The sequence below is a fragment of the Erigeron canadensis genome, chromosome 2 (assembly GCF_010389155.1).
Source record: "Erigeron canadensis isolate Cc75 chromosome 2, C_canadensis_v1, whole genome shotgun sequence".
NCBI lineage: Eukaryota > Viridiplantae > Streptophyta > Magnoliopsida > Asterales > Asteraceae > Erigeron > Erigeron canadensis.
The window spans coordinates 6,776,064-6,848,152 of NC_057762.1; the positions used below are offsets into that span (position 1 = coordinate 6,776,064).

Below are 72,089 nucleotides of genomic sequence, written 5' to 3' on the forward strand. Positions count from 1 at the left end.
TAGCAATGTACGTTCTGTTGTATAGTTTCGTTTTTCACTTACTGACAAAGCTGGTTTGCAAATTCTTCTGTTAGTAGAGTTTTACTTGTAATTATCTTTTTTTAGTTAAGACATATTTCTGCCTTCAAAAAGTTAAACAAGAAAGCAATATTATTGTCTGGTTATTAAAAAATTGATTAGGCAAAGTATCTCAATCAAACTATATGTCAAGATTAGACGTTAAGTTGTAATGTTTTGACTTTCCAAAGAAAGGAAAGAAAGCATATCTATTCTAATCAAGAGCCAAGTAAACTAAACACATCAAGTATGAGAAATAATCAACCAAAATGGACATATTTGACCATGTATTCATTTTCTTTTTCTATGCATGGACCATTTCCTACATTTTAGAAGACAACACAAGACAAATTTGCATATATATATCTAGTAGTATTAGTCTTGAATGAGAACATATCAAACTTAATTTTTTTCCTTAGATGGCAAACCAAGTCTCCCTCATTTCAACTGTATGCTGTCTTGTGCTGCTAATTCTGTTCAAATCGGTACAGGCCTATCCTGATGACAATAGAAAGGTTCGATACCACATTTATTCTTTTGTACTGTCTTCCTGACCAGCGCTAGCTAAATTTATTCCTAGCCCGTACAGTTTCATGTATTCATGCTTTTAGCTTTACTGATCTAAGACGGAAATCAATTTATGCAGGTTTATGTTGTGTATATGGGACATAACACTCTAGATGACACGGCTGCATACAATCTTCATATGGGCATGCTACAAGAAGTCGTTGGCAGGTCGCCTACCTCACATTTAAATATAATGTTAATATAAAGCTAACAGTGATCACTTTACAAGTTTAAAATGTTATGAGACAATAATGTCTTGATTTATGATATTTTTGTAAACACCAAGGGTACTTATAGTATAGATATTACTTGATAATAGACAAAATCAACTAGTTCATCCGGTTTACAAAAGTTAATTTATCAATGCAGGGATGCAGAGAACCATTTGCTTCAAAGATACACTAAAAGCTTCCATGGATTTTCGGCAAGACTTACAAAAGTGGAGGCACAAAAACTTTCGGGTATAATAAATGTTAACATATACAAGTGTATGTGTGTCTAGAGTCAAATATCATGACCCTATTCTAATTTTTGATATTTCATATGTAGAAATGGAAGGGGTTGTTTCAGTGTTTCCAAGTAGCCATAGCAAAGTGGCAACGACCACTTCATGGGACTTTTTAGGGTTCCCACTTGTAGTCAATAGATCAACAACCGAAAGTGACATCATCATTGGAGTGTTTGACACCGGAATCTGGCCCGAGTCACCCAGTTTTTCTGACCTTGGATACGGTCCTCCGCCTGCAAAATGGAAAGGCATTTGCCAAGGAAATTTCACTTGCAACAAGTAAACATTTATTTTATTGGCTGACATATATTATACATGTTATAAATCACAACATGTTTTTTATATAGTTTAGGATTAATACTATTTTCTTTAAAAAAATGTTTTATTCTATGTTTTTATCTTGAGCACTGGCTCTTGTGATTATACATGTTTTTTATATAGTTTAGGATTAACATTTAAGTTGTGGGTTTAATTCCCATGGTGCACGAACAGAGTTATTGTTTTCAAACTATTGATATGGCCATTCTGAATACAGCAAAATAATAGGGGCAAGATACTTCAAAGCAAGTGGAAGATATGATCCTAAAGATATCCCGTCGCCAAGAGACTCTGATGGTCATGGAACCCACACTGCATCCATCGCAGCCGGAAACATAGTGAGGAATGCAAACCTACTAGGTCTCCGTGCAGGAACAGCCCGGGGGGCTGTGCCCAGGGCTAGGATTGCAGTCTATAAAGTGTGTTGGACAAGTGGGTGTTCAGATGTCGATATACTTTCTGCTTTTGAAGCTGCAGTTGCTGATGGTGTTGATATTATCACTATATCAGTGAACCACAATTATGCTTCATGGTTTTTGAGAGATGCTATAGCTATAGGGTCTTTTCATGCCATGAAGACTGGGATACTGACTGTACAATCTGCTGGGAACGATGGACCGAGACCACAAACAACCAGCAGTGTTGCTCCATGGATTCTTTCAGTGGCTGCTAGCAGTAAAGACCCGGATTTAGTTACTCCAGTAAGACTTGGCAACGGTGTGGTTGTTAATGTGAGTACTATATATATTATAACTCTTTTTTTTTATGCAGAACTCACACGCCCTAACTTGTACACATGTTGTTGAGCCCAAATTTTCTAGTTAAAAAAAAGAGATACACACATTGATAGGGATAAACTTTAAAATTATTATTGGTTTACATATATTATTTAACTATTCCGTAATTTTTATATCAGGGAGTTTCAGTAAACACATTTAAACTTGACGGGATGTATCCTTTAGTTTATGCTGGAGATGTCCCAAATACAAAAGCAGGTTTCAATAGCTCGATATCAAGGTAAACAATGATTTTCTTCTTCATTTATATATATTTTTTTGAATAGCGATTTAGAATTATTATTAGAAGTCCTCTAGCTTCCATTCATTTGTCAATTTATCATAGTTCTTATGGGTGTATCACGGAACATATATCAGGCTTTGCATCAAAAATTCATTGGACAAGAATCTAGTGAAAGGTAAAATAATATTATGTGATGCTATATCTACCGGAGAAGCTGAGATATTGGCTGGTGCTGTTGGGTCTGTAACAAGATACCCGGAACCATTTTTTGAATCAGTTTGTGCATATCCTCTGCCTGTTAGTGTCGTGAACATCGATCAAGCAACTTCTATTCTTCAATACATACGATCAACAAGGTAAATAAACATGAGCTCTCAATGAAATTAATTGATAAAAAGTTATTTACCACTACTAATCTAATTAACATAAAACTTTTTTTTAGAAATGCAACTGCAGTTATAATGAAAAGTGAAGATGTCAATAATTCGTCTTCCCCATATGTTGCTTCCTTCTCATCAAGAGGTCCAAATCCGATACATCAAAGCATCCTTAAGGTGATTCACTTAGAATTTGGATTACTTATACATGACTGACAAACCTGTCTTGGAGAGCAACACTTATAACAATTTTTTAATGCAGCCGGACATAACTGCTCCTGGGGTAAGAATTCTTGCAGCTTGGTCACCTGTGTCTCCGATTAGCCAGCTGGAAACAGACCGCAGAGAGCTGCCTTTCAATATGATATCAGGGACCTCAATGTCTTGCCCACACGTTAGTGGGATAGCTGCATATATAAAAACCATGAACCCAACATGGTCTCCTGCAGCCATTAAGTCCGCTCTTATGACAACAGGTATGTTAATGCAACGATTATACATTTCTAAAACATTGTACACTTAATCATATATTTCAGAGACGTTCATAAAACATAACATATGCATACAGAATGTTGATCATAAGTGATTTCTTGTTATTGCAGCGTCCCCTGTAAATGCCCAGATCAATACAGACGAGGTATTTGCATATGGATCTGGCCAGCTTAATCCAACGAAATCAATGAAACCTGGTCTGGTGTACGATTCTGGTGAGGTCGACTATGTTAACTTTTTATGCCAAGAAAGGTATACCACCCAAGAAGTAAGAATTATTACCGGGGATAACAGTAGTAGTTGCTCCCAGCTGACAGAGCAAACCATGGATCTAAACTACCCTACCTTTGTAATCCCTGCATTGCGTAGGGAACCCGTTGATGTGATTTTAAACAGGACTGTCACAAATGTTGGTTCTGCAGCATCTACATATCGAGCTTTGATAACCCAACTACGTGGTAGGAATTCACGGATAGTTGTTGAACCAAATGTGCTTCGGTTTAAAGAAGTTGGGCAGAAATTGTCGTATACATTGTCTGTGCAAGCAACCATAGGGCCGCTAGACAATCCAATTGTTTCTGGGGCTTTGACATGGGATGATGGAGTGCATCAAGTGAGGAGTCCCGTCATTGTGCATGTTCCATGATACCTGTCAATCAGACGTTTGATTTAGTAAATGATATCTTCCCACATTAATCTTAATCTTGTCTTATATCGTGTTGGATATGCTATTTTGTTCAATTTGTCAGATAATCGATGAAATGTAATGAAACAAATTAAACTATAAATTTATTTCTATTGAATCAAATCAGTGTATACTTTAGTTGTTCAAAACAAATATAAGTTAGATTATCTTGATATATTTACCTAAATATTATATATTCTATACTTTTAAAGCATAAACCTTTAGTTTATTTATAAATCTTTACCCCTTTATAAAGCAAAAGGCCTTTTTTATTTTTAGTAATTTCTGTCTTTAAATTACCAGAATTGTCCTTGACATCTATTTTAGTAAGTAACACTTTAAGCTCTTATCTTTTCTCTACTCCTTTATAAAGCAAAAGACCCTTTTTATTTTTAGTAATTTCTGTCTTTGAATTACTGATGTGTAATTTCGAGTCTTAAAATTTATAAACACGAATCACCTAGCGACCGACTACTACACACTTGCGGGCAGTGGACCCGTTTGTATGCAGTATAGTTAACTTGGTAAATCCGAGGTCGAACACAAGGACTTTGTAAAGCAATTGTTAAAAATAAAGTGATTCAAAAAATGGGGGTTTTTATGGCCAAGTTGCCACGTTGAAAAAGTTAGTAGAAAAGTCAGTAATCCTTCAAGATTAATCGAAAAGAGAATTTGGGTTGTAATTTATGACTCAAGAGATTTAAAAGTCATCCGTCTTGACCTCGCTCAACAACATGTTTGGATTGCACATTAATGAAGTTCAAATTCAAATTAAGTTGATGAAGATAATCGTGACAAAACAAAGACACAAACTGGTACCACCAATGTTTTTAAAATCATTTAAATCACCTAATTAATCGGTTCCTTAGTAAAAGCTGGTACCACCAACGCTTAAAACAATTTCTGACGCAGACGGAAATTTAAGATAACTAATTGATTCCGTTGATTCAAAGAATACCCGGAAAACAATTCTTCAAATTATCGTTGATTCAGATTGAATACCGATAATCTGGATTCTCACACTAAACACACATTGTGAATAGGGAAAAAATGAATTTTTGATTTATCATCAACTGATCATTTCCCCATGCCCAGATACATATAAATAAAGCTGCAAAATTCGAATGGGCCCTAAAATACAAGTGGTCCGAAAGTTATAACCAAAAGAAAGTCTAAAAAAACCGAAAAAAATACAAAATGGTCCAAAACTCATAGAAAAAGGTCGTTTCGGGGCTCGAAGGTCGACCAAACCACCTTTGGTTGTTTGCAACTTTATGCGTCTCGTTTCTGCGGTCGTTTTGACTGGTCACAAGCCCAAAACGGAGCCTTCTAGCAAAAGTTATGCCCATTTTTGTAGTGGCCTCTTTTTGTCTTGATTTTCTAAAAATAAAAGGGTCTGGTCTTCAATGGTTGGGCTTGGGCCTGCATCAATTTTCCTAACCAACTAGTTTGTTTGACTATCGAATTAACAATTGTACCTATGTGAAGATAACGTGGTACCACCAACCGTTACACAACACGTTGACAAAATAACTCCTTTTATTAAATGACATTCACTATCATACCATGAACTAGTGATAACTATTTATAGACAAACAATTAATAGAAAATCACATATATATTCAACTAGTACCACTAACGAAGAACACATATGCCACCAACATCAAATAATAATTAATAAGGAATTAAATCATCAAGATCTCGACACAACGATAATTAAAATCAACTTTGAATTATAAAATTGTGCAATCCTACATATTGAATCACAACATTAAGACGGATGATAGAGAATTTAGCTACTCATATTGAAATAAATAAAACAAACAAGAATGGAAGAAATCATATTATATCAAACGATTGTAGAATATCCAGTATCAATGATGATTACAATCCAAAGCTGAAAAGATGTAAAACCCTAACAACTTGTTTGCTCCAAAGTGCTAAAAGCTATGAGAAGACTAAGAAAAATTATGCAAGAATTCGTCCTTGAATGCAAAACCCTAATCATCTATATATACAAAAAAACGCGTGTAACGGCCATTAGTTGGCTAACTCCCGTTACGTTTGTACTATGCGTGTAACCCCCGTTTCTCAAGTAACGGTCGTTACTCTCCTTTGAAATTCTAACTGCCGTTATGTCAGTAACTGCAAGTTACAGGTGAAATCCAAAATCCACTATATAACGGTCGTTACCTTCTAGAATTCGTTTTCTTCGTCTTTCACTTGATTTCGACCGAATCCTTTTCCCGTTTCTTCCATATGTCATCAAAGTCAACCAATTCATTCGTTTAATCAATTTTCAACCTGAAAACACTTAACACAACCTCAAAGCATCGAAAGTTTGATATAAAATTATAGAAACAACGAATAATTGGTCCTAAAATCACGTGGGAAATGGTATAAAATATGACACATCAATTACCATAATTGCTCTTGACATTTATTTTAATTTAACACTTTAAACCCTTATCTTTCTAAATATTTCACATCACCTTTACATCAACCTACACCATTTGAGACTTGACACCGCCACTACCAGAACTAATACCGTCACCGACAATATTAAACCGTCGTGCCCACTACCGCCGCCGCATTGCGCGGTTACCATGCTCGTTCATACTAAAAAGGATCAGAAAAACACATATAATATACAAAATAGTGTAACCATAAATATAATATGTAATATATAACCATTGTATCAAATTACAACAATCATAAGTTTGTGACTCTCAATGACTCGGTCCAAGTTCACACAACGACTCGTAAGAGTTAGAAGAAAAACGAGTTATCTACGAGTCGACTCGTTTTGGGTGTAAATCGACTCGACTCGTAACTTGTAAGAGTTTAAAAACATGATGGTTATATATTATATTTATTGCTACATTATTTTGTACGTTATCTATGTAATTTTGATCCTTTTATTGTATATATTTGGAGATAAATTGCAAGTTTATGACTTAAACTTATTGAATATGTAATATTTTGATAAATTTATTAAGATAATGAACTTATATTTTGTTTATAAAAACGCCATAGATATATATCATAATATGTAATATTTAAAAATGTTTTCATTCTTACAAGTCGAGTCATGTTTCAAATAATGGGTCAAAAAATTATATTTTTAAATCGAATCAAAAGTTACGAAAGGAAAATTATGCAACTAGGCACCACATGGACGTGGACCTCATGATGTCTTGCAAATGTACTATTGTACTATAAAATTAACTCAATTATTAAAATTCATTCTTCATGCTAAAATATGGATGTTGACCATTTGAACAAAGTCTCGTTAAAACCAATCAAAATTTACATTCAGCGAACATCTATATCTATACTACTATATAAAACAAATTTCCTTTCCCTTTTAAGTAATTAAGAACCTGAAATGACCATATTACCCTTCTTATTTATTCACTAATTTAAACATCTTTACATATATACCTATAATACCCTTAAAAAAATAAACTACAACATAGATTCTCCAATCCTTAAATAACCATATTAACCCTTACCGCCGCACATCATCGCCACAATTGCCGCAGCCACACCTTTGTCGTTACCACCATCACTGCTGCATCGCGCGGACACCCCGTCTCGTATCATTTTATACATTCTTACTTTTTCAGTTATATTAACTTAAATTATATATAAAATAAAGTAAAATATTCATTTGAAAACTAAATTTTTTTTGAAAACAAAAAACCTGGTCAAAACACACTATGATCTGAATTTCATACAATGTGTTTTAATTGTGTTTTATAAAAAGTTAAAAACACAATGTGTATTTATTGTGTAATCTAAAAGCACATTGTGTTAAGTTTTAAATGACAGTGTGTTTTTGATAGCGCGTGAAAATTTGAAAACTGTTCTAACACACTATGATATGAACTTAACGCAATCTGTTTTCTAGAACCACATTAAAAACACATTTTGTTAAATTTATATCACAGTGTGTTTTGGCCAGTTTTTTAGCTTTAACGAAAATTTTAGTTTTCAAATGATCACAATCCCATAAGATAAAATGACATTTTGGTTTAGATTTTTTCAAATCTCTAAGTTGGAAACTTGTTCTTTCATATGATGATAAATAATATTGAATTTCATTTTTATTTTTATATATGATGATAAATAAAAGTATTTTAATGTTTTTAATTAGTTTTGAACAAAGGAATGGTAATGATAAAAAAATATTTTTTACTATAATAAAAAATTGTTTAATTGATATTAATGAAAGTGTAAAAGTTAACTTTAATTAGATAGAATAAATATAAAAGTGATAATTTAACTTTTAATAAATAATATTGATGGTTTAAGTTGTGAATGAAGTGACCGGAAGTCCTTATAAAAGCAGTATCTTTACTTTTGGGTAAAGATAATACTGTTTACGTTTTATCTCTTCATACTCCTGTATGTAAAGATTGGGCCTTTTTGTTGTTGTTGTTGAATGGAGATGCGTTTACCAGCCATGATCCTCCATTTAAGATAGTTAATCGAACATAAAAATAAGGAAGGTGATATTCATAGTACAAATTTTGATTTATTCATCATACTATACAATTTTTATAATAATATTGTACAAATCAATATAACACATTTAGACTATCAGGAGTAGTGAAAGGGGAGAACGTCCCTCATCCAACAAATAAATGTCATGTGACCTGCAAATATAGTAAAAGGGGCAAGTCTTTTAAAAACAAACGGGTAAGGGGCAAAATTACATTTGGAACGCCCTCAAAAACTGATGAGGGGCGTTCCCAATCATTTTTTAACAAGAGAATGACCTTTAATGGGTTACTCCTCACAGTTTTATAGTAAATATATATAAGGTCCAAACCCCCCTCAAAATAATGGATCACACGAAACACGTGCAATGTGTATGTGTGGATATATGGCCAAAAATAATTTCAATGATAGCTTACTTCATCACATTTCTTTTGTGTTTATACATACATATATTTTTATATTTTATTTTAATTTAATTAAAGTAAATATCAAATCCAATGAATTGCGTCCACGAGTACAAGTCCACTCAATAGACTGTAGAGAATCCACGCAAATCATATTAAAATAAGAAGCCATCAAGAAAGACAGATTCTTTATTAAGACAACTGTCTCTTTAAATCCATTCATTTCATTTCATTCACATTTTCGGATCTTCTCTGCTCTTTAAAATTCAAACAAGGTACTCTTTACTTTTTTCTTTTGTGTTTCACATTTTCCACACTTACTTAAGCTCACAAATCATTTCGATTGAATTTATATATATATATATGTTTGATTTCAATTTGATGTTAATGTACTGTATGATTAAGGCTCGACTATATTATGTATATGTATACATATGTATGTGTATATATTAATTGTGATTAAGTGTGAACATAAAATTAACAATTTCTTGGGCCTCTCTACACCGTCGTGGTAGGGGTAAGTACACCGTCGTGGCAGGGGTAAGGCGGTCTACATCTTAACCTTCTCCATGCACCGTCGAGGTATTGGGACCCAAAACCCGTGGAAGACGACATTGGGCATTACTTAGTTACTTTCTATAAAATTAACAATTTCTTATGGATTATGCTTGATTAAATAAGTAAAGTATCAAGTATGTAGTTTACTAACCTTTGTATCAATTTACCAGATGAGCCGGTTGGTCTTAGATCAACCGGCATTGATTCCCCCCTTCACGGATGCTTTGTGGGACTCCTATGTAGGACTTTTGTTGAAATAGGTCAGGGTTTCGAATCCGAGCTCACACCATAGGTTGGTACTCATAGAGAACAACACAGGTTGAACGATGCTTCGGCTGGTTCGTTAGGGAAGGGTCAGTTGGTGCCAAAAGGACACACGGGGTTTAGGGTTTTATTTGACGTTCCAAACCCCTTTGTTGGCTTTACAAAATGAAGTTCTTAGTATGGTTAAAGGGAAATGGGGTCAGGATTTGGACCTCTTTGGCTCTTTGGTTTTATGCTGCATCCCACGCCACTAGGCTACCATTGCCAAATAATCATTTGAATTCATGTTATCACAAGAACCTGACCGTATATGTGTGTGTGAGTGTTTGTGTGTGTGGGAAGGAGGAAACACCATACGTTAAGGCCTTAACCCGTGCTAAGCCACTTAAAAGAGGCTTTTTGCTGCACTTAAGGTGCATCAAAGAGTACAATATGATTTTTACTGTTTGATACTCCTACGGTTTACACTCACCTAACTAAAGAGTAAGTTAGGTACATCAAAGAGTAAAACTATGATTTTTACTATTTGAAACATCTATGGATACACTTTGATGTACCTGATTGCATATTTTTTTTGGGGTAAAAGGTTTTCACCCTAGCAAACATTTATAAACATAACACAATATTTACACGAGGTTTATGGCAGATATACCAAAACATTTAAGCTGATGAGACTTATAGGGGTATGACATGTCATACTCAATACATGAAAATTTTCATATGGTTTTTTTATTGTTAGGCTTGGATGTATTGAGTAGGCATGTCATACCCCTATAGTCTCATTGTGATGCACCTGAACTGAACTGAGTGATGCATCAAAGAGTTGCACATAAAGTCAGGTGCATCATAGTGTAACAAACATATAGGTGCATCAAGGTTCCAGGTCTATCAACGTTAAATATCTTTCTCGAGTGAGGGCCGATGGGTCCAGGCAGGGAACACATAGAAGCACTAGGGCCCTTCCTACATTCCATAGAATGAGGCCTATTTGCACATGGCTTGATGTTAGGAGGTCTGCGTGTGTTTACTTGTCACTTTGTCAGTCTTCTAATTGAATGCTTAGTAGTATGATGTTTTTTTGCAATTTGGTTAATTTAGGAATCAATGGTTGCCTTATTCTAAAGGTGGTGTTTTCTATAGGCCAAAATATTAGATGACGAATCTCATAAACAGTTTTTACAGGATGGTGTTTCCTTTGCATAGTGATGATACTACTAGCCTGGATTATTGGATGAACTGGAAATTCGTACTATGTATAATATGGGTTTTTAGTCCCGTAGTTATAGCAATAATTTTGATTTGGAGATATGAAGTTACACATGATTTAAAAACGTACAAAGAGGAAACATGGTTAGAAAGGGATTGGTCGTTGTATGATCGTGAAGCATGGATGCCATGTGTCAAGGAGATTCACCCTGCTTGGTTACTGGTTTTCCGGATCGTTGCATTTTGTGTACTTTTTACTGCTTGTACCGCAGATGTAGCTCAACAGGGGACTGATTTATTTTACTACTATACTCAGTAAGTCATTATGCTTTTTGTTTTAACAAGTGTATAAGCACATTAGAGTTGGCACTTTACAGTGCATGTACCTATTGATGGGCTAATTTGGGTTATGGTTTATCTCTAACTATACAAGTGTGTGAAGTCAAAAACTTAGCCAAGAAAAAGTGGTCGAAAGAGTTGTAAGTTGTCCGAAGTGTAATCATAATGCTTATGGCCTCTTAAGTAGTTTCATGTTGACAATTTGGATTATTATCATAATATCTTAGCTTTAGTAATATTATTCTTAGGCATAACAACTTATAAGGAATGGAAGAAATAATAAAGCTTGTGGGTTAACCTAAACCCGTTATGACATGTAATCCAACCAGCATAACTGGTCCATTTGCAAAGTATAATTATGGATGGGTGGTTGATAATATGCATGTTCATACTGCAAGTTAGTAATTTTGCTCCTATTTTTGTTTTATAGGTGGACGTTCACATTGGTTATAATCTATTTTGCGGTATGTCTTTTTTTTCCTTCAAGTTTTTGTGTCAGTCAAAAATGCTGTACTTCTGTAGTTATATCATATGAGATGATTTGCATTTTGTCAAGCTCATAAGCCTTGCCATGAATTTTAACTTATTTGTTCTTACAAATGTTTTCAAGTTCTTTTGCAGTTTGGATCGTTGCTCTCAGCCTATGGATTGTTTCGGCAGCACAAGAAAGTTACTGTCAGTAGGTTAGATATAGATTCACAACAAGCAATTTATGCGCCACTCAACCATGAAGATTTGGAGAATGCATCAAGTCAACATGGACAAAATTGTTTTTTGCAAAGTGCTGCTTCTTGGGGATATGTATTTCAAATACTTTTTCAGGTATATCAAACATATGGAAGTTTGATAATCTTTAAACAGAACAAAATGCATCTCCATTTGTTTCTGTTTGTTTTAATGGTTTTTCTGAGGGTTCATAACTAAGTAGTCAAGGACATAAATTTCGGTGTTTCGGTCACGGACTGGTATACGAAATATCGTTTTTTTCGGTGATATTTCGGTGGTATTTCGGGAATTCTAATATTATATATATATATATTTATATATATACATAAATAAGAGTAAAAGAAAAAACCTGGAAGTGCTGAAACAGAATTCACTGAAATTTCGGAAATTTCGGTGGTATTTCGTCAAATTTCGGTCAAAACCACCGAAAATTTCGGAAACGATATCTAAACCGAAATTCAATACCGAAATTATGTCCCACCACCGAAAACCAAAATTTCACCGAAATTGATAACATAGGTTCATAAATAAGTCCTGCCTTGTTTTGTTATTTTTGTTAACGAGAAATTTACAAATATAACATGTTTAATGTGTAATCTACATACCGTGATAATGTTGTTTCTGAAAATTTAATTGCTTGTTGTATGCAGATGGTTGCTGGGGCATCAATGCTAACAGATTCTGTTTATTGGCTTGTGATGGTCCCATTTCTTACCATCAATGAATATCCAATGAGTTTTGTGAGCACTTGCATTCTCTGATCATTAACTGTTTACGTTCTCAGTTCATTTCGTAACTCATTTTTTATTTCTAGTATGGTTTTTAAAAGATGTATATACTGGATTTTATAATAGTGTTTTGCAACTATTTTTTTAGAAATGAAACACGGTTCTATCCTTTTAAATTTTCTTATATATGTTTTTCTGTTTTTCATTCTTATGCCAGCTGACAGTTCTTGCACATACGCTTAATCTTGTTTTTCTTCTTGGTGAAACAGCCTTGAATAGCTTGGTAATTTTCCCAACCATTTATATGTTTTCTTTCTTTCTTCTTTAGTTTGTTCTAGATTGTAATATTTCATCTTTTGAAACCTTGTTTCAGCGATTCCCATGGTTCAGAATTTCATACTTCATCTTTCTTACGGCCTTATATGTGATCTTTAACTGGGCCGTACATGCCACTGTCGAAACTTGGTATATTTTCTCTTTCATCTAGTGCCAGTGTCCACACAATTTTGTCTTATGAGTTATGATCGTCTTATATCATACTTCTCTTTTCCAGGTGGCCGTACCCCTTTCTTGACTTATCCATGAAATTGTCTCCATTATGGTGAGTACTCTCAAACATACAAATAATAGCAGGGTGATTAAAATAATGCCATTATGTTATGCAGATGATTTTTTAAAATGCCTAGAGGTGAATCATTTATACAATCTCCTCATGATCCAATGCCGTTCTCTGTTTCAAACCTTTTGTATGTCTCATTTTATAGTTTGAAATGTTATCTGGTCTAAAAGATCAGGACTTACTTTTTTGATCAGGGCTAATGAAATCTACAACATTTTCGTTTTTGGGAAAGTTTTCATATTAATAGCACAGTTTGCCTGTTATAATCATTACAAGTAGAACATAAGTACCGTTTGGTCAATAAGATAACCCTACTTTGTGATTAGTCAACTAACTTTCTTAAAGATGTCTCGAGTCAAATATTACCTTGATTGTGCCCTCTCCAAAGGCGTAAAAATGTTCTTTTGGGTTGAGTATTCCATGAGAACACAACATTCCCTCCAGGTAACGGTAAATCTATATCTACTTTTTTGCCGTAGTAGTCTAAAAGGATGAACAATGCTGATATCGTTTGTTTTGATAAATTCCTTTCCAGCTTTGTCATTTTAGGGTATCTATTAAAACTCAACGACATATAATTTCATGAACTGACAGAGTATATTCTTATCTTTATGTTAAGATATTTCTACTCATCGTTTCTTTCATTTGCAGGTTGTTAAGATATTTCTACTCATCGTTTCTTTCATTTGCAGGTACCTAATTGTTGCATTATTGCATCTCCCATGCTATTATATCTATGCACTCATTGTGGAAATGAAGTATCGCATATTGGCTAAATGGTTTCCTGAGTCATATCAATGTCTCAGATAATATATTTCCGACAAGATTTCACTTGTTCAGCTGTAGCACCCGAACCAGAATGGTTGTTGATGTTGGTACAATATGCTTAGACGCAAGAGAATACATAGCAAAAAAGTGTTCATACGTGCTGCACATCCTTTTGAAGTGCGGGTTCCTTCCTCATTAATACATTCATTCTTGCTCGGATCAAAATGTGATAGAGCATATATTGTGACATTGATTGAATGATATCAAAGTTGGGGATTCTTTACAATTTTTATTGTAATTTATTGAAAATAAATGACAATGCACATTATTATACAAATATTTGGTTCGATTTTTTCAATCAAATGAAACCGTTTGCATAGGAACCGACCTCGTTGAGCTCCATTTAACAATTTTAAGATAAGCTTCGACTTGATTTGGCCGTATCTCGACAAGTCCTCTTGATGTACTCTAAGCTCACACTTGTTATTGGGTAGAAGATGAGGAGGGATAGAAAAAGGGGAAGGAGTCACGAAGCAATACACCGTCCCTAAAGAAAATAAGAATAATACTCGTAACAAACTAACAAAGTACAAATAAATAAAAACAAAAAAATCATAGAAAAAAAATTCAGGCAGTGTCATAGTTGTTCAGTTAGTAACCTAGCAGATATGGTCGTGATTCATCTCATATTTGATAACATTTGTAAATTATCTAATAACATTTGATGAGTAATGGTTGGCAGTTGAAATAGCATTAATGCTCAAAAGACTAACAATATAGTGCAAAAGACTTAAATTTTGTTGGTACATAATAATTCAGTTTCATAAAACACTTGCAGTAATGGCATTTCTGTTTCCTTGCACTTCAATTTTTCACCACCCTAATACCATTTGCAAATTACTGCCTCGGATCCAAAGCGCATCATCTCGTCCATGGAAGAATTTGAACGTTTTAGCTACCAACCCTCGGTTATATTGCTCACAGTCAGATTTGTCTGTATCTTTTCCAAAGGAGGTTGGTACTCCTTTGAATGTAATAGCTTTATATGTGTTGTATTTGTACGAATCCAAGTGATGCAGCGTTAAATCTAAGAGAATAGTGACAAAAGGGTACTCTTTCAACTTACAATACCATGTCGCGTATTTTGTTATTTTTGTCGTTGCAGTTGATGGAGAAGTTGTTGGATTGTGAGGATTTAAGTGAAAAGGAGGCTGAAACATCCTTAGAGTTGTTACTGGAAGATGGTAGTCAAGCTATGATCAGTGCTTTCCTTGTACTGCTTAGAGCCAAAGGAGAAACTTTTGAAGAGGTAATCTCAAGCTGGTTTCTGATATGACTTATAGTAATCATGTATCTAAAATTCTATATAGCAAAAAGCCAAAAACTTAGAGGAAAAAAAAAATCGATAAAAAAGTCTAACGTTCAGTGTTATCTTCACTAATCACTATTTTGGAGTTAATTATCTTATTTTGTTAACAGCAAGTCATACTTGTTGGGTTATATAACAATTTATCAAATCAAATCACAAAGTACGCGGCGGAAGATAGATCTATGTAGTTAATTGGTTAACCAAGAAAGAAAGCATGTACCTTTAATTGGAGATGAAAAGTAAGAAACTTTATGAGGATTTGAAGTAAATCCCTCTACGTTTGCACACACGACACAAGGATGTATGTATGCTAGTACTTGATCACGAACCGACAACGATTGACTTCTCCTTTTACTTGCTTTGATCGAATCACCAAGAACCCTAAAAGAGGGTTGAGAATTTTTGGCCACTAGGACCGAAAAAGAGAGAGAGGGAGAGAGATTTAGGGTTTTGAGAAACCTTTAGAATTGTGTGTTAAAAAACAATTAGGTTAAACCTCTATTTATAGGATTAGGTAACTTGTTTACAAAGTTTAGAGTTTTCAAAACCCTTCCTTCTCCTTTCTTGTGGCCGTCCCCCCTTAGAACATTCTAGATGGCTTCCTAATTGTTCTCTTAATTACAATTATCTCCTCCGATAAGTCCGTCAGTTAAGTACCGTTAACTATTAACATTTTAACGGACGACCGTTAGTTTTTCGTGATCTAACTAATTAATAAATTACATTAATATATTAATTAATTACAGTTACATTCGTGTCGAGACGTATAACCCCGTAGGCTTAAATCATTTCTGGACATACGTTCATTTTACGTGATCTACACTAACAGCTCCCACTTGAGCTCGTAATAAATGAAAGTAATAACATTGGTTAGCGTCTAGCAACACGCCAATGCTCCCAGAAATATTTAAGTATAGTTTCTTAAAGTATATTTAAATGGTTAAGGCATTTATTTATCCCTTTGTTCAGATACCTTGTTAAATATCAATATGGATCAAGGTCATTTCCTTATTTAACGATTCTGTTTCTCATTCTATAACTAATTAATGATTACCAAATATAATCGAGAACAATCTGGATTTATTTGGGCACGGACATGCAAACATCTTAATTAGTCTAATGAGGGCGCCAAATGGTATCATACTTCAACTTTCAAGTTGAAGGAACAAATCCTATATTGACTACACGTGTCAGTCATCATATTTCACCACACTTACTGAAAATAGCCCTTTATGTACTCCCTTATTCAGGAGAGTTAGAACTATATCAAGTAAGTGCAATTCATACATGATGACCTGCTTGTATCTCAAGTCTAAGGGTAGATAAAGTAACCATTTACGAATTTCACTTAATGACGTCGATCCATAAAGTGATAATTCGTTAGTGGGGTAGTCCGATATGCATCAACTATGGATATCATGTGAGTTTGGTGGGACCATCTATTATATATTCCAAAAATATAACCAATCACTCAGATTTGTCTTAGTTTAATTATATTCCCATATAATTAATCGACAATTGACAATTTAGAATATTTAATAGAATATTCAAGGATTAAACATGCAAATATAGGACACAATTTAATATTAAATGAAATCAAACATATCAAGTACTTTATTTCATTATGGAAAATATAAATTGTTTAACATCCCTTATCCAAATACTGAAACAACAGATTTACATGAGATAACTAGCTAACTTAAGTCCTATGCCCTCGGCATGCCTTTCAAGCTTGGGCCTTGACAAAACTTTTGTGAAAGGATCAGCTAAGTTAAAATCTGTGTGAACTTTGAGTAATTTGATCTCCCCTAGTTCGATCTGCTTACGAACATAGTGATATTGTCTAGTATAATGTCTGGCACCTTTCTGAACTCCGGGTTCGTTGGCAATGATTAATGCACCAGTATTATCACAGTACATATCAGTGGGTAAGTCATTTGAGGGGATCACGTAAAGCCCGCTAATGAACTTCCTTATCCAGACTGCTTCCATTGCGGCTTCTGAGGCGACAATGTACTCAGACTCTGTTGCAGACATAGCAACTGTGGTTTTCTTCTTGCTTTTCTAGTCCAAAGCACCTCCGTTAAGAATGAAGACGAATCCTGATTGAGACTTTGTATCATCTTTATCAGTTTAAAATCCAGCATCACAGTATCCGGTCACTTTGAGCTCTAAGTCTGGATTTCCTCCATACACCAAAAACATATCTTTAGTAGCTCGTAGGTACTCAGAATGTTTTTAACAGCAGTCTAGTGACTTTCACCGGGATTTCGTTGATATCGGCTAACAATGTTTTGCGCGAACGCCACATCGGGTCTAGTGCATCTAACCGCATACATAATAGATCCCACAGCCGAAGCATAAGGGACTCTACGCATACGCTCCACCTTATTAGGTGTAGTAGCACCCTGTTTGACAGATAAACTAAGTCCTTCTTGCATAGGTATAAACCCATGCTTAGAATTCTCCATCTTGAATCGCTTCAAGACCTTATCAATATAAGCACTTTGACTTAGTCCAACTAATCGCTTTGATCTATCTCGGTAGATCTTGATTCCAAGAATCAATGCTGCTTTTCCTAAATCTTTCATGGCAAAACACTTTCCATGATGGGATTTAACATCTTGCAACATTGGAATGTGTTTTCCTATGATCAATATGTCATCAACATACAAGACAAGGAAAGTAACATTACTCCCACTAGCTTTGCGATATACACATGGCTCATCGGGATTTTGAACGAAACCAAACTTTTTCATTTCTTCATCAAACCGCTTATTCCAACTTCTTGATGCTTGCTTTAGTCCATAAATGGACCTTTGAAGTTTGCATACTTTGTTGGGATGTTTTGGATCAATAAAACCTTCAGGTTGATCCATATAGACTTCTTCATCCAAGTAACCGTTTAAGAAGGCAGTCTTAACATCTGTTTGTCATATCTCAAAGTCATAGTACGCAACTATGGCTAAGAGAATCCTAATAGCTCTAATGTCCGCAACTAGAGAAAAGGTGTCATCATAGTCAACACCGAAATGTTGAGTATAACCTTTCGCCACGAGACGAGCTTTATAGGTGTTTATATTTCCATCCATGTCCGTCTTCTTCTTGAAGATCCACTTACACCCAACAGTTTGAGCATTTTGTGGAAGATTAACCAAGCTCCAGACTTAATTGTCTTTCATGGATTTCATTTCCACCTTCGTAGCTTCAAGCCATTTGTCAGATTCCGGATCTGATAATGCAGCTTTGAAATTCGGAGGCTCATCGAGATCTCCTAAAACGTCTTCTTCTACCATCTGACATAATCTGTCAGTAGGACGTCTTGTCCTTTCGGACCTATGAAGTGGAATCGCTTCATTATCATCAACCTGAGGTTCATCACTTGAACATTCCCCCCCCCCCCCCCACACCCCAAGTTGGTGATTGCTAGGAGTTTCAGTAGGTGACACATCTTCCTCTTGAGTCTCATCAAGTTCTACAACCCTCCCACTGTTCTCTTGAGCTAATTTCTTTTCAAAGAATTCAGCATATCGAGCAACGCGAACAGTGTTTTTGACGGGATCATAGAAGTCGTAACCCATCGTTTCCTTAGGGTATCCGACAAAGATGCACTTAGTAGTTCTAGGTTCAAGTTTGTCAGGCGTATCGCGTTTCACAAGTGCCTCACATCCCCAGACTCTTAAGTAAGACAAATTGGGGACATCTCCATGCCATAATTCATATGGCGTCTTGTCAACCTTCTTGGTTAGAACCATATTGAGAATGCGTACAGCAGTCTCTAGAGCATAATCCCAAAATGAAAATGGGAGAGTCTTAAGGGTCATCATTGATCTCACCATGTCTAGCAAGGTTCAATTTCTCCTTTCAGACACTCCATTATGCTGAGGAGTGTATGGAGGAGTAAGTTGTTGGACAATTCCACACGCTTTCAGATAATCCTTAAACTCTTGGCTTAAGTATGCAACACCTCGATCCGAACGAAGAATCTTGATGGTTTTACCGAGTTGATTTTCTATTTCATTTTTGAACTCTTTGAATGTTTCAAACACTTCATGTTTATGTTTAAGCAAGTAAACATAACCATAACGACTGAAATCATCCGTAAAAGTTATGAAGTAGCTAGCTCCTTTCCTTAACACATGTCTAAATGGGCCGCAAACATCAGTATGAATGAGTCCAAGAAGATCTTTAGCCCTTTCTGGCGTATGCTTAAAAATTTTTCTTGTCATCTTGCCGGAAACACATGACTCGCATTTATCAAATGATTCATCATTTAATTTTAAGATCCCTTCACGTTGAAGTCTTTCAATGCGATTTTTGCCATTGTGTGCAAGACGATAGTGCCAAAGATAAGTAGAGTCCAAGTCAGTCTTGGCTCTTTTGCTAACATTATACATTGAATTATTTGAATCACAACCACGCATATCAATTTTATAAATGCCATCATAAGCAATAGCATCAAAATAATGAACATTATTTTTAGACACTGAAATACCAATATCATTAAAAACATTAATGAATCCGTTGTCTTTCAACAAAGAAACTGAAACGACACCTCTAGTAATAGATGGTGCATAATGACAATTGTCTAGAACAATAATTAAACCGGAAGAAAGAACTAAATGATATTCTCCAATAGCTTCAACAGGTGCTGGTAGACCATTGCCTACGACCAACTGCAAAGCTCCGGGCTTCAGCTTCCTCCTTTTCCTAAGTGCCTGTAATTCATTACAAATATGAGTTCCACAGCCAGTGTCATAAACCCATTGCAACCTAGAGGGAGGGTGAATAGGTTGTACCCGATTTTTAATTTGGTTAACAAAACTTTTTGATTAATAATCAATCTTGACTTACTAGTTACAAAACTTGCATGATTTGAACAACAAAGAAGTTAACACTTGTAGCAATAATAACCAATTGAATCCTTGAGAAGCAAATATGATAACAAGATAATGAACAATAATAAGAAGATAAGGGTAAGAAAGTATATCACCACATGAACACCACGATATATAGTGGTTGGGGTCGGATGTTAACTAATCCGCCTTAATCCACTCCTCGATTCACAATCGAGATTTTGTAGCACTATCTTTCTCCAAAACCGGTGGAGAGTCCGCAATACAATCTTGACACTTCAATACGAACCAACAACTCCTAATCTCTAGGAATACCAAGTCTTGACACTTCAAGACACACCAATGATTCCTAACCACTAGGAGATCTTCAATTCTTGACACTTCAAGAATTTTCCCAACTCTAACCACTAGAGTTTAATTTACACCCAAATGATCTTGACACTTCAAGATACAAAGTTGCCTAACCACTAGGAAAACACAAGCTATTGACACTTCAAGAGAATACACAACAATCACACTCACTAGTGTAATTGAATACCCAATTTGTAGGCTCTCAATATTACACAAATATTATCATCACTACAAATTTGACACTCTTGCTAATAATCAATGATATGAGATTGGAAATGTATGTATGAGTTTTTCCAGGAGTTGTAGATGCAAGAGGTGAGGTGCAAATAAGCCCAAGTCTTCATTTTATAGTCAAAGAATGCTTTATGACCGTTTGACCCGGACGACTCTTAACTGAGGTCGTCCTCCATGGCACAAGAGTCGTGCTTCAAACAAGAGTCGTGCTATACCTAGAGATCTACAAAAAGCCTTGATTTCCTCCCATGCACTCTCCACTACAACAATAACTTATCTAAACCAATATTACCTTCTAAATACAAAGAGAGAAAGAGTGGAAGATGCTTACCAATTGAGGATGGATGGGGATTGAGAAAATCACAAGATGTGTTATGGAAATGAAACAAAATCCCACTAACTTCAAATACAAATCAGATATATATAAGTTCTTGACCAATTTTGACCATTCCAACAATCTTGACTTTTATTGACCTTCAACACTTAGAAAAAATTTGGCCTCCAAATTTTGGTGAAAAATCAAAGTGTTTAGATTTGTAATTTGACACTTGCAAACACCTTAGGATGATAAAATGAGACTTAGTATCAAGTATCAAGTCATGAACATAAGTAACGAACGCTCGGTAAATGTCTTCGATTTGGACAGTGAGAGGACGGCCTCTGATCCTGCAAGAGCCGTCCTCTGGAGCCGTGCTCTGAACAAGAGCCGTGCTCCATGATGCTTAGAAAATATTTCGACCTCAAATTTGATGAAAAACGAAAGTTGTTATTTTTGAGATTTGTCAAATCCAAACATCTTAGAACATCAATATATGGTTATAGAACAAGTTTGGAGCCACGGAAGTATGCAACGAAGGCTCGGTGAAAAACTAACATTAGGACAGAAGGAGCACGGCTCTTACAGGACATGAGGTCGTCCTCTGGAGCCGTGCTCTGAAGTGAGGCCGTGCCAGGGTTTTTCGATGAAGTACTACACAAAACTCAAACTTGACGTTTTCAACGTTTTAGGTTCCTAATTAACGTATGTATGCCCAAATCATTATTAATACCATTTTACACATTCCATATAATATTATGGCACGCCACACAATGATCGACGCTATAGATAGTGCTACATTGTGTCTTTATTAATCGTTATTTAGAAGGATGTTGAAGCATGTAAGAATATACGTATGATCAATTATATATAACACTTACTTTCATGTGGCATGTTCTCAATCATCATCAAAACTAAGGTGTGCATTATAAAAGTATTAAACCATGTAAGCACCAACACCCATGATTTGCGCTTAGTTAAGGAAAATAATTCAATAGTGAAGATACCTGAAGTACTAGCACTGCTAGCTTGCTTCTTCTTCACATTCAACTCGGCAAGACACTTAGGACAGTTCCTCTTCCAGTGCCCGACTTCATTACAATGATGACAGGACTGGTCTTTAGCCGGTGTACCCATTTTCGTTAGAGGCATTGCATTGCCCTTAGCGATTGGTTGTTTTCTTTTCTGGACTCTTCCCCCTTGGTTGCACGAACTTGGGGTGTTGGAAATTTCTTTGGAAGCATCTTTTCATACTCACTTATCATAGCATGAAGTTCAGCAACGGTATTATTCGTGCTATATGATAGTTGCTCACAAAATCCTTAGAAAAAGACTTGAGGATTATCCTAATCATAATCAGGGGAGCATAAGCATGATTTAACCTTTCCAATTCCTCAAAGTACATGTTCATTTTTAGTACATGAGGTCCAACCGGTGTTCCTTGCTCGTGTTGTAAGCAATGAATTGTTTTATGCAGTTCATACAAATTCATTTCAGTTTGCTTTCCATACACGGTATTGGATGCACTTAACTCACTAGTTGCAACATCAATCCTCGGAACAACAGATCTCTCCTCATCAAGGACTTCATAGCTATTTAGAACCATTCTCGGCTTATGAATGAGATCATTGGAGTTTGGTCCAGAAAGATTTTTTCTTTCAAACTTTTGCCGAAAAACATTGGTGTTTGTGGAAGGATTCATTGCCATCTACAAAACAGATTAAGTTCAAAAATCAGTATTTTCGATAATTAATCCTTAAGAAATTAATTACCCAATGTTTATAAAATAAACAATTAATTTCATTAAGGCTAGGATCCAATTGACATACAACCATTTCATTAGTTGATCTGCTAGAAATGATTGAACTCAAAAGGTAAGTGACGATCAATAATTGCATTACATGTGCAACTCCTAGTAAGAATAGGACCTACAAAATGAAACTTGATTCATCAAGTGATTTGTAGTCATGTTTTGTCCCATCTTTTGCCACGGGTCAATGTCTCACCGCTTAACTCGCTTTAAGTCGTCCAACCAAGAACACGCAAATTTGTCCACCACTGTGTACCAGTGAATGGGATTTGCCATGCAACTGCCATTTCACCACTGTGTACCAGTGAGTAAAACAACAGCCACATGTGTCCTTTACAAATTGGATAGCAAATGACTTAAGTTTATTGGGTCATACAATTTGATGTGTGATCAAAAAGTTATGTTTTGAAGATTCATGCATATCTTCTAAACATAATATGTTTATAAAACTCATTTTTATTACCTTTAAATCCAAAAGAGCTCGGTAGCTCCATTTGAACTCACAAAGAAGCGCAAGGGCAAAGGTTTGCGATGAACGCAATTAAAAACCCGCCCTTTTAGAAGGCTAATGCACTCCGACTTATACCTCTCTTAGAGTTCGTTCAAATGGGTGAGCCAGTGTATCTTTTGATTTTAGGGCACCAATTTTATAAACAAAATCATTATTACGATATAGTTTAGTCAAGTTTATCTTTTCCAAAACCAATTTTGCACAAAATTTTCATAAAAATTTCAAAATTAACTTACTAAATTTACAACATAATGATTAAGGTAAGTTACTAAATATACAACTTAACAATTAAGGTAACTTACTTAATTATTCAACTTAACAATTAAGGTAATCAACCTAATTTTGGTCACTATGGTATAAGATTTGACTCCCCTTTCATATGAAAAGAGACCACATACATCAAGTTGCCTTGATTGGAAAGCCAAAAAATTTATAACAAAATTTATCTACCATAATTACAAGATGCTGATCTGGAAAATCCAGCAGCTTCACGACCAAATCTGGACTTGAAGAAGGCCGAACTGGGCTTAGCACAAAACATTAAAGTTGTAGCCCTATGAGTCAAGCATCTACTGTAAAAATTTGAGCTTTTAGTGAACTGGGTTGATTAGTTATGATTTTTTTAGTGAACTGGTGTCAAACAGGAAATTTCACAAAGCATAATCACATTGTCACACAGTTATTCATTCAATTATCTAGCATAATTAACCCTAATGATCAAGATTTCATATCAATATATCTAAGTAATAATCATGAATAACTTGCATGAAAAATTCATGATTTTTACTTCTTTTTAACAATTAAAATTAAAGGTACACAATTATATACATGCAATTTATCACATAAACATGTAATTAATCAAAACTTGGATTAGGAACCCTAAAAATTAAAAAACAATTTTTTTTTATTTTTTATGGAAATTTTTGAACCATATATATATATATATTAAACATTATTTGTTTCTTCTTTAAATAATGTAATTAAATTACAAAAATTAATTATATATACATATGTATTCGAAAATTATAGATCTCAAGAACCCTAACCCCCCTTCAAGTTTTGATTTAATTGGTAATCAAGAAACATACATAGTAGGCTCGTGATACCACTGTTGGGTTATATAACAATTTATCAAATCAAATCACAAAGCACGCAGCGGAAGATAGATCTATGTAGTTAATTGGTTAACCAAGAAAGAAAGCATGTACCTTTAATTGGAGATGAAAAGTAAGAAACTTTATGAGGATTTGAAGTAAATCCCTCTACGTTTGCACACACGACACAAGGATGTATGTATGCTAGTACTTGATCACGAACCGGCAACGATTGACTTCTCCTTTAACTTGCTTTGATCGAATCACCAAGAACCCTAAGAGAGGGTTAAGAATTTTCGGCCACTAGGACCGAAAAAGAGAGAGAAGGAGAGAGATTTAGGGTTTTGAGAAACCTTTAGAATTGTGTGTTAAAAAACAATTAGGCTAGACCTCTATTTATAGGATTAGGTAACCTGTTTACAAAGTTTAGGGTTTTCAAAACCCTTCCTTCTCCTTTCTTGTGGCCGTCCACCCCCTTAGAACATTCTAGAGGGTTTCCTAATTGTTCTCTTAATTACAATTATCTCCTCCGTTAAGTCCGTCAGTTAAGTACCGTTAACTATTAACATTTTAACGGACGACCGTTAGTTTTTCGTGATCTAATTAATTAATAAATTACATTAATATATTAATTAATTATAGTTACATTCGTGTCAAGACGTGTGACCCCGTAGGCTTAAATCATTTCTGGACATACGTTCATTTTACGTGATCATATACTAACAATACTAATCACCTCAAAACACTGCCTTGTTTCAATGTTGTGCAACACTAATCTGACAACACTCTGTTGAAAATGTTACCATATACAATTGATCTCATTATTTCTGAGGTACAGATTGTAGGGTTAGCAAAGGCGATGATAAAATGCAGCCGGAAAGTCGAAGGAATAGAGTATGCAGTGGATATTGTAGGCACAGGAGGCGACGGGGCTAACACGATTAATATATCAACCGGAGCTGCATTACTTGCTGCTGCCTGTGGTGCAAAAGTTGCCAAGGTTAATATATTCATTTCTCTTTTCTTATGTATGTGCTAGAAGAAACAATTGTGACATTTATGTGAATATAAGTAGATCTGTAGATGTAAGTTCCACATGCTTTAGTAAAAACATATAAGAAATAGTAAGAGAAACCATATATAGCTAAAAGGAAAAGAAAACAAACAAAACCAAATGGAATTTCCAGATTAGTCTTTTAGAATATCACAACCTTTTAGTACCAGTAAAATTTTTAAGAAACTGGTTTAAGGAAACCGATTATTAAAACAGATGATTACCCTGCAGCAAGGAAATCGATCCAGTTCTTCTGCCTGTGGAAGTGCCGACGTTTTGGAAGCCCTTGGTGTCAACATAAATTTGAAAGCCGTGGTTAGTACATTCCTCCATACACCCAACTTATGTGGTTATGCTCAAGAAAAGATGTACAGTACATTTTGACTTCCAGGTCAACCTCGTACCTTAAAAGTTACTGTAAACTCTATGGTTTTGGTATAGGGAGTGAAGAGATGTTTGAATGAAGTGGGCATCGGGTTTATGATGTCTCCAAACTATCATCCAGCAATGAAGATTGTTGCACCTGTCCGGAAGAAGCTAGGAGTGAAGACCGTTTTCAATGTGCTGGGTCCATTGCTCAACCCTGCGCGGGTTCCCTTTGCGGTTGTTGGGGTGTACAAAGAAGATATGGTAAGCACTTCCGCATTTTACCAATTACAACCAAGTCTTGCTGCCGAAACAAATCTTTGTAAGAAACAAGATGTTAAATGTTTTGACAATTGATGGTAGGTTACTAAAATGGCAAAAGCTCTCCAAAGATATGGCATGAAAAGAGCTCTAGTGGTTCATTCTGACGGTTTGGACGAGATGAGCCCACTCGGTATTTGATCCTATCTCTATAAATAGCATATACTTATGAATTGGTCAATTTGGGTTGTGTTTATCTTAAATGTGTCAAATGAAACAAATGGTGTCATATGGGTAAAACAACTTGAAAATAGTCCAATGTCTATTTCTGATGTATAGCCTCCTAAATGGCTAAATCTCTCTTCTTTTTTTTTACAGCCCTCATAAATCTTTTCTAGTTCAATTGTTTACATAATACCACAAAGTACTTAATTTAAATAAAATAAAAAACTGAAAAGATGGAAGAATTTTAAAAGGAGTTGCCTGTAAACCTGACCCATTGGGACATGTAAAACAAAATCAACCTATTTGACTAGTTACCCCAGCAACCCAAACCCATCCATGTTGGCACCTCTACTTAAACCTCAAGACTTCATCATGTTTAATCACACATGACATAGGTCCTGGAATAGCTTTCGATGTCACACCTGAAAAGATCAAGAAATTCCATTTTGACCCATGTAAGATTTCTTTTGGGTGTTTTTACTCTCGTGCCAAGACCAGACTCAGCAACCTAACATTTATGGAACCTAACCTTTTGCAGTGGATTTTGGCATTCCTCAATGCACGGTTGAGGACCTGCGAGGTGGGAACCCAAAATACAATGCGGAGGTTCTAAGACGTGTACTGTCTGGTGAGAGAGGACCAATTGCAGATGCATTGGTATGTCTTCTCAGGCTGATAAAATAATATATAGCTATCAAGTGCTCTAAAAATACAACACAAATGAATCAGGTCCTAAATGCAGCAGCGGCACTTATGGTGAGTGGGCATGCGAGCACCTTGGCTGAAGCGGTGGCCGTGGCTCATGAAACACACCAATCAGGGAATGCTCTCAAGACATTAGACCGCTGGGTCACTGTTTCAAATGTAAGCAAAGACACTTCTTTTTCGGTTCCATACCATTGATCCTTTCACTTAACCATTTGCCACTCTCGGTTTTTAATTACTGCAGATGCTTAAAGACCTTGCCGTTGTGCCTCATTGACTCAAGCAGAGTCAATGTCAAGACACCCATAGAGAATCAGCTCCCCGTGTACCATTCAATTAAAATGTTTGGTCTACTAATGCTTTTAACTATTTTGCTAGAATTCAGTTGAGTAAGTTTTATGTAGGGTTATTATCACGGTTCAGAGTTTTGTAAGCAAAAAAATGATTAATTCAAACAAGACAGGCCTCATAAGAAATCATGGCTGCTTTCAGGTCAACTAAGCAAATTACAAACACGTTCCAAGACCCTCAAGCTTTGGGATGTAGCATAAGATAAAGCATATATCCTGATTCAATACTGATTATTCAAATGCAATGTTTTCAATTGGTTACACAAACCCCATAAGTTTGGGAGCCAATACATAGACATAATTCAACAAAGTTCATAATTACTATTATAAAGATACCATGAGCATAATTCTTTAAGAAGATTTGGTAGCAATTGCCTTAGCTTCAGTCAGCAGAGGAACAAGCTTCCCTTGTTGGTGCAATGCCACGGTACCTACAGTAAAATTCTTCGGACATTAAATTCTGTTACACATACGACAAAAACTAGATACACGTTATTGATAAAGGATAAAGTCCTTACTGTCGCAGCCACCAATGTGCTTGCCACCAATAAACACATTTGGTACAGTTCGTTGCTTAGTCCACTCAAGCAATGCTGCTTGCATCTCTTTACCATCACCTTCAGAAATGGATACATACAGTTAATTAGTATTTTTTGCTGATGAAGTTTAGAACAATCACCAACATACAGGATGCTTTCAATCAGTTGGTTTGAAGTTTGAACATACATATAATTATATAAGACGCTTTACAGGTAAGGTACTAAAGTAAAATCATAATGACGGCATATCACATTCTATTCTTCTATGAGCAGTATAATCTTATGGACCTCCAAATACGAGTACTTAACCCTAGTAATTTCTTCAATATGTGTTTATTTACAAAAGTAAAGGCCACTGACCCAGGACAATGAGCTTCATTCTCTCAAAATGTTAAGTCAATTTTAAGCAAGAACCAAACGTGTCCATGGTCTGCGCAAGTCTGTTAAGGCCTCAAGGAATTAAGCTCACAAGTTATCGGGCTTTCTTTCCCTTGCCATCTCTAAGTTTGCAATCACGAATTCATTCACGTTGTGGGAGTTGTTAAGACAAATTTAAAGGCCAGAGACCAGGACCAGACAATAGTAAACCCTTATTTCTTGACTAGACAAACATAATAATAATTAATAGGAACTCTACATCATTATGGTAATGCAGTTCAAATCAAGTTTCGGTATACATTTTACAAAATCACATTTACTTTAAAAGTTTTTAATCGACGGCCAAACCTAAAATAGTGCTCTTTTCTTATCATTAGTTAGTACTTAGTCGCATTCTAAACAAATTCAAAATCCTAACCCAAATTAAAGTAATTAAATACGGAAGAAACAACGCCTGAATAACATACAATTAGGTTTTCGGCATACATATCTATATCTATACTATCTTATAAAGCATTTTGCCCTTTTTGAAAATCTCAATTCATGATTTGAAGTACCTAAAATACCCCTCTTCTTTATTCACTAATTTAAACATATTTACTTAATAAACCTATAATACCCTTAAATCTCAACCACTCATTTTCTTCTCTCTACTCAAATTTCAACCACTTATTTTTTTCTGTCTCTTCCATAAATCATTTTATTCATCTAATTCATTCAAAATCTTTTATCTCAAAAACCGTATATCGATAAATTATAAAAAATGTATGGGTGTTCTTAAAATTTCATGCTCTTTCATTAGAGATGTCATTCGATATACTTTCAACGAATAAATCATTTGGCTATCACGCTCTATCACCTCCTATGACCTATCACCCATATCATCTCACCGCCGCATGCGCGGGCACTTTCCCTCGTTAGACGATAAAATGAGAACCACAAAAACGGCTCGATATATTCACATGTGACCAGTGTGGTCTGAGCCTAACAGTAAACACTCATATATATATATATATACAGAGAGAGACAGACAGACAGAGAGAAAAAGGGAAAGGGGGGAACTGACTTTGAAGATCAAGCTCGATGACTTTGAAGGAAGATCCAACCCCAGTCAACAACTCCTTGACGCTCACACAGTACGGACAATACGATTTGCTGCCCAAAAATCACCACCAACATCATATATACAAACATACGATTAATTTGATATGATTAATATGAAGAAGAGGAGAAATGGAAAGAAACCTGAAGACAACGACAGGGTTTGATGAAACAAGCTCCTTCGCCTTCTCTGACGCCATTCCAATCTGTTTGGTTGGTAGGGAAGGAATGTGTTTGGTACTTAATTTGGTTGTATCTTCATCTTATTATTATACGTAACCGCTCGGGTAGAAGATAAGGACAATATAAAATGAAGGCGGTGGTGGTGATCGAAAAATGCGAAGGAGAAGAATGTTGTGTGTTTTGCGGGTTTAAATTTTTGATAAGGGTACTTTCGGTAGATACTTGAGAAGGTATAAAAAACAATAGAAGTAAGAAAGGTATTATGGAAATCAAAAAGTTGTTTAATTTCTTAAAACCAATACCCTTTATAAAGGTTTATAGATATAGGCCTAAATAATATAATATAAATAAATTAATAATAATTACTCTTTCTTGGTGTAGAATTTATTACTTTACATTAATAAATACTAATAAATAAATTAATAAATACTAATAATAAATATCTTGATGTAGAATTTCTTACTTCATTAATATAAACTAATAAATAAACACTAACAAATATTGAATATCAAATAAAGTCTTTGGCCGAAAGACTTTTGGTACAGTTAAGGTTGTCTATATCACCTGCGTCAAATCAGGCTTTGTGGGGATTGAGTATCTATATCGTTGTCCTTGTTGTCGTCGGTATAGAATTATATTCTGTCACGGCCTCACAAAGACTAACTAACAAATGAGATCGATACAAGTATTGAGTTTGAGCTCGAACATCTTTGAATTGTTTTCGCGAGTAATAGCTTTTGAACTCGACTGAATTTAAATGCAAATTTAGTACTTTATTTGTTTCACGAGTCAAAATTAATATTTTGTTCAGCTCGTTTAAAGTATAAGCCTGCTTAATATTTCTTGGTCGTGTTGCTCAAAACTTTTCTTACAACTTTCATCCTCAACCAATGTAATAATTCCAAATAACATTTGCGTTAGAAGAATGATACCCGACCAAATAATTAACTTCAATTATTTTATTTTTAAGATTAGGTTCATTTTTCTCCAAATAATTTTTATTTTTATTAACTATGAGATTAGTATCTAAATCTATAATTAAAAAAGAGTAGTCCAGATCCTAAGTGATCATCTTCTTTTTTTCACAAGTTATCTTTTTACGTACATGTTAACTTCTTATGTATTTTTCATTTAATTTCTCGTTAATTACACTGCATTTTAATTTATATTAATCTTAATCATCAAATTTTAGCCATAAATAAATGCAAAATAATAATTCAAATTTATTTAAATTTGTTTATTATTGTATTATTATTACATAATATAATATTCATTTAAGATTATTTACACTTTGTGGTATTATACGATTACTAGCTAATGTCAAAAATGAAGAGGTCGTGGCGTATAACTTTAAAACGGATTTTCAAAACGTCTACGCATTTTAGCTGTTTATTCTTGGCATTAATATACAATCCACCAAAATAATAAATTGTTATGCATTTACGTAATCTATGTTTTTGTATGTATAATGTTATTATCTTTACATTATCTTGAAGTGATTTTTCGGTATGTGGAGCCCCGATGGGTTTTTTCCTAAGGTTGTGGGTTCGAGCCTCGGCTGACACAATCCTTGGGTTTCCCATCTAGAAATTTTCCACGAGAGGGGCTGAGAGACTGCAGCTTATGCTCAGCATCTCACGAGGTCCAACGATAGTTGGTTAAAATTACCTCCAGCCACGTCTGAATCGAAATACATCTTTCAAAAAAAAAAATCTTGAAGTGATTTTGCTTAATTTGATTTAGAGTGGTCTCTCTAATGTTACCTTCTCTTAGATACAAGTTCTTACGTTTCCTTCTCTTAGATACAACTAATAGATTTGTAATTTCAATGCTTACTTTAATGATTTTATAATACTACTTATTTTTGTATAAGTAAATTTTAGTAACAAATTTATGAAGTTTGAATAACTTTTCATTATTTGGCTGTATAGAGCTTTTTAATGAAAATATATTCTGAATTTTTTAATTTCATTTTAGCTTACAATTGTCTATTTTAACCGATACGTGGATTAGGTAACAAATAGTCAAATACCACACATCACATGGAGGTGTATCATATAAGCGTTTTACTTAACTCTTTATAGTCATAAAAAATTGGAAATCAAACCCATTTAATTGTACATTTTTCAAACCCAAATGGTTTGTGGATGATACCAAGGTTAAAACCAAACACTCGCAAGTCGCAAGTCTTAACCCTTTACGAGTACTATTTTAGTCTTAATTTTTAATTTAAATTTAATTTTAATTTGGATGATGTGAGAAGATCTCATTGCTGACGACTTTGGCCCACTTAAATACAGACCTCTAATAAAAAGCCATCTATTCTACCCCTAATTCACATCCACACAAAGCTCACTTTCATTCGAACAAATTTTATTCTATAGAAGTCCACTTTTAATTTGTGTAGGTGTCCTATTTATGTTACACGTTAACTTGTTCTCACCCCCAAATGGAATTCTATTGGATAGTATATGGGGTCAAGTTTCTCTTATTATTTGTAACTACAGAACTAGATACACAGCTTACAAGTAATCGAAAATATGCTGCATAATCCACGTGGTTCGCACAGAAAGACAGGCTTTCAGCAACATATTTTGTTCAGTACTTTGTATGCTTTCTGCTATCAGCATAGCAAAATTACTCGTGCCTTGTTCATGCATCCACACACACTGATAAGATATGAACACATTGAAAAGATATGAACAAAATCATATAAACCCTCATTGACCTTTAGTAATAGTTTGACATTCATGTGATCAGCCATTTATCCATGTGCAAGTACCTCAAAAAATTACCAACATGCCTGTCAGGCGGTCACCGAAAAGTACAACACGACTGTGCCCCTATCATACCATCAAATCATAGATAGTGATCCTAGTCACATCGTGTAAATAAACATCTTATATTATTACTACCACGTGCAATAAGTGCAACAAATGCATCCATGTTGTTTCTTTAGAAGCCGACCACAACAATAGCGATGTGTTTGTTGCACCTAGTCAACAATAGGGATGCATTTGTTGCACTTAGCACATTTCGTAGTAACATTGGATAACTATCAGGATCATTGTGACATCATTGCAACACCGTCATGAGAACAATATACACCTTTAGTCTATACTACTTGCATTGCATGGCTAGCCGACCAAACATATATTTATAAAAAAAATTGGGGACTCGACAATCTATAACAAAAGTAACATAATAGCATCAGCTTATCAAGCATAATAATATTATTGAGGTGTTCCTTTGGACATAGTGTGCAAAAAATATCCTGGAGAGAGGAACACACCTGTTGTAAGCAATTGTTAATGGTGGCGATGTCTAGCATCCATTTTCGCAGGACTGGGTCAATATTTTTCTTTAATGAACTGATGCAAGAGGTTGAAGCTTTGACTCCAGATTCTGGGCAACAGCATCAATGAACTCTTCAGTGTTCAAGTAGAACTCCCTTGATGCCCTGTACGCATACAATCATGTTTGTATTCAAAGTGTCATTTTGGACTATGTATATATGGAGGTAATTGTACACTGCCAAAATTACTTCATACACCACATGTCTACAACATTAACAGCACATGGTATAACAACATGCAAGTCTAGTGTGCAAAGAATTTTGGTAAACAAATTACCTCCCATGACTAAGAATAGATCAATCTGGAGTGAAGTTTATCTCAGATACGTCAATTAAGCAAAAACAAAAAAACCAGAAAAACATATCATACAGGTCAAAATACTTACAAGCATATATGATCCCAAATTGGTTTATTCAAGCATTTGGATCTATGATGTATAATTAGTTACTATAATCATGTTAGCCCAAGAATTATAAGTAGAAACACATAAGAACTCTTGAATGGAAATAGAAAAGCAATGGAACTCCAGTTCCTAACTTGTTCAGAATATAAACCACTAGACTTAATTTCTCCTGAAACTAAAGAATGAATAAAACAGTCAAGAAAATATTTTGCACACATAGGTCTAGTAGTGATAAGAGTCAAAGCTTTTGGTCTTAGAATCGCCCATGTTCTGATACCAATGGCGGATTTTTCGGGTTTCCATCAAACCAATTATTATTACTAAAGGGCTTGGGTGAAGCCAACTCCAGTCCCATGCAGTGTATAGGTCTTATAAATATGCTAGAAAATTATTTTGGCAACATAGCAAAAACGCAAAGTGAAGTGACATGTATCCAGATTCATGTACCATGTATTATTGCAAGTAGAAAGGAAAGAATACAACATATGGTAAACTAAAATAGATGGTAGAAGTAGCACCCACTTGGGACCATGAATTAGAATAGCAAGATCCTTGGTCATCTTTCCTGACTCAACTGTCTCAACACATGCATCCTCTAGCTTTTGAACGAAATCAGCCAATCTCTCATTTTTATCCAACTTAGCTCTGATAAACAACATGCAGTATAAACAAGATAAGGAAAAAATGCAATAACAGCATGTAAAAATCTAAAATAACATTGAAGTCTGGCAAAGAAATCCTGCTAAATGAATATTATTAACACTAAATTTCATAAAAATAATGATAACTAACCGATGTTCAAGTCCTCTTGTCCATGCAAAGATAGAAGCAATACTGTTTGTGCTGGTTTCATTCCCCTTTTGGTGTTGCCGAAAATGACGGGTTACGGTCCCATGGGCTGCCTCTGCTTCCAGTGTTTTCCCATCCGATGATAGCTGCAACCCATGCATTGCATATAACTAACGACATCCTATATACTTATTAGGTTGCAGATAAGGATAAAGAGATTTGAATCTTGCTAACCAAAACAGAAGTCATGAGGCCAAGAGAACCGAATCCTGCACATGATAAAAAGAATTAAAAATAAAAATCTGGTATGAATACAGAGCCTATGATATTCTTTTATCATCCAATGGAAAGGAGTCCCAACAATTAATTAGTAGCATATAAGGCTTTATTGAGTTAGCTAATCATCCAACTAAGTCTGTAATTGATAGGGTTTTTTAAGAATTAATGGTTCTTTCATCGATTTCATGATCTATTTTTCTTCTCGCCTTTTAATCAGAAGTAGAAATTTCAACCAATTACCTTACAAACAAGTTGATTTCGGTTATCTTTTCAAATGGTAGAATCGAAAAAATATATCCAAACAAGACACATGTCAATAGAATGAAAGAGGGTTGAAATTCTCACGAGTGCATCTTTAATGCAAACCACCTCCTAAATTGCTTTATTTCATAATTTATACTATTGTTGTACAAGATATGTTTAATCTAATATATCACTATTTTTTTTTTGATAACTTTTTATTTTTCTTAGAAAGTCCTAAGAATTGGCAGAAAGTGCTTTGGGTCAACACTACCAGACCTGCCTAGTTTCAACCGATAGCACAGAATGTCCATATTTACCCCAAACCCAGATTGACTTGCTGGTGTTATCCAACAAACCTGGGGTTACTGCAATATTACCTTGCGCAAGTAAATCACTCTGAACATCTCCATCATAGTTCTTGCATGCCCAGACATAACCACCATCACTTTTTAGTGCATATGCCACCATGTCATCAATTAGCCGATGCTCATACCTTAAGTTAAGCAGCATGCCACGATTACTATCAACATATACACAACCAACTACCAAGAAAAGTACGAACAGGCATCTAATCTTGATGCATACCACCTCACAAAGTGGCGGGTCAGGTCGGGAACCCATGTATTTGGAGTCGTTACTAGGTCGACTTGGGCCACATCATATCTCAAATGAACCGACTGGGTCAAATTAAAGGGATTAGCTAAAAGAAGCATGGGTTAACGGGCTAAAACTTAACCAGGTTTATTTTGAATGCACAAGACCTAAAAGTATTCAAATTTTCAAATTATTATAACTATTATAATTACATAGATTGGTACTCAATGATATAAAGGCATTCAATAGATCAACCAGGCACTCTCCCCCACATGCATGTTTTAACATGTTACCCAGCCCACCCGACCTGACACACCACTTTGCCATCTAGGATAAGGGAATTACCATATTGAATGTTGTTCAAATTTATCCTTCCAATTCTCTTCATATACCTCCTGAAAGATGTCCTTAAACCTGCAGTGTATCAACATTCGTAGAGATTAACGTCATAAATCAGGTCAAATACTAAAACATATTGCATATCAGAAATAATGATGATGTCACCTGCCATCATATTTCTTCAATATAGTATTTTTGGTGCTCAAATATAAAGGCCATTTCTTCGAAAGCGCCATTGCCATTGATGATACGGCGAAGGCACGTATGGACTGCCAAAAAGAACAACTTTCCTACAGTTAGATTTTAACCATTTTATAATATAAAATGTGATAGTAAGCAATAACAACAACACAAACCTCATCAACATTATACATAGCAAGTGCAATACCAGGACCTTTGAAATCAAAAACATCAAGCTCCAAGGGAGTTTCACCGTCCTCAGGAACTGAGTAAAAAAGTAACTTACAGATATCAACCTAAAGTTTTAAGTACAGATTGATTTAGAATGAAATGATGATTAGCATACCAAAAACCATCTTGAGTTTTCCTGGGCCTTTGATGACCGTATCAGTAGCACGATACTGGTCACCAAAGGCATGCCTACCAATACAGATTGGTTTTGTCCAGCCTGAAAATCACCATAACAGAACCAAAATTAACTTTCCACCATTCAAACATGGTAACAAAATACAGATTGAAAGTAGAAGTCGGGTACTACCTGGAACTATCCTTGGAACGTTCTTGCACATAATAGGCTCACGAAAAACAGTCCCTGAAAATCATAGATTCTAACACGTAAGAGTGAAGACATGTAGACAGCTGCATCTGTATACTAAGAATGCAAGAACTTTGATACAAATATATGATAAGATCAAGGTGACATCCAGCTCTGTAGATAAAACAGAAACTGGCTGTACTAGAAAATCTGGAGATCGAAACAAAAAGAGAAATCTACACAACACCCATCAGCTCATGAGCACAAAAATCTTCACAAATAGCCTAAATATTTTCAATCCTATAATGGTTAGACAGGCTGAATGAATGTCATCAATATATCTACACTCTCTAATGGGAATAAGTATGCACTCATGCAATTTTCACAAAAAAAAACAAACAAACTGTAAATTAGTCTAAACGATTGCACATTGGTAACTAAGGAATACACATCATGGAAATTTAGATTACAGTTGGATGAAACATATCATGGAACCAGTTATACAGGCTGAATGACTGTTATCAATATATCTACACTCTAGTGGGAAGTGGGAACACGTGTGCATTTATGAAATCTTCAGACAAAAAAACCACTGTAAGTTAGCCTAAATGATTGCACATTGGTAAGTAAGAAATACACAACATGAAAATTTGGAGGACAATTAGTTGAAAATGAACGAGTAGTGGCTGAGAGTTCTCATTATCATGACCAAGCAGATCATATACTAACCGTCTAAGATATTCCTGATAGTGCCGTTGGGACTCCTCCACATAGACTTCAAACCAAATTCCTTGACTCTCGTCTCGTCTGCAAAATTAGGAACACACTAGAGCATTTAAGATTCATTTATAATTTATTAAAGTTTAGGAAAAAAGAAAATAACTGATATCATAGAACAATTATAAGATTTTGTTGGAAAAAGAACAATGATGGTGATTTTATATACAATTGTGCCTTTTGCCATATCATAAGATGTTCTATCCAACTGTGCACTGGGCAACAAAAAAAAGTAAAATATTCATAAAAGGATCTGTAAAGATAAAAAACTTTTCACGTTGAAAGATGAAATTTGAGATGATAATACTCTAGAAATACCAAAGCAATAAAGCATTCAGTGCAAAAGGTATGATAAAGAAGCTGCTCAATCCACTGGCTACTCGGTATTTTTTGCCATTTAGGTGGGGTAATAAATCCAGTATCTTGGTGCCATCAGCATCCACAGAAGCATATAGATTAGACAACAGACTAGTACTTTAAACATCCACCAAGGTGGCCTAGTGGCCAAGCATCCTGATATCCTCATAACAAGTCTTACGTTTGACCTCCTTACGTAAACATCTTGGGAGTGGCCAAAAAAAGAATTCAAAAATGGTCATGGGGATACCCAGGGTCCCCAGTTAGGCGCTTACATTGAAGTCAAACTGTCAAAGACTCGCCCTCCATTTACAAGTAATTTCAAAGATAACTCATTTGAGTCAAACAAAACTTAACCTATATGTAAGGATCTCTCTCTAATCAATCTGGAGAGAAAAGACAGCCTGAAAACTTCTATCTGCAGATGTGCATGATAAAACATAGTCTATGGGCTAAAGGAATAAATGTAACAGAAGGACCGAAGGAGCCATACAGTTATAGAACCAAGGCATAACTATGATCATAAAGAGAGCAACTAACCAGGTGTAATTGTAGCACATTTTACAGCGACATTATATCTGCAAAACATATTTGGGTAAGAATTCGAACAACAACATATAAAGTACTCCCTATGTAAATAATAAGCATTTTAGCAGCAAAGAAAGCAAAACAGAAAAACTGTTGACAAACAACATCCTAACTGTTACTCATCACTTGCTTCCGAAGTTGATTTCCTTAGAAAACTACCATTACAATCGAGCTCCGTCAAAACTACCCAACATTCTATAAGATGACTTGCTGAAAACTATGGTACCAGCAATTCTAAACTTGAAACGCAACCCTTTCTTGTATTCCCAAACTCCTTAAACACTAAATGTATTCATATCTAGTTCCCTCAACCTAATAGAACAACACAGACTTAGGCTAACTTCATTAAGCATCTGTATCTATCCAATCTAACATAAGCCATCAGGCATCAGTAAACAGCACTAACATTTTCTCTTTAAACAGCCACAAAAAGCAGGCTTGCATAGTTACATTACACCCAAATGGCCATGAATTGTTGTATCAAAGTAACAATATATGCGTCGTAAAGATATATAAACCCCCAAGTTGACCTCAAGATCTCCATACGTACTATAGGTGTTAGTATGCCATAAACCAAGGAAAGCCTTTGAATACAACTTCACCTTAAACCCTAACCAACATTTCATACAAATCAACTAACAAGAAAAAAAAAAACAATACTGATACATACGAGGCAACATTTCAAAAATTAACTAATGTATAAAAACGCAACGAAAAAAGCAAATTTTACTTGAGAGCAGCATGAGCACTTTCAACCGTAACTTGATCGTTTGTAGCATCACGATTCAATATTCCTAAATCATAATATTTTATATCCATATCTACATACGGTAATATCAACTGCCACACGCACACACACAGAAAATTTGATAAAATTCAAAAATCAATTCATTAAACTTTAACAGTAATATATATATATTATATAACTGAAAAATATTAACTAGTATGACCTTGTCTTTAATCATCTGCCATATGATCCTAGTCATTTCATCCCCTAAAACAATATCAAAATCACAATCAATAAGAGAAAAAAATCAATACAATTTATATATATAACATTTCTATATGTATGTATATATATAATAAGAGAATGATTTTACCGTCCATTTCGACAATTGGATTAAGAACATGAATTTTCTCAACAGAGGAGGTAGCAGCAGCGGAAGCGAAACAGCGAAGTGAAAGTTTGGGGAAGGATAAATTGGCAGGTGGCTGAAGACTAGTAGTAGTAGTACGGAATATATTGGAATTTGGAGGTGTATTTAGCCGTGGGTTTCTGAGAGAGATTGAAGAAGAAGAAAGCATGGTGGCTGCAGCAGCGGCGGTGGACATGGTGGTGGTTAGACGGTGTTTCAAACTGAGCATCGCACCCGGGGGTTTTTGATATGGAAATCAGGTCGGCTGCCCGGTAATACGTTAAACACCGACCTATCGTATTGTCTTTTTGTTAAACCGAGTGGGTTTGGGTTAATTAAAGTTTTAGAGTGTAAACTAGGTTTAAATTTGGATTTGGGTCGTTTAACGTTCCGAGTTTAGGGTGTTTTTGTTTCGTGTTTTATGAGTAAACTAACGAATCGATATATGATGAAGTTTTAGAACTTTGATATTAAAAAATAAATGAACATGCAATTTATCTAATACCGGATAAATTTATGACGATTCAAGTGACAAGTCATCAATCACGTAGGTAACTTATCAACTCATGTGCCGCGTCCACTTAAAAAAATGTAACTATGTAAGCCATAAAACAACTTTTAATAAAAGTAAAATTTGGAGGTGGGATAGAACCCGTAACTCCGAATTCTCATGTATGTGTATCTACCACTTGACTACAATTTGTTTGATAAATCTCTCATTCGTTATTGATGATAAAATTTTCTTAAACTTTAACAAATAAACTTGAATTTCGTGCCTTTTGTACAAGAGTAGAAATTTAGTAAGGGAAACAAATAACCTCCATATTCTTTTCCATCGATTTTGTTGTTGATGATAACCTCAAATCCTTAAACTTTAGGAATTTATGGTTTTAAATAAGATCGATCTAATCAATATATATATCGATACTTCAACATTTTAAACATTTTAACTTTTTTCATGTTCACTGTCAATCTCATGCCTTTGATCCTTCTTTTAGGTGTGTTTTATGACTTTTATCAACCTCATCTTTGTTTGTTTAAATGTATTTGTATATTAGTGGAATGTTAATTTGTATGTTTGTAAATATAAATTATGCATATTGCTATATATGCCGGTATATCGATATGGGTTATATCGTTTGAGTATGAGTTTTGGATTTTGTGAATATAAATCATATTTGATTTAAAGTATGTTCTGGAATTATAAATTATGAAACAAATGATATAATAACTTGTTACGAACAGCCCTTAGCCGTAGCACAGCGGAAGCAATTAAGCAAGAAGATAAAAACCTGAAAATTGATAAACGACACAATAATTTAACGTGATTCGGCCCCAGTGGGGGGCCTCGTCTACCGGCTGCAACTAGGTTATTTTATTAAGCTCGGATCCATAAGATTACAATCACAATGAGAGGTAGATTTGTAGGTGAACAGCTAGGGTTTCTGGAGTGTTAAACAAGAAAGGGCCCTAATGGGCTTTTCAATCAATAACCAGCCTAAAGGCCTTCACGCCCAACAATCTCCCACTTAAAGGCCTTGTCAACTTCAGCATGCCTTTCAAGTAAGTAATATCTCGAACAAACAGTAACTCCAGTAATCTTCAGATAATAGAAATCTTCCTAGCCTCCAGTTCCAAGAACAAACTAAAACTTTAAAACAAAAGTTTCCTAAGTCTTCAATTCTCCATGAAAAGCTAAGATTTCAATAAAAGTAAATAGGAACAGAAGTCATCACAGGTCCAGCTCCAAAGAACAAACCAAACTTCAATCCATGCATCCCATGTGTACCTAGTTGCAGTGGCCCTTTACATCAATAACCTAGCATCACCAATGACCCATCCTCTATCTCAAATGGCTCCTACTGATTTCAAACACTAGCTCCAGAGACTCCAGAGGAATAACAACACTCTCCACCAGCGGTAGCATCACAGAAAAGATTTCATTCGGAACCCTAGTCTTCAGAACTCAACGTTGATTTCAACATATGTCAACACACTCCTCGTCCTCGTATTCATCATACATAGGTGGATGATCATAGGTACGATTGTCACGAGAAGACATATCGATCAAGACTTTAGGCTTTGATACCTGTAACATCCCGAACTTTTATTTAACGGTTGACTTGAGTTAAGTCAACACAACGTGTTCGTTAAGTCTCTAGGAGATTTTATATTTATGTGTGATTAATGTGCATTATGTGTAAGGTTTTAAAGCCTTAATGATTCATGTGTTAATGTGTTTAAGATGATTAAATGTGATTAAATTGTTAGTAAGTATTCCCGTTAAGTCGTTTAAGCCTTAGATGTGAAAATATAAAGTTGATGGGCTTAAGTGTAAGCTTTAGAAAGTTGGTCCAGCTGATTAGGGTTCCTTTAGCTCTAATCATAATCAAAAATATCAGTTGTTAGCCTCTCCAAACCTTTCCCCCTCCTTTCCATTCGATTCCTTCGCAAAATCCTTCAAAAACGTGTGAATTCTGGTGTGTTTAATCAAGTCTTTTGCATCCTTCTTGCAATTTACAGGTAGTAAAGGTATAACAACATTGATTTTATATCATTTCAATCATATAATCAGATCCATAACTGATCTAGGTCATTAGAGGATCAATTGATGTCATAAACGAGTGTTTTGATCGATTCGGTGCCCTAAAATGTTTAATTATGTGATGTAAATCAAGTAAGGATTAATCAATGATTTCATTGCATCATTATGGTCTCAAAATGGTGAATTTTAAGGTGCAAAAGTCGTTCATAAGGTTTGGGATCGTTTGGGGTGTGTTTGGTTAAGTTTTGGAGGTTAAACAATGAGTTTTGTGCAGAATCGGGACTAGCTGCGGCGCAACCAGAAAACAGTGACACTTAGCTGCGACGCAATTTGGTAGTTGCGACGCAATAGCGACAGAATTTTCAAATGGCCATAACTTTTGAACCGTAACTCCGTTTTTAACAAATAAGCTATCCACGGAATCGTGAGAGAGTCTAATTTATAATGGTAATACTTTTAAAAGATGATGATGATGTCAAGTTTCCAGAAAGGTTACTTTTGTGAATGAATGTCGAGTTCCGTCAAGTTATGTAAGCCTTAAGTATTAAACGAACCTCCGATGCATCAAGCATTGTCATGAGTCATGTTTATAGGTATTTAGACTTGAGTCATGACCATAAGTGAGTGGGTACTTATTAGCTCATTATGTCGTTTAATGATTATAGGTAGTCGACTAGTTGGGAATACTTGCAAAGCTCGGTAACTTACGTTATCATTTGTTGTGTGCTTCTCCGAGGTAAAATACACTACTTTGACACGCCGAGGGTTCAACAAAAACATAGTTTTCATATAATAACTTCCCAATTGATATCTTGTTTACTTATGGTTAATCCGGATTATACGGGAGGTGATATGGGCTATGTATATGCATATTGAAGACTGAAATGCTACCCTAAAGATATGTGATGTTATGATATGATATGAAATGCTTTGAGTTATTATGAAATACGTTATGTGATGAACTATGTTATGCAATGAAAGATGATATGTTATGACATGTTATGCAATGATATGAGATATAATGATATGCTATGAGATGTTATGCAATGATATAAGATCTAATGATATGCTATGAAATGATATGTAACATTTTGAGATGAATTGAAATGTGATATATGTTGATGATATGTGATATGTGCATGATTACATGGCTTGCTCATCTAGTTCACTAGACTTATTAAGTTGCCATGACACATGCACGTTTAAGGGCCCAAACGTTAATGTGAATTGATGTGATGTGATATGTGCTAATGCTCGAGCTATTTTACAAAGATGAAAGTGTTAAGCTTAACCCGTACATGCCTTTGCCAGGGCTGTGCGTTTGATGTGGTTGCTTGGGTAGCTCCTTGCAACGAGGTACAACGTGGAGAGTAATACGAGGGGTCTTGCCAACCCCACTTGTCTTGTACATACGGATTACTCGGGGATTGGCTTGCCATTTCTTAACGACATCGATGGACAGCCGTAAGGTTTAACCATCTAGTCGGGTGGGACTTATGTCACCACTATAACGATGTGTTAATGTGAGATGTAAAGATGTTAAAGATTTATAGGCACATTTAGGATGAACCACCTTATATGAAATATGTTGAATGCAATAATGTGATGCTATGAGATGATGTGTGCCTTAATGATGTAATGCGACTCTTATATAATGTTTTAATTAGACAAACGTTTTATAAATGACGTGTTATCTTACTTAGCTAATTCGTTAGCTAACACTTGTTTTTTTGAAACGTGTTGTTCCCTCAGGTTTAGCAAGTTTATGATGGATGATGAATAAAGAGCGAGGCATGGGTAGATTGCTTGATGATGACTATAGTTTACCCATAGTGGCTGCTCCTTTAGACCTTTGAATTATGCTAAGATGTTTATGAATTGTTAAGACTTGTGATCGGTTGTTTTATGTTAGGAAACCGATGGATTTCCATTTAGACTTATTTCAATGATATGGCAAGTAACACCAGTTATATCAGTAACCTGAAAGGCCCATTGAAGCTGTAAACTGCTCCAATACAGCCAAACACAGCTGACTCAGTCATGGCAAACATCACCAATGACCCATCCTCAATCTCAAACGGCTCCTACTGATTTCAAATACCGGCTCCAGAGACTCCAGAGGAATAACAACACTCTCCACCAGCGGTAGCATCACAGGAAAGATTTTATTCGGAACCCTAGTCTTCAGAACTCAACGTTGATTTCAACATATGTCAACACACTCCTCGTCCTCGTATTCATCATACATAGGTGGATGATCATAGGTACGATTGTCACGAGAAGACATATCGATCAAGACTTTAGGCTTTGATACCACTTGACGCAGACGAAAATTACGATAGATAATCGGGCATGTTGATTCAAAAGAATACCAGGAACAATTTTTCTAATATTCATTGATTCGAAAGAATACTGAAAATTAAGGTTTAATCAAACTATCACACACAATGATAGAGTAAAAAATCAATTTTGTAATATCATCCAAAAACTCAAAACTGATTTTTACAAAACACCTAACACCCTATTTATATTAATCCTAACACCATTAAAATAGGAAATAAATCAATACATAATTATCCTAATAAATTAAAAAAAAATAACTTATAAAAATAAAAGATAATTTAATAATACCATAAAAATAAAAGATCACGCTACATCATTCCCTTCCCTTCGAAAAAACTCGCCCTCAAGTTTTGTCTTGAAACCTCCTGGATCAAACAGAAACATATCATTAACGCCATCAATCTCAGACTTTTCACTTCGAGAACTCTTTTCTTGAACACCAAGAACAAGATTCAAGAACTGCAAAAAATTCAAAAAATCATCTCTTTGTAGAAATCTCCAATCGAAAATCCTAACGGTCAAACCGTGCTTCAATGAGTCTTTGACGCAGACGAAAATTAAGATAGATAATCGAACATGTTGATTCAAAAGAATACCAAGAACAATTCTTCTAATATTCGTTGATTCGAAAGAATACCAAAATTATGGTTTAATCAAACTATCACACACAATGATAGAGAGAAAAATCAATTTTGTAATATCATCCAAACACTCAAAACTGATTTTTATAAAAAAAACACCTAACACCCTATTTATATTAATTTTAACACCATTAAAATAGGAAATAAATCAATACATAATTATCCTAATAAATTAAAAAAATAACTTATAACAATGAAAGATAACTTAATAAAACCATAAAAATAAAAGATCACGCTACATCATTCTCTCCCTTTCGAAAAAACTCGCCCTCAAGTTTTGTCTTGAAACCTCCTGCATCAAACAGAAACATATCATTAACGCCATCAATCTCAGACTTTTCACTTTGAGAACTCTTTTCTTGAACACCAAGAACAAGATTCAAGAACTGCAGAAAATTCAGAAAATCATAACTCCTTGTAGAAATCTCCAATTGAAAGTCTAAACGGTCAGACCGTGCTTCAATGAGTCTTGAACAACATATCCAAAATTCAGAGCAATCCAACGGTGAATGAACTCGTGCCGCCTGTTTTCTCACACCTGCGCAGATCTGGACGAAAATAATCGGAATTTTGGGTATAACTCGAAACAACACATGGCCCTCTTCATCGATCTTTTTGTCATATGGACAATCATCATACCCAAACCAATGATACCAATCTTCATCCTCGTGTTCACAATACATAGGTGGATGATCATAGGTTCGATTGTCACGAGAAGACATATCGATAAAGACTTTAGGCTTTGATACCACTTGATGCAGACGGAAATTAAGATAGATAATTGGACCTGTTGATTCAAAAGAATACCAGGAACAATTTTTCTAATATTCGTTGATTCGAAAGAATACCGAAAATTAGGGTTTAATCAAACTATCACACACAATGATAGAGAGAAAAATCAATTTTGTAATATTATCCAAAAACTCGAAACTGATTTTTACAAAACACCTAACACCCTATTTATATTAATCCTAACACCATTAAAAATAGGAAATAAATCAATACATAATTTTCCTAATAAATTTAAAAAATAACTTATAAAAATAAAAGATAACTTAATAACCATAAAAATAAAAGATCACGTTGCATCAGTTATACATGTATTTGAACTTGTTTATGTATTGGATCAAATTTAATTCAATCAACAATATGATGTTGTATCCAATCACATGGGTTTGGTTTGTACATTTTGATATGTTTGGAAACAAATTTATTTGTGGTTGTAGTTTGCGAATGTATCTTGATTCGTATCCAATAAAATTTGATTTGCTTTTCCAATCACATTTTACTAAGGGGGGTATGGTTCATTTGAATCCCTTGGATTTCTAAGGAATTGGAATTTAAATTCCATTCATTCACTTGTTTGGTTGGTAAAAAAAATGGAATTGGAATCTAAAAAATTCCACCAAATTCCTTATAACATGGAATTTGCAATTCCTTTCATAACTTGATGGAATGTTTAAACATTCTAAGGAATTTATTGATCATTACCATAATACCCCTTCACAATTAAAATACAAAATAAAAAAAAGTCTTGTCTTGATTCCTTGAACCTGATCTGATGTCACCACCACCGGATATTAACAATCGTCGGAATCAACCACCACCGGATATAAACCACAGCCAAAATTTAACCGCCGCCAGAATAAATCACATTCAGCCATAGATGATAGATCTTTGTAACCATGTAACTGGCAACCAAAGAAAATGAAAAAAATAGTGTATAATCAATCATATTAGTTTTACATTGTTAATATCTTATAATATATAAATAAAATATATTTATAATATGTATATAGTGTTTACAATAATCAAAAAATTAAAAAAAAATAAAAAAAATGACAGCATCACCATTTTCAACATATTAAATTTATGTTTATTAAATTAATAAAATGATACAAATATAGAATAAAAAAAAGGAAGTGAAGGTGTGAGATAAAATCACCCAATTTTTAATATATTTTAATGCCTTTTTGATTTTTGTGTAAAGTTGATTAAAAAACGTTGATGTGAGGAGGAATCACACTCAAATTGGGTGGTGTTATCTCACACATTCATTTTCCCATAAATATATATATATATATATTAGAGGTGCAAGAAGCAGTTAACCGATTTCGGTTATTAATTTTAATAACCAGTTTCGGTTATTTTTTGAAACAGTAAAAACCGGTTTTAGGTTTTAAAACTGGAACTTATCTAATCGATTTCGATTAATAATAACCGGTTAACCTATTCGGTTTTTTTAGCCGCCCATTATAATATTGAGAAAGTGGTGAACAATGGAGAAAATAATCATTCCCGACAAGTCTGAGCGACGAACCCATATTTCAAAAAAACCCATATTCCAAGTAAACATTATTTTCTAAACACAAAACAAAATTCATCATCCCAAATCTCAAAAACAACAAAAAAATTGATGTTAGATCTGATAAAAGAAGCATTAATCTATATATAGTATAGATATATTAAAAGCTTACGAAATCATTTGATGGTGCGATCTTTCCGGTTATATATCAGTGTATATATAAAATATGATATATATATATATATATATATATATATAATATGTATATAATATGTGATTAACTGGTTAACCGGTTATTATTTGAAATAATTAACCGGTTAATAATCGGTTTTGGTTTTGAAAAGAGTAACCGGTCAGTAATCGACGGTTTCTGGTAACCTATAATCAGTTATTACTATTTGGTTACTAACTGGTTTCGGTTATCGGTTACAAATCGGGTCGGTTCGGTTAATCGGTTTTTCCTTGCACCTCTCATATATATATATATATATATATATATATATAATCACTTATAAAACATATTGGACTCCCTATTTTGGGAAATTCAGCAATTTTTTCAATATCCCCATATTACCCCTAATTCACACCTTATCTCTAAACACAATCAGAAAAACACTCTACCAGGATCTAATACACAGTCACTTCTTTTTTTTTCTACACACGCATATCGATTCCTCCTCCATTGTTTTGTATTATCCTTACCGTTAAACCGCCGCAACACGCGGGCGCCAACCCTTATATATATATATATATATGTTTCAGTTTGGTTGATTCGGGTTTTCCTATGAATCCAAAACTGAATCATAACTTTCGATTTTCAGAAAATCAAAACAAAAAATCATTGGTTTTTTCATTTCGAATTATTTGGTTTTTGTAAGTCCACCTACACAAGATGTTATTCGAATACAGGATGTAATAAGTGTAAATAATAATAACAATTATATCAAGTAACCCGACTGGCAAGTAATACTAATCTAGATAAAGACTAGTTTAGATTACGATCCAGATATGGATATGAACAAATAAGAACAAGTGCTTGAAACTATATAAATACTATGTATAATCAAGTATTATGGCAAAGAGTCAAGATGTATTTTTCCAAGTATTTTATTTATTGCTATAAACAAAATACAAAGGTTGTTGCGGAACAAAGATAATCACACTTGTGAAAATATCTAAACAACCTAGAAATACAAATGATCTAAACAACAAGGAAATACTCGTAAGAATACTTAGAGTATATATCACACGTTGCAATGCCAAAGTTCCAAGCATTTTAGCAAGTGTGAGAAGTCTTATATTTATAGGCAAACATGTCTTGATGACATGGGAAATGCCGTACAAATATGGTTGGGTGCATTTATGGATTTATAGGACAGATCCATAACATGTTTGTTTAGAGTAAATTATGTAAGTTTCTTTGATGTGACTTGACATACTTTATTCCCAACCTTTTGCCAAAACTGTCACAATACCAGATATAAAGAAATTAACCGGGTAAAGGAAGTTAAAGGCTGCAAAAAGACTTCCTCGTAATCAGTAAAAAAGTGTTGTAAATACTTTTTCACTGAGGGCCTTTAGATCTTCAATCAAGTGGAATCTTCTCAAAGTTCTGCTCCTTAGAAGTTTCCCTTCTTCAGTCTTCAGTCTTCGACTTCAAAATGAACGTTTTCAAATATGTTGATCTTGATCTGAGGTGAAGCTTCAGAGAACTAATTCTGAGGGATGTCTCAGAATTTTTGTACAAGTATTTTCTCTGAGCTTCAATATTTCTGAACAAATTATACTTGGTCGATTTTCGACCTAACAGTTTTCATTGTTTTTTTGGTTTTTTGTTAGATTTTTTTCACCCCTAACACTTAGCTTCCATATATGAATTTAAATAGGGATAACTGCAGAAAATAGGAATGAACTTTACATGATTTCACGAAATTAGCAATATTCTTTAAGACTTTACTTTTTGGAAAGCACCTTTTATTTATCAACAGAAAAAGTAACATCTGACCATGTAACTTGCTGATGTGTCAGTTTTGATTTCAATTTACGGAATGAGAATTGAACTTTGGATAAATTCACAGAATTAGCAATGTTATTATTTTAATTAATAATAATAATAATAATAAAATAAAAACTACTTTTATAAATAATAATAATAATACAATGAATATTATCTTTATATTTTCAAAATAAATCTAATAATAATGTAAGTTCCAACTGTACGGATACCCGAAGACACCTCAATGTCCATAACAATGACTGACAAGCTTCACCACTCTGGTAACTGAACTAGTTCAATGAAACGATCCAAATTTCAGTTGAACAAATAATATATAGGATAAATGCAATAAACTAAAATGACTGAAACTATATAATACTAAATATATATTAAGTAAATAGCAAAAGAATATGATTTACTTTTCAATGTATTTTAGTAATGATGTTAAATAAAATACAAAGGTTGTTGCGGAACCAAAATAAACACGTAAGTGTAATACCTAAACAACCTTGTAGTACAAATGATCTAATAACTTGAAAATACTCGAAAGAATTATTTTAGAGTATAACACACAAGTTGCAATGCCAAGACTTTGACGTTTTGTCTTCAAATCTTGGTATAAGTAATTTTTTTAAAAAGAGTGGAAATATGAGTTTGTCTATAATTAGAGTCAAGTACATAGAGAGATAACATTGCTAATCTAAAATTTTCTGATGAGAAAAAAGAAAAAATAACTTATAATATTCTAATATTTTATTGCAAGTGTGCTATTTTAATCAATAAGATCCATAGTTATCGACTCAGTATTTTTTACTCGACTTGAAATCTGATTTTTTGACTCGTGACTCGAATCGTAAAAATTAGGATATTTGATAATAGATCATTTTATAATTATATATAAGTTTTTTAATATAGAAATATAATATTGTATTGATATATTAATCTAAAAATAGCAAAATAATCTCTATCTCTATATATAATAAAACAAGATTGTTTCTTATAAGTATTTTTAGAAAATTTTTGATGTGGCAAATCCATATTTCACCTTAAATTTTTATTTATTTAATTATGATGTCATATATATAAATAAAATAGAAATAGCCCTTTACATGTTTAATAAAAGCATTACTCATTTATTTAAAGGAAAAAACATCTATCTTATATAATATTACAAACAAAATGTCTTTTTTTATTTATTTAATGCGGTAGTCATTTTTATTTTAAAATTTTTTATTGTGTTAGTTGATTTATTAACTATATAATTAATGTGTTAGTTTTATTACTAGATTTATAACAAGTTATAATGTTTTAATAACAAACATTATATATATATTTTTAATATATTTTATAATTTTAATTTAATAAAAAAGAATTGTCTTCTAAAACTATTTTTAGAAAAAATATTATGTGGCATGTCTATATTTTTCATCAAAAAGGTTTTATTTTATTTATGATCTCATATGTCATATTTAATATTATAATATCTTTAAAGATAAATAGCTCACTAAATACTTATTTTTAATTCCTACTTTTTGATTGTAATTTTTTTTAATGTTTTGCTAATGCAATTAATACTCATACATATAAATTATGTTAGCCAATTTATTATCTCCAAACCATGTTATAATATATCAATTACAAAAATTACGAATACTTATTTTTACTTTTATTTATTTTAAAATTTTAGTTAGTGCCCGGGTTGAACCTGGGATGATTAGCTAGTATCAAAATAAAATCGAATTTAAAAACATATGAAATAATTAAGTTAAAAAAATAATAAATTTTTTTTAAAAAAAATTATGTCTCATGAATCGACTCGTGACTCGGAACATGATTCGGACCGACTCGCACAACAAAACACGAGTCATGCTACGAATCTGGAGCAGAACCGAGTCATCCTCTGAGTCACCTTGTTTTCATTTTATTTTGACTTGACTCATATGAGTCGACTCGTGACTTGTACGAGTTTAACCGCTATGATAAGATCTATGTTAACCAAGTCGTTCACATAAGTCTAATTATTTAATTTAATATTAATATCAAACAAGTAACTCATTTGTCAACGCCAATAATGGCTGCCAATAATGTAGGTTTAATATAATATTCTGTTGCAACTTGCAAGTATGTATTTTATCAAAGGAGAAGTCGCTCAAATGAATAGTTATCAATATTTTATTGTGTCGACATGTTCTATCGAACTTTTTTTCTTTCTTAAAAGCGAGTTAGTAGTTAATAGTTAGTATTCGAAATACTACAATGATATTTAATTGGGCAGTATTTTGAAGCTCGAACCACGCATGCTGGGATGAAACCCAGGACTCTCGAAACCCCCCCTAATAATCCACTCCTACAAGGCGGCTACAAATGTAGGAAGTGAAATTCGAACCCTGGTGGATTTCCCCAAAGTCAAAGACGTTACCAATGGTTCACCAACCAATTTTCTTCTTATCGACATCCTTTAAAGTTATATTTCGATTTAATAGATAAAATTATATGATTTGTGATGAAGGAATGGATTGTTAATTGTTTGCAGCTTGAAATCCGTTCTTAGACCTACCGATGAGGGAAAAAAAATATGATATGTACATTCCATCGTTTCTTTCTATTTCTTGATTGAAGGTTCATAATAAAAGTAATTTAAAAAAAGATAAAAGACACACTATAAATAGACCCATTAGGTTATTTACTCGTAAACTATCTTTCTTAATTTATTTATTAAATTAAAAATCAACTTTAAATGATCTAATCCTGTATTCCTGTTATTAAACCCCATTACCTCACCAATGTATCTATACTTGTATACTATATTTATTAATTAATAAACAAACTTTAATCCCATCTTTTTAACTCTCTACCTTTAAAATACCTAAAATACCCTTAATTTTCAATAAATTCTTAACTCACACACTAAATCTACCTAATATATCCCAAAAATATTTTCTACCTAATATATCCCAAAAATATTTTCTACTCATTTATCCAAATTATCTATTTTCCTTATTCATTAATTTAAATATTTTCATCTAATATCTCTATAATACTCTTAATAAAGTTATTTACAAAAGATACATCCTCTAACCATATATAACTACATTATCATTTACATTAATCACTTTTAGATTAATAACCACATCGTTACTATCACCCCCACCAGCACCACCCATTGCACCACCCGTTGCTGCCACCGCCGCCGTATTACGCGGGTACCCATCTCGTATATTAAAATACTATTTAAAATCTTATTGATCATGAATACGAGGACGATTCGATAGTTTTTGAAAAACGACACTCGAGAAGATGCATTACAAATGACAACAACACATTACAAAATTTAATTGCAATACGGGAAAACAATGCTCAAACTCTTAAGTGTAATGATAAGACTTAAATATGAACTCAATATAGATTTGAAATTTAATAATAAAAGTGACTACGTTATTTTTTACTAGACAAATTTAAATTTTGAAATCCTTTAGCAATTATTAATTTATATTTTTGTTGGACCAATATATATGTACTAGGATTTCAAAAAAGTTATTATCTTATAGTTTTATCGATTAAAGTCTAATTTTATATTGGTCTCAAGTTGTGACTAAACAAATTATTAATTTTTCTCAAAGTTATTAATTTATCAAGTATGTCGGGAAATGAATTAAAAATTTTAACATAAATCATATAATTACCTATTTGTTAGTTGGGTTCATCTCCTAAACCTTATTTGCAAAACTAGCTAATTAACCCGGGTTCAACCCGGGCGTTTATATAAAAGTTTCGCAAAATACGTTTATTAAAAGCATAAATATATTATATGTGTCGTGGCTATACGGGAATTTGATATGAAAGCAGTGAATCAAAATTAATTTCATATGAAAGTAGCCATGTGAATAAGTTCCAATATTAGAAATTAAAACTTCAATTCCATGAAAATGCTTTATCCATTATCATGAATCCTAAAACAATTACAGTGTAAAAATATCTGCATTTTTGGTGTCAAGTTCGCAATGTTGCTAAAATCGAAAGAAAACATTTAATAAACTATATATATGATATATCAACCTCCTAGCTGCATCTTTTTTATACAACCAACCAAATAGTCCTTTCTCATTCTTTCACTTGCATCCTTTCTCATTCTTTCACTTTCTAACACACCATTCGTAATGGGGTCCATGTTCATGGTTCCTGTTGAGAGAACCGCCGTGTCAAAAGAGATTTATTTTGAAAGAGCTCTCTTTTCACAACAAAATAAAGATTACATGTAATATTAATGGTGGAGGCAAGATATATCTTGTTTTATAAAAATCAATGTTTACCAGTAGCGTGATGTGCTACTGCAGGGCAACTTCAAGAAGCCGGAAAGCCTCTAGATATATTTTCTTAACCTATTCTGAGAATCGAATCCGAGCATGGGAATTACTTTCCCGTATCATGTCAGCCTGACATGACCACCCTAACCCATCTAATTTGAATACATGAAAGTCATGGAATACCTTGGTTATATCGGAAGCTTTGGTTACACCATGCATCCCAGGAAAAACAGGAATTCTTGTACATTCATTTTTAAAAGTCAGCTGAGAAGTAACATGTTTAGGACACAAATTAATAATGATCAATACCCACCAAAAGAGACTTCCTTTTTAACAGCCGTATTTGGAAAAACGCCAAGATCAACTACTCCAAAAAAGATACAATCATATTGATATATACTTGTCCATTGTGACACTAATGAATAATGATCAAAGTCATGTACTTACCTAGTGGAGAGTTCAGGGAGAACTCCTTTGGTACGTATGTAGGTAGATGCAAATGAAGTTCAGAATCCACCTGTAAAGAGTAGCCTAAATAAGCTGAAGAGTTCACATCCTCTGAGTTTGACCAATCCTCGCACTCATAGCCCGGTATATAACAGTGATCTTTTCAACAAAAATAAAAGTCAGTTCAAAAATGAAAGCTACCGAGCACAGTAAATAAAATTCCAACACATTTCAAGTTCATATTGAAGTTTACCTCAACACTGTCACCGAGTTTACCAGAATCGACTAATTAATCGTATGAGCTTATACTCTCATCTCATCAAGCGTCTCCTGAAACCTTACAACTTGGTTATCGGCAATCCTGTTATAGTAAAATCAGCTTATTACATATACAATCTCAGTAGCAAACAAATGTTGCTTACGACATATCCATTGAGAGTTAAAAGTGTAGTATATTTAATCAAATAAATCAACATTATTGAGTTAGATGCATACATCGTACATGATAATAAACACTTCATAAGACAAGACAAAGAGGGTAGCAAGTTTCCTTATGGACCTTATACTTGATGTGTCAACACCTTCAAATGCATAAAATTGGTGTTAAGTGTTACTGAAGGCGGAATTTTTTGTGCTTGACTATATATTTTTAATAGTTTTAGTGTCTAGTGTCATTGTATTGTTTAGCTCGCAGTTTTGTTTACCCTACGGCACAAAAGTTGGAAGACATGAATTCAGTTGATATCTTCAGACAAAGCTTGTAGGAATAGTCTGACAAAAGTTACAAAGAAAGAATGCGAATGATTTAGGTTTCAATTGCTTTACATTCAAAATAAGTGAAATGAGAAATGACTAACACTAACCACAAGTTGGTTTCCGTTCAACTTGTATGTTGCTTATACACAAATAGAAAGTATGCCCTCAGTAGTGGAAATAAGTTGTTTTAACCCATAATGTGATAAGTAAGATTAATTTTGAATTGTTATATAGACTACATATGATCGGATACATTATACAACCATCTAGGTTATCTAATATTGTTGCAGTCCACCTAGCAAGATTTTGTGTCATTCACATTAAAAATATGGGTAGCCAAATCAGATGGTAAACACAAGTTAAACACAAGTTAAACACAATAATTTGACGTGGTTGCAATTAATAAAGCCTTTGACAATACACTTATCCAACAAAACTCCATGTCGTTAATCCCAGGCAACCCAAATATCTCATCCAACAAAACCACCACAGAGAATAGTACTAAAATTGCATTTTATATAAAAAAATACGTTTGACGGGAGGCGAGCTTGGAACAGATAATCAACAAAAATTAGTTAGAAATAAGATAAGAACAAAGAATAGATCTAAATTTGGATTTTATATAAAAAAAATAACTATAAGCCAAAAAGAAAAACAAATCATAATCCTAATTTGAAACTTTCAATACCTGTTTTTCCGGGGAAAATTCCGTGCAAATTCCGTCTGGCCAAGAGCAAAAAACATCTTCAAATTGAAACCCTAAATAGAAAAGGCGAAGAAATAGTAAAGTCATGAATAAGAAACATCCCTGAAAAAAAAACATTGAATTATTTTCCAATATCCTTTTGTTCAAAGCCTCCGTGTAAATTTTGTTAAGTTAAATTAAGGGGGAGTTTTTTATTTTGAAAGAAAGGGGGAGGTTGCCACTTGACAACTTTTTAAAACATTTTAGATGCAAGGAACCTTACTTTATTAAGGATAGAGAAGAGAGAGACAACAAAGAAATATATATCCTGTAAATATAAGCAAAAGATGAATAAGGAAAGTCATACTTGATCACACAATTTTGACCTCTATGAAATCCATTCCACTGAAAATCAGATCAATAGCAATTTTAACCCGGGTTTTACCAATATGATCTAATTTTAATCTTAATATAATAACAACAACAACAACAACAACAACAACAACAATAATAACAATAATATAATAATAATAATAATAATAATAATAATAATAATAATAATAATAATAATAATAATAATAATAATAATTATAATAATAATAATAATAATAATAATAATAATAATAATAGACAACGGACCTAAAAATACTTGTCATTCACAGCTCTCAATTCATCAAAATTAATTAAATCAATACATGTTTAAAATTAACTTACACTTTAGTGTATTCTATCACCAATTTACACTCTAACCCAATGTTAAAATAGTTAATAATTTATTGCATAATGTCTATCTAATAACAAAATATACCTAAAAATTAGAGACGTTACAACATTTGAATTAACACGAATTAATTTACACTTTTGGATTAACATGCATTTGGACGAGATGCTATCGATTCTACAAGGCATACATTTCTCTGAAGTTGAGGATGTGTGGGCGTGGAGATTGCAAGGCCAGCCATATTTTTCAATTAAAACATTAAGGCGCTTCATTGATGCTTTCATTATTCCCTCAACAGATAGTAAGACCATTTGGAATGACAAGGTACCTATAAAAGTCAACATGTTTGTGTAACGGCTACTCAAAGACAGATTGCCTACCCATTTTAACCTCAACAAGTGAGGGCACGAGATTCAGTCAATTTCATGTCCTTTTTGTGCAAAGAGCGCAAAAACATTAGACCATTTACTTTCTTCCTGCAACATTTTTTCAAATTTACACTCACTCATAATTTCTTAGATTCGGATTGATATGTAACGTGGTACTCTTCTAGCTACTTTAGATTGGATCCGTTGTTCCAACTATCCGAGTAGATACAAACACATCTTGGAAGCAATTTCATCTTGGGTATCCGTAAATTTCATTGTGGAAACAACATAACTAGACTGTTTTCAAGGGGGTTATGATTTATAGTCTAGAGGTATTTCATTTTATTGTAGTAACGTTTTTTTCCCTGGATTACTTATAGATCTAGAAAATTGAATATCTCTTGGTTGTTATGGGCTACGAGCCCTTCTGTCTTAATGTAATTCTTTTTTGTACTTTTGACGTCTTGTCGAAAAATATTATTTTTAAAATAAAAACATGAATTAAAATTTACATCATTATTTTATGAGTTAATTACAAAAAAGTTAACTGAACTGTCCACCATATTATACAAATTTTATCCGGGGTTTATTTATTACGCCAGTGATACCTATACTTACCATTTTTCTACTTGGACCATACCTGAACTAAACGTCCACTTGCTGTGCTGTTAAGCGTCGGTATTTTAGTTCATTTGCATTTTGCTTTCACTATAATTCAGCCATTCAGGTACCATCTTTATAATTTAAAAGAATATACGAGTAATACTTTATAAAACTATATTTTAGCTCAAAATATATCCCTATCCCTATAAATAAATAAAATGTCAGCGCAAAATAAAAATATATCCTCTTTGTTTTCGTAGTCCGGTCAGTTAATTAAACCCAGCACCCCCTTGATCTGTTTTACTCCGATAATCAAACACGTACCGGCCACCTGCCGCATATATCATGTCATCTTCGTTCAATTTCAAAAGTGACATGCCATATGAATTACGAAGATCCATGGAGGTGTTGGAGATCCCATTTGAAGAGATAAGTTCTGCTACCCGTTACTTCTCTGGTAGAAATCTCATCGGACTAGACTCCTACTCAAATAAGTTTTATAGGGCCGAAAAGATAAGTACGGATACGGTAGTTCGGGAGTTTTATAGTTATGAAGGACATGATGCTTATAAAGAGATGATGATTCTTTCCTTGTTGAAACATGAAAATATCAACTCCATCTTATATTGTAATAAGAGGTGGTGGGGTAAAGCTGTGTGCTTCACAAATAAGATAGAGGCCAATGGAAGTCTAAGCCAACATCTCGGGTCAACCCGCCTCACATGGACCCAAAGACTGAACATATGTATTGGCGTTGGACGAGCGGTGAAATACATGCATTATTCTGACTTGGTGGAACCCGGTTATTACGTCATACATGGCAACATTAACAGCTCGGAAATTTTCCTAGATGACAGCTGGCAGCCGAAGCTACAACATTTCGAAACTGCGATGATAGCCGAGAGAAATACTCTTTTTGGTATTAGTAATTATCAGGGCAGCTTACAATATAAAGACCCGTCGTATGAGAAAACTGGAGCTTTGACGGCCAAATCAGACGTGTTTTCGTTTGGAGTTGTTTTATTTGAAGTCTTGTTTGGGAGGAAAGCAGAGCAGCAACAAGATGATTGGAGTAGTTTTGCTGAATTCGCTAGATCCAATTGGAAAAACAAGACTTTGATAGATCCCGATATGCGGAAACATATGGACTCAAATTCAACTGAAATCTTTTCAAGTGTAGCATATGCTTGCTTGACAGAGCTACGAGAAGAACGCCCAAATATGGATCAGGTCGTAAAGGAACTTGAGGAATCCTTGGAACATCAGAAGTACTATGTAAGTTAATTAATCACTCATTCTTTTGTTTCCATCTTTTTGATCATCACAAACCTATATTATAAGTACAGCAATCTAACTTTTAATTGTTTGAATGGATAATATTATTATTTATACTACAGGAACAACTTTCAATGTTTACAGAAACATCATTCAGTCACTTGCAGGTAATTAACTTATTTATTTTTTGTTAAAGAGGGTTTACCCTCCTTCACTTTACCAACAAATTATTACTGTATTATCATTATTAAAGTTCATTACAGAATTGTCCTTGCCGTGGATTACTACTTGCTGTTTTTGTCCCTAACTTTCAAAAACTACAGTTTTAGTCCAAAAATATATGTTCCGTCAACATTTTTGGTCCAAATGACTAACGGACGTTAAAAATCTCATCATGTGACTTGCACATGATGAACAGTCGTTTCCTTACCACATGACCAAAAGTGTAATTTACTGTAGTTATAAGTATTTTCACCCAACGTCTTAATGACTTGATTGAGGTTAATATCAACACACTTATTGCCCCACTATATTACAGGAAGAAAGTTTTGAACATTTGATGATTCCACTAAAAGACATACTATCAGCCACAGAGAATTATAGCCCAAAATACAAAATTGGGTCAGGTGGATTTGCTACTGTATACAAAGCCAAAATTGAACATTTTGAAAGTAAAAAATGTTCAACAATACAGAGGGGAGATGATGGCAGTGACATGCACAAGATATTCAGCACTGTAGCAATAAAGGTCATCTCTAGTACATCAAACGGCTTAGGAGAACAAGGGTTCATTGCAGAAGTTCAAACACTTAGCAAATGTAAGCATCAAAACATAGTGTCTCTTCTTGGCTTTTGTGATGAAGGACCTCAGAAGATCCTTATTTATGAGTATGTTCCTAACGGAAGTCTTGATAGTTATTTGGAGCGCTCTTATAGAATGGCTAATCTTACTTGGGGCCGTCGAGTACAGATATGTCTTGATATCGCACATGGGTTGAGTTATTTGCATTCTGGGTTGAATGGCAATGAAGTAATAATACACCGTGATATAAAGAGCGCCAACATCTTACTAGATCATAACTTAAAAGCGAAGATTGCTGACTTTGGGCTCTCTAGATTATCCACTATAGATTCCAAAAATAGCACTATCAATACCGTTAACCTTGCAGGCACACAATTGTACTTGGATCCAGAGTATATGAAAACGGGCAAGCTGAAGAAAGCATCAGACATCTACTCATTTGGGGTAGTTTTATTTGAAATTTCGTGTGGGAAGTTGGCACATGATAAAATGTACAATACCGTTAATGAGAAGGGGCTTCCATCTATTGCACGCCGACTCTTCAAGGAGGGAGGATCAAAGACAATTGTCGATTCTAGTTTAAAGGAAACAGATGGAAGTGTTTTTTCACAAAGTAGAGTAGCTGATCAACATTCTTTGGACACATTTCTAAATATTGCTGATCAATGTTTGGCGGAAACCCAAGATGAGCGTCCAACGATTAAAGAGGTCATCAAAGAACTTGAGAAAGTGTTAACCTTTCAAGTAAGTTACATATCATCTTGTTCAATACGAGTAGTATATAGTTTCTTTTTTTATTCTTGATTGCTTATCAAATTGTAGTCTGCCTATCCATCCATATCAAAAATATAACGTAGGCATGATGTATTAACAGAAAAAGAACCCGGACAACCTTCAATTTTTTCTTGAAGACATAGATTTGGCCACTCAAAGCTTCAGCGATTGCAATTGCATTGGGGAAGGAAAATTTTGGAAGCTGTATAAAGGAGAAGTTCCACTTCCACATAATGCTAAAGGATGTAGTGCCATCGTTGCAAAGCGATGGAACAAGTCAGGTCAAGGAGATCGGTTATTTTTTAGAGAGCTTGAGTTTGTTTTCAAGAATAATAAGCGTGATAATGTCACTGACCTGGTTGGGTATTGTAATGAAATGGAAGAAAAAATCATAGTTTATGAGCATTCTTCAAACGGAACTCTTGATAAGCATTTGAAAGACGTAAGCCTTACTTGGATCGAACGCATCAAGATTTGCATCGATGTTGCATGTGGATTGGAATTTCTTCACAGTGGTGGTGGACCAGAAGAGACGGTGATGATGCACGGAGACATCAAAAGTGGTAGCATTCTAATAGATGGTGATCGCAAGGCTAAAGTTTCTAATTTGGAGCTTATTTCATTATTAGAACAACCTAATAATTTGGAGTTGTCTGCAACTACCTTAACATCTGAAAATATTAATATTATGGATTCGGATATATATTCATTAGGTGTACTCTTATTTGAGGTCTTGTCCGGGAGATTGGCTTCAGAAGAAGATCCATCTAAGCCTTTAGGCCCGTTGGGCCGCCAGTGGTCACAAGAACTTGATGATGATGATGAGATAGTGTTTGAGGGTATAAAGGACCAAATCGATCCTTTTTTATTGGGTGCATTTACAAAGACGGCTGATATGTGCTTTCGGGATGATAAGCCAAAAGTAAGCATCTTGGTTGAACGACTTAAGGAAGTACTGGAATATCAAGTAAGTATTTACATATATATCACTATAAGAAATTAGTCATTTGTATTAAATATCACATAAGAAAAATTAGTCATTTGTATGCATACCGTTCCACGCAGTTTTTTAAAATGTTTAGAATTTTGTTAAGTAGTTCACACTTATAAATGTGTACAAGTTGTCTACATTGACAAATGAATTTTTTTTTTTTAAAGTTATACACATAAGTATGCGAAGAAAAAAGTTTTTACGCACTTTTATATGTCGTGGTTGGCAGGAAAACTTTGAAGCGTGCCCACAACTTTCACTTGAAGACATAAAACAAGGGACACAATACTTTAGTGACGAGAAGTGCATTGACAAAGGAAGATATTGGAAGCTATATGAAGGAGAGTTTCCAAATGCTAACGCTGACGGTAACACAACTGCTCTTGTGAAGCGATGGAACACTAAGTATCGTGAAGCGTGTGATGAATTTTTTGCAGAGCGTGGTGTTCTTTCCCAGTATAAGAACCACGATCATATTGTTGGTATTGAGGGCTACTGTAATGAAATGGATGAAAAAATCATTGTTTATGAACATGGTTTTAGCAGAATTCTTGATAAGCATTTGGACGACGCTAGTTTAAGTTGGACAAAACGTCTCACGATATGCATTGATGTTGCATTGGCTGTAGAAAAATTAGATAGCGATGGTATTGGGCTTAGAGACATCAAAAGTGGTAGTATACTAATAGATAAAGATTGGAAGGCTAAAGTTTTTAATTTGGAATGGAGCCTCAAGGACCCAACTTGTAGACAACCATCAGGGAAAGATCATGACAGTAAAGAATTTCTTGTCATTTTATTGGAGATACTATGTGGGAGATTGGATTTGGGAGTGAGTAATTCTGATGAGTTGTCTTTCAAATCTTTGGTTGAAAGACACTTGGCTGAAGAAATAAATCTTGATGAGTTGGTGTTTGAGGGGATAAAGGAAAAGATTGATCCAGAATCATTGGATCTATTTATCCAGATTGTTGTTGGTCATTGCTTATATTCGCCCGAAACCTTAAGCGCAATGGTACATCTACTTGAGGATGCACGCGCAAAACAAGTAAGTGTTTTCCTACTTTGAAAAGAATTTGGCAGCTTCAATTCCTACAAGTCACATTAGTGAACATTTCTTGGTTAACTTTATATCGTTTACTAAAGGAATTGAACATGAACATTATTTTTTTTGTCCTTATATGAGTTTCTGGCATAAATAAAACAAATATCATTGTTTACAAAAATATAATCAGGAAGGAGTGGCTCCGGGTTCTTTATAAATCCAGGCAACAACATTTTAACCTTTTTCTCTTAATTTTTACTTTGAAAATTACGTTTTGCATCCCTCATTTTTATTTTTATTTTGTTTTCTACCCTTTTACCGTTTATAAGAAACACAATTAATGTAATTGTAACGTAATGTAGTAGTAATAACAACAACAACGATGACGAAGACGACAACAACAACAATAATAAATTACATATATACACCTGAAGTATATATCAAATTACCCGTTCGATACAAATTTTGATGTTCTATTCAGACCTTATCCCAAATTGTAAAATTCCACCCGAACAATACCTATTGCTGAAGACTGTTTATTTGGCTGTTAAATCCAGCCACGTGCCGTGCATGTGAGGGTTAATTTGGTCTTTTTGCACTAAGTTATCAAACCATTAAATTTATGTATACTTTAGATACTATCCACGTAATTTTACATTTTAGCTAATAAATATTAACAATTTGAAGAATTTAATATATCTTAGTTACAAACCACCATTAAAGGTTATTTAAAATATAATTTTTTTGTTTTGTTTTGTGGCAACACTTTCAAATTTAGTTAATATAAAAAATAATTATCAAATATTGCAATTTATGTAACAAATTACAATAATCTAAGTTCATAACTTTATTTTATGTTTTGTGGCACATGACTGGACTTAATAGCCAAATTGACGGCCGTCAAAATTAAAATAGGTATGGTCTGGGTAAAAATTTACAAGTTGAGGTTTGGTCTGAGTAGAACAACAAAAGTTTGTATCGAAAGGATAATTTGAGATATACTTCAGGTATCATAGGTGTAATTTAGTCTAATTAATAATAATAATTGGGTTATGATATGACTATGTGATATAACTTTGTTCTTTTATAATAATTTCTTCTATTATTTAGAGTGTTGCATTTTTTTTAAACATTTAGTCGGGATACAACATCTGGGAAACCTCAACGTATAAGGGTGAAATCTTAAACGTATCCTGGACAACGAGATGTTGACCATGGGCCGTTGACAGGCTGACAGCATTTGTAGGGAAAAACGTAAAAATTGTCATCTCTGATGATCAAACTTAAGACGTCAGGTAAAACCAGGAATGTTTTTAACCAGCTAGATCAGCCACCGTTGACTAGAGTGTAGCATTTATCTAGATACAATATTTATATTTTTGAATTAACTACAATTAATGCTAATAGAGCGTAATGAATCACAGGAATACGTTGAGAAAATCCCACATATTTTAGTGGAAGAAATAAAGTTGGCGACACATAACTTCAGTGAGGAGAAGTGCATTGGCGTGGGAAAATACTGGAAGCTATATGAAGGAGAATTTCCACATTCCGCTAATTACGCTAATACTGGACATACGTCGATGACCACGCTTGTGAAACGATGGGATGGCAAGTCAAATCAAGGCCGTCGACAATTTTTTAAAGAGCTTAAAATTCATTTCGAGAATAAGAATGAGAATATCATTGCTATTGAAGGGTATTGTAGTGAAAAGGATGAACAAATCATTGTTTTTGAGCATGGGTATAACAAAAGTCTCGATAAGCATTTGGACGATTCTAGTCTAAGTTGGACGAAACGCCTCAATATATGCATCAATGTAGCAACCGCATTGGATTTCTTACATAACCTTGATACAAGTCGCCAAAAATCAATGATACATGGAGACATCAAAAGTGGTAGCATCCTAGTAGATGGTGATTGGAACGCTAAAGTTTATAACTTTAAGGTTTCTTCTTCGGATGGAGAAGACAATAATTCATTAGGCTATGTTGATCCTGATCAGCACCAAGGATCCAGTATGTACAAAGATATATATTCATTTAGTGTGGTTTTATTAGAAATGTTGTGTGGGAGATTGGCGTGGCCTGAGGGATGTGAAAATCACTCTCAGTCTTTAGGTCCTTTGGCTCAAAGACACTACAAGGAAAAGAGGAACTTTGATGAGTTGGTGTTTGAGGGTATAAAGGAACAAATTTCTCCAGAATCATTGATTACTTATCAGAGGATTGCCATGAATTGCATGACAGCTATCGAGTATAGGCAGCCAAAAACAGATTTGAAAGATCGACTTAAGGATCAATGGGAATCACAAGTAAGTGGTTTCATACATCTACAATATATGATCTGCTATCAAAACATATATATATATATATATTTAGGTTTAAATGTGTGATTTGATTATTTATATAAGGGAATGGATCGCTACACAACACATTTCTACCATACAAAACAATATATGCATTAAATTGTTGTATAATATATACATATATTGTTGTATATAGTAAAAAAAATATAGATATATCATAATATGTGACACCCTTAGTTTTTTTATTTTTTATTTTTGAAATTAAGTTATCCATAACTTTAATTTTCTTATCTATATCAATGTATCAATAAATACTATATAACAAACATGAGGTTTTCGATTAGCTAGGAAATCGCCATGGCAGATGTAGAGTATACGGGGGCCGACCTAAAGATAGCATATCGACTTAAGGATGCATTGCTAGATCAAGTAAGTGTTTTCATACTTCTACAATATATAATCTGGTATATATATTTGTGTAGATACAATATATTTATATATTAGAATTAATTACATCCAATGTTAATAGAATGTCATGATTCACAGGAATACGTTGAGAAAAGCCCACTTATTTTAGTAGAAGAAATAAAGTCGGCAACCCATAATTTCAGTGCGGAGAAGTGCATTGGCGAGGGAAAATACTGGAAACTATATGAAGGAGAATTTCCACATTCTGCTAATTACGCTAATACTGGATATACGACGAGGACCGCGCTTGTGAAACGATGGGATGGCAAGTCAGTTAAAGGCCGTCAACAATTTTTCAAAGAACTTAAAATGCATTTTTGGCATAAGGATGAGAATATCGTTGCTGTTGAAGGATATTGTAGCGAAAAGGATGACAAAATCATTGTTTATGAGCATGCGTATAACAGAAGTCTGGATAAGCATTTGGACGGTACTAGTCTAAGTTGGACGACACGACTCAATATATGCATCGATGTAGCAACCGCATTGGACTTGTTACACAATGGTAGAAAGACATGGGGGTTAGTGAGGATACACGGAGACATCAAAAGTGGTAGCTTTCTAATAGATGCAAACTGGCACGCTAAAGTTCATAACTTTGAGGTTTTTAACGAAGAGCACAAATCGCCACTTGATTATAACGGTCACCCCTTATGGGGCTTTGACCCGTTGAACCAAAGACAACGTATGCGTAAAGATGTATATTCGGTTGGTGTGGTTTTATTAGAGATGTTGTGTGGGAGATTGGATGTGATCAGTAGTGATCAAGATCACGACTCTAGGTCGTCTTTAGTTACATTGGCTCAGAGACACTTCAAGGAAAAAGGGAACCTTCATGAGTTGGTGGTTGAGGGTATAAATGAAAATGAACCTATTTGTTTAGATTCAATGATTGTGTTTCAGCAGATTGCTCTGATATGCGTAGCAGATACAGAGGAAATGCATCCCGTTGCAGAAGAGATACTAGAACAACTTAAGAATGCACTGGAATTACAAGTAAGTTGTAATTTCGTACGTCAATATTTGGAATTAAAATATTTATCTAACATAATTAGCCAACCCACTACTACAGAACAGGCCATTTTTACAAGGTTTAAAGAGCTTGTTTACATTTTACACGACCGCGTAAGATATTGATGTAACTGAAAGTCAGGGATTTTTACACGGAATATTTTACAAAATTATTTGTATTACAATTTTCCACTTTTCTTTAAATAAAATCGTTTTCATAAAATATATAGTTATTATTTGAAAGTCCAGCATTAAATAATTTCACTAAATAGTTAAATAATCACTATGAAACGATCGATGTTTTTCATCTGGGTAATACTGTATTATCAAAAGATAGAATAAGGTTTATATGAATAAGTAACTATATATGTAGCCTTTTCATGTGATAACAAAAGAAGTTTATTCTCAAAAGAAATCTAACATAATTATATTAAAATATGTAAATTGTCTATTGTTAACAATATTAGTTTCAAATCATAAGGTATTCTTAACGTTAGTGTTTGATTATTGGTTTGTAAAGGATCAAATATATTATTGCTAAGGTATATAAAATTTTTTGTTTTGTTTTATAAGATAGTGTGAGGAAATTAAGCTGGTACAAAATACATAGTATAGTAGGATTTACATGGGGTTTGATTTATTTGTTGTGTATAACAGCGGTGTATGCTCGGTAACAACGGAGAAAGAAATCAAAATATATCAGCAAGGATGTTTTCATACAAAAACGGCCCATCACACATATGGCAAACGATTTCAGAATCAAGGTTCCTCTCTCATTTAGGTAAGATCTTACGAGTACAACTTTTATGTATGTTGTGATTTAGAGCGTCTATATAGTGTTTTCTAGCACCTTGCGAGACAAACACATCCTAGTCAAGTTACTAATATTATTAAGGGATTTGTAACCATAGTTTAGACATAAATGGACAAGTTCAATCATATACATATTTACTACACATCAGATTATATATCATCCATCAACGGAGAATATACAAGTTATCTTATTTAGTTACTAGCTTAGCAACCCGGGTTTAACCCGGACTATTTGAATTATCTTTTTATAAACATGGTTAGTTAACCAAAACTCCATCAATAACCAAAACTCCATCAAACGGAGTAAATGGTTCTCCTATAAAATTTGAACTTACATGGAGGATATTAAAACTCTGTTTGACAAAATGTTTGAAGTGTCCTTGAAAAGATGAAGATGAAGTAAATTCTAATGTATACTACCAAAATTAAAAGCCTAAAGTAAGAAAACCAAAAACAAATTTGGAATATAAATACATATCACCAACATGAAACAAATATAATACTCCCTCCGTCCCAATTTAAATGTCCTATTTGACTTTTGAATTTCTTTCTTTCACAACTTTAATCGTAAATTGTTTCGTGTGTATTATATAATAATTGATATAAAATATATGGATAGATTGAACTTTAAATGTACTTTTCATTGATATAAGTTTCACTAAGTATTATACCATACAAACTAAAATACTTATGGTCAAAGTTAGAGAAGAAATACTTAACCAGTCAAATTTGAACATTTAAATTGAGATGGAGGGCAAAACTAATTTATAAACCCTAAAACTTAGGAAAAAGGAAAAAAAAAATTAGAAACAAATTCTTATTAGATTATCTTTAATAAACTTTGTATTTTGTATAGTGAATAATATTAAGATATATTCTAGACAATTGTGATTGGAATGCCGTTTCAAATAATATGGGATTTGAGAATAATTTTTAAGCCAATAAATGATAGAGAATTCATGCTAATTTTTATTTTATTTTAATATTAAAACTGAAATAATGACATCATTAAACGGAGATGAGAGTCCGATAATGAGATTAGACAATGCCAAATTAGCAAATTTTTTTAAAAACCTTCTAGAAAGAAGGCTACTTTATATATATACTAGCTAAGTATCCCGGGTTTAACCCGGGAATAGTAATAAAAGTTTTGTAAAAACATATATTTGATACTTAAGTTGTGACAGTCCAACGGTACTCATAACTATATCTTATGTTTTAAATAAATTTAATTAGTTTATTAACCTGTATGATATGCCAAAAGTTTAAAATTATGTTATCATAAAATTACTTATATGATGAAAATATAAAAGTTCCATGTATAAAATATTAGAGTGTTCAAAAGAAAATAATAAAAAAAAAGACATCAAAAATAATAAAATAAAAATGAAATAAACTTTAATTAGGAAGGTGTTTTTGACATCATAAATAAATTAAATAAAAAAGAACTAATTTTAAGAAAAAATTTGGAGGTGACAAATTAGTTATTTTTGTAAAATGTGATGTCATAACAATTTTAATTTATTTAATATAAAGATATATATATATCCTATATATATATATATAAAAGAGATTTATACTTTCAAATTTTGAACCATTTGCAGGTTTTAAAAAGTAGCACAGATGTTGGATATTTCTGAAATGAAGAACCAAAACAGGATAAAACTCAATTTGTATCTAGTCTTTAAGATTTTCCGATTGAGAAATTCTCGAGCTGAAAGGGAGTATGCGAACCTAAGTTACAAAAGGAGGAAAGTGATTAAACTGACAATCATAATATGCTACACAGATGGATGATGATTGAACTGAGCTACTTTTCGAAAGACAAGAGAGATAATTGACTTTGAAGCTACTTTGAAGAGCTTTTCAAGACGGTATTTTGGAGGAGCTATGTTGAAGGCATCTAGTTTCAATGCATAGAGACAAAGCAAATTTAAATATTGACTTCGGGTTAACTATCAGGGAATATAATAATAGATAAATGAGTATAAGACTGTTACACCTAACTTGGGTGAAAACTCTCTCACATACCAATATTTTAATATTTTAAATAAATGTTTGACCCACTAATTTTTATGGTTTAAAAAAAGATATGTGAGGAGTTTTTCACCCAATTTAAATGTCTAACAGCCTTATATTCTTTTCCCCATATAATAAACTAACTTTGAACATTTTGTCATAAATGTAACTAAGATTTTATGCATTTTATGTAACAAGTTAATTTGTAAAAATATTTAAATCATGTAAGGCCCACCATACGTTTTGGCTAATATCTTAAGAAGGTTTTGGCTAATATCATGTAAGGCCCACCATACGTGTCGAGCTAATTTGTGACTCCATGCGACTTAGGAACAAGGGTGTAATCGGCAAAAAGTATCGGGCAAGTCCATCGGCAACAATCGGCTCATCGGCAAAACTATAGCATATGTATCGGCAACTATCGGCCCGGCTCATCGGCGGGTGTAGTCGGCAAAAAGTATCGAGCAAGTCCATCGGCAACAATCGGCTCATCGGCAAAACTATAGCATATGTATCGGCAACTATCGGCTCGGCTCATCGGCACATCTAATCGGCCATATTTGACCGATGCAAGTGAACGTTGGGTGGGTTATGTAAACAAACAAAAAAAACATTAACTTATATATATATATATATACTTACACAAACATATATATATATACAGCATATTTTCCGACTACGACTTCGTTTCCGGCGACTCATTTGACTTGTTTTTCCATGTGAGATTACAGCATCTTTTCCGAGAGAGAGAGATAAAGAGATGATGAGACCCACCGCCGTATTCCCCATCTTTTCCGGTGAGTTTTTCCAGTAAGCCATATGGGTTTTTTCGCCATATTCACCATCTTCAACGTCTATATTATTTGTATATATTAATAACATAAATCTAATGGTGGTTGTGTACTTGTGTGGATTTTGGCAAAGGAAGAAAAAGGAAGCATCGATCGGCAGAATACGAAAAAGAAAAAGATTAGAAGAAGAAGACAAAAAAAATGAGAGGTGAGGAGGGCGTGATGTGAGTATATATATATATATATAATAATTAAATATAGATATAGATCATACTTTTTAATCGGCAAATTGGCAATGCTTTCCTTTTATACCCTACATTTTGGTAAGAATCGGTAAATATTGGCAAGAAATTAGCTTGGACACGTGGTAACATTTTATTGGTTCAAAATTTGCCAATTTGCCAAAACATTGGCATTACACCCTTGCTCCTTAGATCACTATTTGATTTAATGACATGTTTAGTCTCATCTTTGACAACTAGTATACATCTTACCGGGTGCAACCAAGGTTAAATCCACAAGGGGCATGTAGCATCTCATACTGGACTATCACAAATAACCGAGAATACGATCTCATTTTTCGACATTATGGCCATGACTATCACAAGCAACAAGGAATGTCTACTTCAAAACTGCTCGACTTATAGGATGGCAAGATTTAAGTTCTAGAAGTAAAGTAAATAAAACAAATTGCAAAGAAATTAGTTTATATGATAATTTGTTTTGCATTGCATACAAAAAAAAATAAAAAAAATTGAAGTCTATTTAAGTTAACACAGTTTAACCTATTAAGTTCTGCTAAATTTTAATGTGATTTCTAAGGTATAAAAGAACAACACAAACATTAGTGCATGTAATTAAAAACCTTCTTTAACTTTTACATATCTTGTGATTATTTAGAGTCATGGTTTGTTTGTTTATTTATCCATTAATAAGTGGCTAAATTAATAAAATGACTGAATGTATACATAATATTGGATTTGTATGAATTAAATTAATATAGTTATTTTTGTTTATTAAGTCTAAAAAAAACATGTTTGATTGACTTAATAAATTAAATTTGTTTTTATTAATTTTATTAAGTCCTAAACAAACTAGACCTCAATCTAATTAAAAAAACATCCATATGTGAGCTTTACATGCAAGATGCAATTATGCACTCATGTTCATAATCCAATATACAGTATTGTGCTATAAGCTTTGGGCTTCAAAAGCCCAATGGACACATATCAATGAACCTGTCAGATGAAAATTGAAAAGCCTATTTCACATTTTCACCGAACTTGTTTTAAGAAAGCAAAAGCTCCTACTAACAAATGATTTTAAAGGAGTAATTCATTACAGTTTTTCATTAGCCTTGCAAATGCGAGATATACTACATCGAACGTCTAATAATTAGAGTTTAGGCTTGATTTTAACATTCAAAATTTTATTACTTCTAATACAAATGTTTTAGTCATGAAAAATCAAAACACTCATATTAGAAGATTAGAATATAATTGAAGATTGAATTGTAATCTAAACCATATATGTAAACATCTTTTGTCCGTCGCAAAGTGGTGTTAACTTTGAAACGAACTTTCCACTTTAAGATATCATGTTCGACCATTCGATTATCTCATTGTAAGTAAACAACCATGCGTGCAAATCGGTTACTTGAAAACTACATTCACCACCACACATGACTACATGAGGCTTCACATAACAAACAGTTGCTTAAAGCACATGTTGTTAACATGGAGTTTGTTTTTTTGCCTAGTCTAAGGTTAATTATCAAGGAAAAAAAGGTCGATATCACACATGATCTAGCAAGCAAAATTCCCTTTTTCCTTATACCTATGTAGTATGTTAATTAGGTCATATTTGATTGTTTAGAGAGACAAGTAGTTGATTCATGAATTCGACTAATTAGTCCATTTATGAACATTTCTTAATATGTGATGTTTTGGTTATTCTTGTTCGCTAGAGACAAGATCGAGCATTCAATATAAAGATATTCCTATCAAAGGAAACTTACTCTGTAAAATATATATACCGGAACCCTTGGAATTGATCTTCATTCGACATATCCTTTGTGGAAGAGATAATGTGCAAATGAATAAATGTCCAATCGCCAAAAGTTTGTATACTACTCATATATAACAGTGACAAGAAAAATACCAAAAATAAAAATACTTGAACACGAAAATCATGTATTTTTTGGTTCTCAAGAAAGTGTTTAAAGAAGACATAAGGTTTTAAACCTACTATTAAATTAAAAAAAAAAAAAAAACATATTATAAAAAAGAAGAGACATTTAATTAAATAGAAATACAAAAACATTAAAAATAAAAATTACATTAATAACGAAAACAAACGAACCGAACTTTCGACTTGCTAGAGGATTTTTTTTTGTTTTTTTTAAAGGTGTGGATATATTACTCGCACAAGAGGGAGGGTGTAACATACGTTATCTTAACCGGGTCTGCGCTAGAGAGACTCTCACCTCCAATACCTAGTAGGAGGAGAAACCACCAACTAAACCGTCCGAAAGCAAGATAACTGGGATAAAACTTTGTCTTCTCTTTATGACTCAAACCTGCTTTACTAAAAAACTTTATTTATGAATTTCTCATGTCTTAAATATCAAAAACCTCCAGCGTGTAATGTAAAGCTG

The 72,089-nt window shown here is 33.7% G+C and overlaps 6 protein-coding genes across 7 annotated transcripts; 4 read left to right on the forward strand and 2 right to left on the reverse strand.

The window, feature by feature from the left end:
* The first annotated feature begins 717 nt into the window (after positions 1 to 717).
* LOC122587612 (cucumisin-like) lies at positions 718 to 4,127 on the forward strand. Its single transcript, XM_043759787.1, has 9 exons — positions 718 to 792; positions 994 to 1,085; positions 1,174 to 1,411; positions 1,668 to 2,181; positions 2,367 to 2,467; positions 2,605 to 2,826; positions 2,913 to 3,024; positions 3,110 to 3,323; positions 3,450 to 4,127. The coding sequence occupies exons 1-9, from the start codon at positions 719 to 721 to the stop codon at positions 3,983 to 3,985; spliced, it is 2,103 nt and encodes a 700-aa protein (XP_043615722.1). The 5' UTR covers position 718; the 3' UTR covers positions 3,986 to 4,127.
* A 5,640-nt stretch (positions 4,128 to 9,767) lies between these two features.
* Positions 9,768 to 14,479, forward strand: LOC122589289. Its single transcript, XM_043761565.1, has 9 exons — positions 9,768 to 9,784; positions 10,939 to 11,277; positions 11,732 to 11,765; positions 11,923 to 12,123; positions 12,678 to 12,767; positions 12,973 to 13,038; positions 13,129 to 13,220; positions 13,309 to 13,356; positions 14,067 to 14,479. The coding sequence occupies exons 2-9, from the start codon at positions 10,940 to 10,942 to the stop codon at positions 14,182 to 14,184; spliced, it is 987 nt and encodes a 328-aa protein (XP_043617500.1). The 5' UTR covers positions 9,768 to 9,784; position 10,939; the 3' UTR covers positions 14,185 to 14,479.
* Positions 14,480 to 14,963: 484 nt separating this feature from the next.
* LOC122590317 (anthranilate phosphoribosyltransferase, chloroplastic-like) lies at positions 14,964 to 27,749 on the forward strand. The gene is made up of 10 exons (XM_043762636.1): positions 14,964 to 15,156; positions 15,308 to 15,451; positions 25,522 to 25,683; positions 25,969 to 26,052; positions 26,179 to 26,367; positions 26,467 to 26,557; positions 26,985 to 27,044; positions 27,128 to 27,246; positions 27,319 to 27,453; positions 27,539 to 27,749. The coding sequence occupies exons 1-10, from the start codon at positions 14,983 to 14,985 to the stop codon at positions 27,569 to 27,571; spliced, it is 1,191 nt and encodes a 396-aa protein (XP_043618571.1). The 5' UTR covers positions 14,964 to 14,982; the 3' UTR covers positions 27,572 to 27,749.
* Positions 27,750 to 27,842: 93 nt separating this feature from the next.
* On the reverse strand, positions 27,843 to 29,918 carry LOC122590318 (glutaredoxin). Its single transcript, XM_043762637.1, has 4 exons — positions 29,807 to 29,918; positions 29,628 to 29,716; positions 28,163 to 28,261; positions 27,843 to 28,075 (listed from the first exon to the last, which is right to left on the reverse strand). The coding sequence occupies exons 1-4, from the start codon at positions 29,860 to 29,862 to the stop codon at positions 27,996 to 27,998; spliced, it is 324 nt and encodes a 107-aa protein (XP_043618572.1). The 5' UTR covers positions 29,863 to 29,918; the 3' UTR covers positions 27,843 to 27,995.
* A 2,283-nt stretch (positions 29,919 to 32,201) lies between these two features.
* On the reverse strand, positions 32,202 to 39,732 carry LOC122590316 (isocitrate dehydrogenase [NADP]-like). Of its 2 annotated transcripts, XR_006322463.1 has the most exons (16): positions 39,386 to 39,732; positions 39,236 to 39,279; positions 39,016 to 39,125; positions 38,238 to 38,275; positions 37,293 to 37,370; positions 36,567 to 36,620; positions 36,375 to 36,476; positions 36,205 to 36,293; positions 36,014 to 36,117; positions 35,855 to 35,923; positions 35,293 to 35,408; positions 34,628 to 34,662; positions 34,397 to 34,539; positions 34,127 to 34,249; positions 33,138 to 33,305; positions 32,202 to 32,514 (listed from the first exon to the last, which is right to left on the reverse strand). XR_006322463.1 is itself a non-coding variant. In XM_043762635.1 (15 exons), exons 1-15 carry the CDS (start codon positions 39,648 to 39,650, stop codon positions 33,209 to 33,211), a joined length of 1,467 nt encoding a protein of 488 aa, XP_043618570.1. In that variant the 5' UTR covers positions 39,651 to 39,731; the 3' UTR covers positions 32,734 to 33,208. The 2 variants fall into 2 exon arrangements, 1 of the variants encoding a protein (XP_043618570.1); XM_043762635.1 differs by lacking the exon at positions 32,202 to 32,514 and having other exon boundaries at positions 32,734 to 33,305; positions 39,386 to 39,731.
* A 21,750-nt stretch (positions 39,733 to 61,482) lies between these two features.
* LOC122587613 lies at positions 61,483 to 68,682 on the forward strand. The gene is made up of 6 exons (XM_043759788.1): positions 61,483 to 62,025; positions 63,447 to 64,337; positions 64,680 to 64,760; positions 64,878 to 65,795; positions 66,468 to 66,591; positions 68,228 to 68,682. The coding sequence occupies exons 1-6, from the start codon at positions 61,483 to 61,485 to the stop codon at positions 68,239 to 68,241; spliced, it is 2,571 nt and encodes an 856-aa protein (XP_043615723.1). The 3' UTR covers positions 68,242 to 68,682.
* The last annotated feature ends 3,407 nt before the right edge of the window (positions 68,683 to 72,089 follow it).

Coding starts and splice junctions, on each gene's coding strand:
- LOC122590317 (XM_043762636.1), top strand. CDS start 14,983: ATGGCATTTCTGTTTCCTTGCACTTCAATTTTTCACCACCCTAATACC. Junction 26,368..26,466: donor GGGTGTACAAAGAAGATATG/GTAAGCACTTCC, acceptor AATTGATGGTAG/GTTACTAAAATGGCAAAAGC. Junction 27,247..27,318: donor GACCAATTGCAGATGCATTG/GTATGTCTTCTC, acceptor CAAATGAATCAG/GTCCTAAATGCAGCAGCGGC.
- LOC122587613 (XM_043759788.1), top strand. CDS start 61,483: ATGGATGAAAAAATCATTGTTTATGAACATGGTTTTAGCAGAATTCTT. Junction 64,338..64,679: donor AGGATCAATGGGAATCACAA/GTAAGTGGTTTC, acceptor TCGATTAGCTAG/GAAATCGCCATGGCAGATGT. Junction 64,761..64,877: donor AGGATGCATTGCTAGATCAA/GTAAGTGTTTTC, acceptor CATGATTCACAG/GAATACGTTGAGAAAAGCCC.
- LOC122587612 (XM_043759787.1), top strand. CDS start 719: ATGGGACATAACACTCTAGATGACACGGCTGCATACAATCTTCATATG. Junction 2,827..2,912: donor CAATACATACGATCAACAAG/GTAAATAAACAT, acceptor ACTTTTTTTTAG/AAATGCAACTGCAGTTATAA. Junction 3,324..3,449: donor GTCCGCTCTTATGACAACAG/GTATGTTAATGC, acceptor TTGTTATTGCAG/CGTCCCCTGTAAATGCCCAG.
- LOC122589289 (XM_043761565.1), top strand. CDS start 10,940: ATGGTGTTTCCTTTGCATAGTGATGATACTACTAGCCTGGATTATTGG. Junction 11,278..11,731: donor TTATTTTACTACTATACTCA/GTAAGTCATTAT, acceptor TTTGTTTTATAG/GTGGACGTTCACATTGGTTA. Junction 13,039..13,128: donor AAACAGCCTTGAATAGCTTG/GTAATTTTCCCA, acceptor ACCTTGTTTCAG/CGATTCCCATGGTTCAGAAT.
- LOC122590316 (XM_043762635.1), bottom strand. CDS start 39,650: ATGCTCAGTTTGAAACACCGTCTAACCACCACCATGTCCACCGCCGCT. Junction 39,126..39,235: donor GGCAGATGATTAAAGACAAG/GTCATACTAGTT, acceptor TGCGTGTGGCAG/TTGATATTACCGTATGTAGA. Junction 36,118..36,204: donor CTATGTATAATGTTGATGAG/GTTTGTGTTGTT, acceptor TCTTTTTGGCAG/TCCATACGTGCCTTCGCCGT.
- LOC122590318 (XM_043762637.1), bottom strand. CDS start 29,862: ATGGCGTCAGAGAAGGCGAAGGAGCTTGTTTCATCAAACCCTGTCGTT. Junction 29,717..29,806: donor AACCCTGTCGTTGTCTTCAG/GTTTCTTTCCAT, acceptor ATTTTTGGGCAG/CAAATCGTATTGTCCGTACT. Junction 28,262..29,627: donor CATCGAGCTTGATCTTCAAA/GTCAGTTCCCCC, acceptor CCATTTCTGAAG/GTGATGGTAAAGAGATGCAA.